Genomic DNA, 70,163 nt, shown 5'->3' on the forward strand with positions numbered 1-70,163 from the left:
TCCATCTCTAATGGGTCAGTCTGGACCAATTCTTTCACTTCTGCTTTTTCCTCAAAGTTGCAACCCTGTTATTTTCACCAGTCATGTCAAAACAGGGTTCAAGAAGTGACAGGTTAGAATGTGTGAGTCCTCCTACGTAATTTCTTACCAAGAAATTTCTTACCTTATTGATCCTTTATGCCTTGTTTCATCTTATGTTGCTCATCTATCTAGGACCCATTTCATTATATTTAAAAATTATCTCATGGGTCAGTGGCTGAAAAAAGGAAAGGTATGATAACCTGTGAGCTCCAAGCTGTGATTCACAGTGGAAAGCACACTATATTCTATAACTCATTCCTTTAGTACAAGCATCTACAGGAAAAAGTGAGGAGGGGTAAGAAGCAGGATTATCTGTTCTTCAACAAATTTTAACTTAACCCTCCTCATCTGAACTAGTCTCCCTCATGCTGATGCAAAAGGATGCTGTCACCCAGCATCCTTTGCTGTAGCCACATCATCTGAATTAAAACAATCCTTCCAGAAAGACAAACATCACATAATAACACATATATATGGAATCTAGAGAGATGGTACTGATCGTCCTACTTGCAAGGCAGCAAAAGAGATGCAGACATAAAGAACAGACTTTTGGTCACAGTGGGGGAGGGAAAGAGTGAGATGAGAGAGTAGTATCGAAACATATACACTATCATATGTAAAATAGACAGCCAGTGGGAATTTGCTGTATGATGCAAGGAACCCAAAGCTCTGTGACAACCTAGAGGGGTGGTATCGGGAAGGTTTAAGGAGGAGGTTTAAGGATAAGCCTGTGGCTGATTTATGCTGATGTATGGCAGAAACCATCACAATATTGTAAAATAATTATCTTCCAGTTAAAAAAAAAAAAAGGATCCTTTTCCTGTGACTCAACAGTTTTGCATGGTCTGGTCAAACTGAGTTAACATTTTCAAAATATGAGCATGCACATTTATTTTTTGCTATTTCTTTACTATTCATGATGCAAATAAATGTTACTGAATGTGTTTTGGAGCCTTAGTGGACAAAGTGTCAGATGATAAGGAAATGGGGAAGAATCTAAACTTTCCAATTGTGTCTTAAGCAAAAAATTTCCTTCTGAAAGTATTTTTACAATATGTGGAGTTTTCCTGGAACAAATCTCTACTTAATAAAATCAGATCTCCTGGGAATTCCCTGGTAGTCCAGTAGTTAGGACTCAGCGCTTGGGGGGAAGAGGCAGGATTCCATCCCTGGTCACCTGGTTCCATAACTAGGATCCCACAGGCTGCGCGGTATGGAGGCCAAAAAGAAAAAATAAATAATGAAGTTGTCCACTTTGACCCCTCTTCCGATTTAAATCAGGTCCCCTTTATAACCTTAAAAAAAAAAAAAAAAGCAGATCTGTAGAATCAACATTTTTGATGCCTAGTGTATTCACGGTCATGCTCTAGTCATCAACCACAGGACCACCAGAGGGCGCTCCTTCCCTGTCGATCCACCCTTCGTCAGCGACTCTGAAAAATTCACGTTAAACTTGACTTTTACACTCTGGAAAAATTTTACATTTAATCCATAAATATTTACCTAGAATTTATTGTGCTGCCAGGAGAAGAGCTAGGTTTCCAAGATCAGAATGAGTTAGTCAGAATTGTGTTAGTCACAATTCCTAATACCAGACGCTAAGAGCATAGCAAAGGCTGAAAGTAAATAGCCGGGAACAAGGTGGGATAAGTGAAGTTTCTGTATCTGTGGAGTGTGTTAATTTAAATATTGGCTCCTGGTTTTAGAAGCCAGGGGCTTCTCAGGTGGCTCAGTCGTAAAGAATCCGCCTGCCAAAACAGGAGACGCGGCTTCTACTCCAGGGTCCGGAAGATCCCCCGGAGAAGGAAATGGTAATCCACACAAGTATTCTTGCCTAGAAAATCCCATGGGCAAAGGAGCCTGGGGGCTATAGTTCATGGGTTTGCAAAAGACGACCAGACAACAACAACAATTCATTAAGAAATCCCAGATTGCTTGCCCTCTGTAACCAGGACATCGATCTCCGCCCTAAGGTACTTTGTAAACCAGAACCAGAGATCTGTCCTTAGGTGGCTCCAATAGCCCCGCAATTTCAAGTTCCCCATCCCCTCCTTTTTTTCAGGGCTTCCCGCAGTTCTCTTACAGTTCACTTGAGCTCCAGATCAACACTTCAGTTGCCCCCAGGCCCAAGGACAAAGAATTACCCGTAACAGCCACACCCGGCTCCGCCCATTCTTTTTCCGATTTAAAACCCGCGGGCTTTTCCTGTTCTGCATTCCTAGACTTCCTGTTTTGATTCTCGCGACAGTTAGGAGACCTCGCGTGAAGTTTGCTTTGCGACCCCGTCTGCGTTTGAGACCTGCAGGACTGTGTCTGCCTACCCCCACCTCATCAGAGTTCCTCTAGTCAGGAGTGGCGTCTACGCCGCTAAGGACCCTCTAAATGAAAGGGCTTGGCTGCGTTGAGAGTTACAGACCGCTTCCGAGAGCCGGTCTTCAAGAGCCCTCGGTGCGCATGCGGATCCTATTCCTCTGGGCCGTCCAGAGGCCCAGGCGGAGGCCCGGCCCCCAACCTCGGGGTTGATGAAGAGGCCAGCCCAAGCCGCTCTATCTCGGGCCAGCTCCTTCTGGACCGAGCCTGACTGAATAACGTCCCCTCCCTGGCTGCAGAGCTCAGTTTCCGACCCTACAAACTGTACTCCCGCGCAGCTTCTGTAGGCTGCTGGGGGCAGGCCGGGGCGGGGTCTGGCAGACCCCGGGTACCGCGGGCAGGCCTCCAGGAATGCTCTCTTCCCCGCCCCCAGCCCAAAGTGCCACGTTGGCGTTAGTGGCGGCCTCGAGACCGAATGCCTCCAGCGCTGCCTGCCTCGCAAGCATAACCTGTAATTCCGACCCGGAACGCTGCCCATTGGGGTGTTGCCCCGCCCACCTCTCCCTGCGGTCGCTAGTCGGCTGGAACTTCTAATCACCCGGCTCCTGGGGTTGAAGCACCTGCCGGATGTGGGGAGGGAGGAGGCGGCCAGATGTGAGGAGGCAGAATTAAGCGCCGAGTCTCTTGGCGACTTGGTAGGAAAGTGGAGTGGACAGGCCTGCAATCGCCCTTGGGCGGCGGGGAGACGTTAGTTGGCTTTGCCCTGCAGGAGCGCTCGACTTGGCACCAGAATTCCTACTGCTTTGCCATTATGCAGCTCTTCTAGCGGATGGGACTGTAAAGTCAGATGCTACAGGGCCTAGCCTTTCAACCAACTCTAGCTTCTCAATTACCTTCCTCTCCCATCCTACCCCCTAGTCCCTACGCCCATCCCAGCCCACCCCACCCCAACTCTAGTCCTTTCCCAGCTTGGGTGTCCGGTTACTGCTCTTCTGTTCTGTGACTTTGGCCCAGGCTAAGGGAAGTGGCCCAGGAGGGTCCCGTGCGGCTGCATAAAATTGGCAGCTTCAGAACAAGGGGAGGGGGTGGGGTGTGCGACGTCTAGGGGGCGGGGAGAGGGGGCGGAGGAGCTGATCTCCGAGTGCAAGTCCGTGGGCTCTGTCAGAGATTCTCAAGTCGGAGCAGAGGTGGCTGACGGGCCGCTTCCACTGCCTGCGTTTTTGGACAGGAGTCAAGGCTGCTCTGAGGGGCGTAGTCCCGGACACTAGGTGAGCCGCTCTGGGCCCCAGGGCATCACCCCCTCACCCCCGCAACACACACACCCCTCTGCCCTACTTCCTTTCCACCCTTGTTAACAACTCCTCCTGGGACCATCCGTCCGCATCCACCTCTGGAGCAGGAAGCTTCAAGTGGTGGGGTGGTGCCTGTGTGTGCTTGAGCTTTACCATTCCCTCCTCTCACCTCTCCCCAACCCTCAAGAACATCCCAATCAATTACCACCCAGCATGACTGATGACCCCTTCAGGGTCACTCTGCCTCCGTGTCCAGGGTCTACTTGATTCCGAGGTAGCAGGGGAGGGGGCAGTGCTAGAGTTCAAGTTGGTAAGAGGAACAGGGAGGTTGCTTCTGACCTTCCTGACCCGGCTTTCCTTCCCGGCAGGGTGCCACTCACGCGCTGATGCCCCGAGTGCTCTCGGCTTCCAGCTAATCATGCCACAGCCGCCCGCCGCTGCCTTGGCGCTGCCCGTGCTGCTGCTGCTGTTACTGCTGGTGGTGCGGACGCCGCCTCCGACTGGCGCGCGGCCATCCCCAGGTCCTGATTACCTGCGGCGCGGCTGGCTGCGGCTGCTGGCGGAGGGCGAGGGCTGCGCTCCCTGCCGGCCAGAAGAGTGCGCCGCGCCGCGGGGCTGCCTGGCCGGCCGGGTGCGCGACGCGTGCGGCTGCTGTTGGGAATGCGCCAACCTCGAGGGCCAGCTCTGCGACCTGGACCCCAGCGCCCATTTCTACGGGCGCTGCGGCGAGCAGCTTGAGTGCCGGTTGGACGCAGGTGGCGACCTGAGTCGCGGAGAGGTGCCCGAGCCGTTGTGTGTCTGCCGCTCGCAGCGCCCGCTCTGCGGTTCCGACGGCCGCACCTACGCCCAGATTTGCCGCCTGCAGGAGGCGGCCCGTGCTCGGCCGGACGCCAACCTCACCGTGGCGCATCCTGGGCCTTGCGAATCGGGTACGCACGGCAGGGCCCCGACCCCCGGCACTTGGGGCTCCTCGTGGCGTTGCTCCCGGGTCCCGGACAGCGTGAATGTCTGGCCAGCGGAGTGAAAAAGATGAGGCCAGGGAGGCCTCGAGTCCATTATGAGTTTACTCTCGGGGTTGGTCCGCGGAGGCCGCCGCCTGAAGGTGGGGGTCCGGAGCTTTGTCAGCAAGCGGCGTGCGCTGGGGTGCGTGCAAGCTCCAGAGCTGGCTGGCAGAGACCAACCCTCTGAGAAAGCAGGCACATAGTTAACGCTTGGCCTCAACTTTGAGCGAGTGATGGGAGACTCTCAGACTGTCCAGGCCTCCGGAATCCAGGCAGGGAGACGGGTTCCTGTGAGATGCAATCAAGTTTCGTTTGAGCAGCTTCCTAAAGCCAGTGCTTACTTAACCGAGGCTCCGAACCTCTCGTTTAGGGATTAGTGTAGAAGTGGGGCTCTCCCAGCTTCTCCTCCCCCATCCCAGGGGGCTGAGGGCCATTCAAGCCTCAAGTTTTCTTTGGCTGCTTTAGTAACCTTCACTTCCTGAGCCCCTTTGAGGGGTCTGGTTTGGCTGGGGCTGCTGGGAAAACAAACGCTCTGCAGGAGCTTCCCCCCACAACTCTAGGCTTTCTGCCTGCCGCCCAGATTGGTTTCAGTGTCTTTGCCTTTGCCATATGGCTGCCCCACCTCCCCAGGGTGGGGTGGGGAAAGGGCTGCTTCTCTGGCCTTTGGCAGCTGGCACGTGGTAGGGAGGGGGTAGGATGTGGGGGAGGGAGGTGTTGGTTATGAACACATTAGGATAGGGGCCTGGAGGGCAGAATGAGGACAGGGGAGCAATCAGGGACAGACTGTGGCTGCCAAGCTGAGCTGTGGGTCTCTGTGCTTGTTCATGCAAACTGCCTGTGCATTTCCATCTCTGCGTTCCTACCCTTGTGTGTATCTGCAGCTACATTTGTATGTATTACCTGTGTGTACCTGTCGTGTTTATGCATGTGTGTTTACCTCAGCATATATTGTGTTCCTTCACAAACACATTCACAATGTTTGTTATATGGGGTCCTTGCTGGGCTGGGTGTGCCATTCTATTCTCAGGCCTCCCATCTCTACCTTCAGCACCTCAGATCCTGTTGCACCCATATGATGTTTGGAATGTGACAGGGCAGGATGTGATCTTTGGCTGTGAAGTGTTTGCCTACCCCATGGCCTCCATAGAGTGGAGAAAGGACGGCTTGGACATTCAGCTGCCAGGGGATGACCCCCACATCTCGGTGCAGGTAGGGGCAGGGAGCTGAGGCCTCCCCAGGGCAGCCCAGGGTCCTCCTAGAAGAATACTGCTGACTCCTCCTGGCTCCAGTTTAGGGGTGGACCGCAGAGGTTTGAGGTGACGGGCTGGCTGCAGATCCAGGCTGTGCGTCCCAGTGATGAGGGCACCTACCGCTGCCTGGCCCGCAATGCCCTAGGCCAGGTTGAGGCCCCAGCTAGCCTGACAGTCCTCACACCAGGTAAGGGAAAGCCCTGAGCTCTGGGGGCTGGGGGAAGGTGGTGGATTCAGGCCCTGGACTGTGTGTCCAGATGTGATGTGCATGTGGGTACACACACAAGCATGGCTTTCCCACAGACTGGGATTCGTGGGCACTGACACACTTCTCTCCTGTTCTCCCCCCTTTGTCTATATGTTTGCAGACCAGCTGAACTCCACAGGCATCCCCCAGCTCTTATCCCTGCACCTGGCTCCTGAGGAGGAGGCTGAGAGTGAAGAGGGTGAAGATTACTACTAGGTGCAGAGCTGTGGCCCGTGGGGGTGGGTGAGTGGGGGTAGTTTTCATTCCCACTCTTGAAAATATCTGGAAAGGCAGAGCAGGGCCCCTTCACAGATGGATTTAATGCCTTTAGTGGGAGAGATGTGATGGTGATAGGAAAGACAAAAATTGGAGGCGGGTAAGAAGAGAGCCAGAAACTAGGAGAGGTGGGATGCAAAGGGGCCTATGAAGGAGATACTCTGGCCAGGACAGCCTCTTGTGTGGACCAACTAGGCAGACCGTAACAGTTGCCTGCTGGTCTGTAGGCTAGGTGGGTGGGTGGCTGGGTGGGTGGGGAGGAGCAGAGCTGAGACAAAGGCATGCAAACACCAGGCTCGTCCACTTCTTTTTAGCAGCCCTCCCTCCAACACTGCTCAACCAGTCTTCTGACTGCTTTTCTGCATAGACCCTGCTCTTATTTTCCTAGAGCACAATCTTTGCCTAACCTCAGTTTACCCTTCCTCAAAACTCACCTTCTAGGAAATTTCCCTCTCATAAATCCCAGTTCACTTACTAAGTGTTTGGTGTTTGCCCTCTGCTGTCCAGGAGAGCCTGATAGAGCATAGTTTATTTAGCTCAGTGCAGTAAGATGGGCATTTGGTCATGTCTAATTTTTCTGTCATTCTAGAAACTCCGTGAGGGCAGCACCATATCTTATACCACTTTGTACTGGACAGTGCCTAGCACAGGACTAGGCACAGTAGGCATACAATAAAGACTTATGAAACAAACTGAGCCACACAGATGGTTCATGCAGATTTGCACCCAGAGACCACATTTCTTTAGGAGGCCTTCCAGGGTACTAGGAATCTGGCTTCCAGAAGTTGTAGGTCCTGCTCTCTAAGCACGTGCCTGCCAGATGTAGAGGAAGCTTGAGCTGCACACCCCCTCACCCTCCTACACGGGCAGGAAGGCTGATCTACAGACAGATTGCCTGCGCCTCTGTCCGCTCCCCAGGCAGTGTGGGGAACCAGATCTATGTGGGTAGGACCGAGTATGAAAGCATAAACTGGATGGAGGAGGGGAGAAGTTTGGTCACATGTATGAGCCGCACCCTAGGACTTCCCTATGAATCCGCCCATTTTCCAGCTGAACTCAGACAAAGTCATGTAAAGTCTGTTTTCTCATCTGCCCTAACTGGCATGTCCTGTCTCTGGAGGTCCCTCACAGAGCCGTACTCTTTCGCTCCCGAAAGCTCTCTCCACCTTCTCCTTACCTAGCCCAGGGACACTGGTGAGGCGCAGTGTTTATTGACTGCTTGAAGGAGAAAATGAAAGCTTAAGTTCTAGAGGCCAAGACCCTGTGTGTAGATGTCAAGGGCCTCCTACGCGCCTGGGCTCCGCCCGAAGCCTGGCGCCCACAACAGGAGAAGTCGTGGTTGGCTCGGTGTCTGAGCTTGTCCTCTGAGGCCCAACGCAGGGAGCCCGGCCTCTTGGGAGGGGTGTGGCCCAGACCCCAACCCAAGGGCTTGGCTGCACCTCCCGTGGAACCTCATTGCCGAGTCCTGGCTAGAGTCCGGCGTTTCCTGGAGCTGTGCTCAACTGCTCGAGCGGGTTGAATGCATTACTTGGGGCAAATTCTAAGTCGACAGCGAAATCAGGAATAGGGATGTGAGCGGTGTGGCGGCGATTGCGGGGAGGAGCAGCCCATTAAGAGTCTGGACCAGAAGGAGGTCTGCTCTGCGCTGGAAGAGGGGACAGGAGTCTGGGTCCCCGGAATCCGCCTGGGAATCAGCCCCTGATTTGTTCTTCGCCAAGACTCTCGGCCAGCTGGGCTCAAAGACGCCCCCTGGCGGGCCCATCAATCCTGCGCCAGCTTGGAGACCAGAGGCTCTACTAGATCCTAGAGGGTCACACGCGTCCCCAGAACCTGTACTCCCCGATCAGTTTTGCAGATTTTACAGGATGTTCAGGTGCAGTCTCCTTCTAGCCTCAGTTTTCCCCTCCGGCACTGCAGGTTCAGGGCCCACAACCTTGACTAGGAGGAACCCCTGCTGCCTCCCTCCCCCTCCAACCCCCTTCCCTTGCCTCTGCTCCAGCGGACCGGCTTTAATAACGTCGCTGGAAAGTGACATGCGATTTATTATTAAAGTAATGCGGGGACGGGAAAGGTTTAATAAACGCGCTGCAACGCCAAGGATTATTCTCCGCAAATAAATGAGAGCGCGGGAGGCGTTTTAATAAATAATTTCCCGGCGCTCCCGGGGGAGAAGAGGGAAGGGGGAGGAGGAAGGGGAAGCCGAGCTGCTGCAAGAACCCCCTGCTTCGCTTCCCCACGGGTTTCCAAGCCTTTCTCGCGGCTTTCCTCCTGGGTTGCTCACACCCGACATGTGAGGTTCCAAGAGAGCTGACTCGCAGTGGTCTAGGTCTGAGGCGGGAGAGGCTCTGTCCCCTCCTCTCCCCTCCCCCCATTCCTGGGATTTTAAGTAGTTTGCCTAAGATGTGGAATGCACTTCTATCCAGCCCTCAACCAGAGGTCTGGAGTCAAGACTGGACCACAGCAGGAAGGGTTAAACCGAGACCCGCCCCTCCCTCGCTGAGGGTACTCTCAGGGCCTGGCCACTCCGCTCCCGGCTTTCGGCTGACCCGGGCTGGGCGTCCACGCAGGATGAGGGAGTAACCTGTGGAAGGGAGTTGTGTGTACAGGTGTGTAGGTGCTACACGTGTTCAAATGACCCTGGCTCAGTCCTCAGACCATTTGAGGAATAGAGCCACTGAAACCAGTTGCTGGTTGTTAGCTCGAAGGCTTCAAGGAAGTGTCCTTGAGCCGAGCTGGTCTGAACAGAGGGAGTCCAGGTGAAGCCCAACTCTTAGCTCTTTGGTGAACTCGTGTGTGTGTGTGTGTGTGTGTGTGTGTGTGTACTTGAGGGCTGAGCAGAACTGGAGCCCCAAGGGGGAATCCACTTCTCGAATCCTGGAGGCACGAGAGGATGAATCTGATTTCAAAGAGGGCCGAGACTGCAGACCTTGGAGATCAAGGACAAGTCCTTGGCTTTGGTAGGTAGGGGACACCTGCTAGGCAAGTTCTGTGCCTCTTGGAGAGACATCTCTGGCGGCACCTCTGGCAACCCGGCGCGGGTTGGGGGATGACGGGTACAGGAAGTAGTGAAAGAGTGCCATCTGGTGGTTATTTCTGGTTGCAGCAGCCAAACCTGGGTCTTGAGACAGTTAATTTGGAAAAATTTGAGTAAAAAGGTGCTTGGATTTGTGCTTATATATGTATGTGAAGGTGCACATGTATATGTGGTATATGTATGATATCTATAATATGTTTGTAGTAGTTATGTATGTATATGTGTGTCTACATGCACTGTATACATTTTATATACACATACATGTATGTACGGGCTTCCTTTTATGGCTCAGCTGGTAAAGAATCCACCTGCAGTGTGGGAGACCTGGAATTGACCCCTGGGTTGGGAAGGTCCCCTGAAGAAGGGAAAGGCTACCCACTCCAGTATTCTGGCCTGGACAATTCCATGGACTGTATAGTCCATGGGGTCACAGAGTCAGACATGACTGAGCGAGTTTCACTTTCATACTTTCATATGTGTGTACATCACAGTACATTATGTATGTAGATTACATAAAGACATGTATATAACATATATGTAGATAACCATGTAGGTGCATATATGTAAATCTGTATATAAGCGCTGTATATATGGATGTGCTATTATATGTGTTTTTTGCTTTTTAGTTGCTAAGTCATGTCTGACTCTTTTTGTGATCCCATAGACTGTAACCTGCTAGGCTTCTCTGTCCATGGAGTTTCCTAGGAAAGAATACTGGAGTGGATTGCCATTTTGTCCTCCAGAGGACCTTCCCAACCCAGGAATCAAACTCTCGTCTCCTGCATTGGCAGGCAGATTCTTTACCACTGAGCCACCTGCGAAGCCCCTTGTTATATGTATATAGCTGTATACATACATGTATTTGCGAATACATATTCCATTATATGCCATTCTTTCACCAAATATTTATGTGCCAACACTGTTCTTAGGGCTGAAGATACACCACAAAAAAGCACATTGTCTTTGCCCTCATGGAACTTAACATTCTATTCTAAGATGTGCATGTGAATTAATTACATACATGTATGTTTACAGGATTGCATGTGCATGTTTGTGTAGCTATGCTTATATATATGTGTGTGAGGAATAGACAGGCTTAAATACTCTGGTGGGCTTGGAGATTCCCTGTTGTTTTGCTTAAACATTCAGGGCCCATTTCCTAGGACTCTCAATATGTAGGCAGTTGAAGGTAAAAGGAAGGAGGCTGGAGACATAGGCTGATAACCTTCTAGGATAAGTTTTGGATATTTCCTCTGAATGACTAGGTTCTTTTAAACAGGGAACAGCTATGTAAGTTCACTTAGAGTGATGGAATGTCAATGAAGATCAAGTCTCACCTCTATTCAAAGCAGAGCAACTTAGGAGGAAGGAAGATGGGTTGGGGGTGGGTGAGAATGGAGTCTGGGAGACTGGAGGTAGGAATAGGTTCTTGGAGGACAGTGGTAGGGACATTTAGAGACTGGAAGGGATCTGTTCTGGGAGGTAGTGATGGGAGCTCTGGGACTCAGTTGTAGATAATGCGGGTGGTTTGAGAACCCTTGAGGAGGGATGAGCTGGTGGACAGAGACGGGGTCTGAGGGAAGTAATGAGGTCAGGATGAAGGATGGGCTTGGGGAAGGGTACAGAAGCAGAGGCTCTGGTGGCAGGGAAAACCAGTCTTGGGGTGGAATTTGGAGGCTAGCTCTGATGGAGTCATCCTTTCTCCCACCCCTTCCTTTTCTATGCGGGAGCCCCTAATATTCTTCTCTAGTCCTCTGTCCTCAAGCTGGGTCCCAGACATGCTGTAGACAGAGGAGAAGAACTCAGGCTCCAGGATTCTGCCTGCCTTAGGTAACTCCTGCATGGCTGAAAGAGGCAGAGCTCACAGCACCACTGTCCCATGAAGCTCCATCCCAGCCCTCTGGGCCATTGCCTGCCCCACTGCCATTACCAGCTTCCAGACTGGGCTCAGCCCAGGGGTTTCAAACAACTGTGACCTGGAAAGGTCACAGAACCTCCCCTCACCACACGCACATTCCGAGACTGAACTAGGAAAGGTGCTTCCGAGTCATTCCTTCCTTCCCTCCTTTTGCTTGATGTTCTCCAGACACAGTCGAGGCCAGAAGTCTTCAGGTGCCATCCTCACTCTTGGTCTGTGGTAACACCTCACACCTCACTTCTAAGCCTCCTGTGCTGGGCTACTTTATCCTAAAGCCAGAGTTTATGTCCCTTCATTGCCTCGCCTCCCTCTCCTCAGTCCTTTCCTGCCCCAGAGTTGAGATCTTAGGTCCCCAGATTGTGACCCCAGGGACTAAGACACAGGCTAGTTCCTGGCCTGGCTTTATTTTCAGTATTTTCTCTGCCATCTGGGCAACTGAGAGCTCTCAGAACAGGGTGAACAGTTATGAAAATCAGTTTTGGTGACAAGTGCTACCCCACAATCAAGGTTCACCCTGTCTTGATGGGCAGCATCATGGGAGGCAGGATGGACTTGAGGGTACTGAAATGGGGTCATGAGAAGTGAAGGGGTCTTCCAGGATGAAGGTCAAGGGCTCTACTTCCTGCTTCCCCTCGGATCCCCCTTCCCCAACCCCAGATCATTAGGGCAGAGCTGGAGAAGGCCCCATAGGTCTTCTGGATGCAGCTGGCTCTCACAGGGGCCCAGGTTCTAACTCTGGCTTCCCTGCTTCCCATGCCCCTCCCCTGGTACCAGAAGGGGTTAAATTCTGGGGGCAGTAGTGGGGATCTCTAGTGGAAGTGGTCTCTGAAGTGTAATGATGATATCGTTTCTTAGCCTTTGGGCTAAGATCAAGTGAAGGGTAATTTTAGGTCTTTGGAACAGATCTGGGGCTCTGTGGGCAAGGACAGGCTGGCTAGGGAACTTGAGGTGTGTGGGACTGCTTTTTAAGTGCATACCTTGGGCAAGTTTGTAAGTTTCCCTTCTTCCCAGTCCTCTGCAAAATACTGATAAAGTGTCCCCTATAAGTGCTGTGATGAGATTAGAGATCTTGTAAGTAATATCTGAAACACAATAGGTATTCAACAAATGGTTGATTTTACTATCACTTTTTCTGGGTGGGGGAGTTGCATGGAGATGGGGCAAAGTACCTAGTACAGAGATCCCTGCTGCGGTGTGTGGGTAATCACAGTCCCGCGCCTGCCCATAGGAAGCCTGAGGAATTTGGCCTTAGGAGGAGGGGAAGGGCTATGACAAGGTGGGGATGGGTAGGGACTGGGCTTCAGAGAGCTTGGCAGCCTTCACCCTCACCCCTGCCCCCTCAGGGACCCCCTGTCAGAACCCAGGGCTCTAGATCTGTGCTTGGAGGGAGGGGCGCCCTGGAAACTCACTTCCATCCATCTCTTTTATCAGGGTTGCTGAAGGGCTGGAGCTCCAATGGGGCCTCTGATGGGGAACAGATACAGACCAGGCGGAAGCAGCCGGAACAGTGCTGAGTTGGAGCTAAGGACCAGGCCAGGGGGTCAGTGAAGACAGATAAAGCTCAGAGCAGCTGGGGACTCAGGAGACCCATGGGGAGGGGCAGCAGGGGCTGAGGGCAGGCTATGTCCTGTCCTGGGAGGAGGCAAGGTCCGGAAGCTTCTGATGAGGGCGCTGTCCATCAAGGACTTCAAATGGCCAGCGGAGGCCCTTAATAACTCTTTGGGAGGAGGGAAGGGACCCCCTGCCCTAGATGTGGCTGCAGGAAAGCCAGGGTGCCTGTCCAGGATGAGGGTCGGTCCCGGAAGAAACAGCCTGGGAACAGGGTCCAGGCCAGAGGCAGGGCTCCTGTGGGCTGTCTTCCCCTTAAGGCAAAGATGGGGAAAAGGTTAGTAAGCAATCCTGTGATTTTAGTTCCTGTTTTAATTAACTTTGAAGGGCTTGGGGCCTCCCTGAACACCAGGGAAAGGAGCAGAGTAGACGTTTATTTTCCTCCTTTCCCTTTTAAAGACAATTTTATTAAATCACTTTGTTTTCATTCTGGCTCAAACATGGGGCATTTAAATGGAAAAGTAATTATTTTACCTTGTTTGCTTATGGTGAGAGGAGAGTCAGGAAAGGGAGGGATGCCGATGAGAGGAAGAGGTTGGCAGCTTCGGGCTGGCACACATGTGCATGCGCACACAAATACCCTACAGACAGGCCTGCACAATCAGGCTCCCACTCACAACAGCCTCGATCACCGCACGGAGACCCTCACACTGACGCACATTGTGTACCCACAGAAAGACATGCCTTGCCCACGTACCCTCCCAAATGTAGGCACCTCAGTACTTGCAAGCTTGGAGCATCCACCCTCCTGAAGATAAATTCCTTTACCACCACCATAGCTCCAGGCGAACGCTCTCTGTCTTACGCAAACACTCCCGATACATCAGGCTCACAGCACAGGCCCCCTCACACCTCACAGGTACCCCCACATACCCCTTACAAGCATCAGGGGTTATGCACGCATGTGCACACACACACACACACATCCCCAACGTATCTAGACCTTTTCAAGACAGTTGAGTTGTATCATCATCAGTGCGTACAGATTGAGACACACAATTCTCCTCAAACACACAAGCCCGGGATTTCCCTGGTGGCCTAGCCCTGCCAGCCTTGTGAGGCCGAAACAAACAGAAATCAAAGGACACCTGGCAACAAAGCTGGGGGTGAGGTGGGATGCTGTCGTGGAGAAAGAGGGCCCCCAAATCGACCTACCCACTAGGCGACTCCGTGTGCCAGTTTCTCTGTGCCTGTAACATTCTTGGATGGATCTCTCCATCTCTCCTGACCTTGATTCTGCAGCCTCTGGGACAGTCCCCCCTGCCTCTCACCCGTTCTCCACCCCAGGCGTGCGAAAAGGCCAACAGGTCTCTTGGGCTCAGCTGCCCTGGCCAGGACCGGGTTCTAACTCAGGATTCCCCACCTCCTGCCTCCCTCCCCCACTGTGTGGACCGGCGTCAGAGGGGTTAAAACTTGGGTAGCGCACCCCCTCTCCACTCCCACCCCTGGCTGATACTTCGAGGGCCGGGTTCGCGGGAGGGAGCCGTACCTGTACTTTGTCTTCATCTGTCACCGCTTCTGACAGTCAGATACATCTTGTGGGGGGGGGCGTGGAGGGCGGGGGAGCAATAATTAACCTCTCCTGCCTCATACCCAAACGCGGCTGCCTGCCTGCCTGCCTGGCCGGCTGGCCCAGCAAAGACAACTGCAGGGTCTGAAGAGTGAAGGAAGGGGGAGCGGGGAGGAGAGGGAGGGGGCGAAGGGAGAGCGCGGGAGAAGCCGGAGAAGCCCGCTGAGAGGAGGGACCCTGACGTTTTTATTGCCCTGCCAACCTCTTTTCTGCACCCTTCTCTCCACTCTCTTCCTGGGGAACTGCGGGAAGTTGGGAGAAGTGATCAGAGGGAGGGGAGAGGGTGAAAGCCACGTGCACGCACCTCTTCCCACTGGGGAGTTCAGGACCCTCCTGAAGGCCTGGGGGCTGATTTGGGAGCACAGTGGTGTGAGGGGGAGTCCTTCATACACTAGTGTTGCACAAGGACAAGGAGGAGGAAGAGTGTTGGGTGGTGTAGAGGGGGCAGAGGATGCCATGCTGGTTTTTCTCATTTGTGGCAGGTGACTCATGCTTGTGTTAAGGATGAATTATTCTTCCAATCAGTGAACAGGGATCAGTCTCATAGGGGCTACCGTTGAAAAGGACTCCAGATTTGGAGTGGGGGATAGAGGATGCTTCTAAAAAGTCAAGTAAGGCTGTGGGGGGTTGGGATGGGTGTGGCTGGACTCAGAGCTTGTACAGGAAGAAGACAAATTTGGGCTGGGTCCTTGGATGGAGCAGGTGGGACTCAGGGTCAGGCAAGAATCACCTCCAGCCAAGGAGGCGAACTTGACTACAGCATTCCCACAGCCAGATTGCCAAGCACTGGGGTTTGTCCAGGGAGTAGAGAGGAGACAGGAAGGAGAGGTGTTGTCACTGCTGGGCTCCTGGGGGTGGGGTGCAGAGGGAAAGGGCCCTGCTTGTCCCCTGGGCAGCCTGAAGGCCAAGAGATTCTAGTTTTCTCTATCTCTTCGAGACAGTATTACTCAAATATGTCATCTGCAGTGTCTGAGAAACAGGACCTTTGCTCTAAGGTCCCTGACTGAGTCGTGGGCACAGTGCTGTTCACGAGTCAGGATCCCTGGTTCTCACCCTGGTTCTGCCACTAGCTAGCTGTGTGACAGAAGATAAGTCATTTAACGTCTCCGGATCTCAGCTTTCTCATTTATAAAGTGGCGGGGGTGGGGAGTTGAGGGGGGACTGATGAGAAAAACTCTATAGACATTGTCAAGACTCACGTCCCATAATCTAGTAAGATCTGAGGAACCTTAGCAGGCTCAGCTGTGCCCCCACCGCCCCTCACACATGCTGTGGACCCCTCCCACCCTGGAGCAGCGCAGACACAGCCCCAGAGTGCATTTCTCTCTCTCTGTCTCACACACACAGCCTCCTTGCCCCTTGTACTGTGCATCCCTGGACTTCCAATCATCTACGAAACATGCTGCGGTTGGGAAGGCGCCCCGGGCCAGGGCACCCCAACAGAAAAGCTGACTCTATACATTTCTGTTAAAAGAAAAACGGACATGCCTCTGCAGAGAGTGGAGAGTGGAGCACTGGAGGCGGAAAGCTAGCTCCGGAAAGGACTTGCAAGTGGGGAGAGGGATTGTTGGAGAGAGAAGAGAGCCCTGGAGAGGTGAGGAGAGATAAAGAAGCAGAAGCCTCTGCTCAGCTGCAGGGGACTCACGCTGAGAGTGTGGAGTGAGACGCTGACAGCCCTGTCAGGAAATCACCTCCAAGCATCCCACACCCTGGTCTGCCAGGCTCCATCTCCCCAGGGGAGGAACCCCAGTGAGTCACGCTGCTGTCTGTCCCCTTGATTCCCCTCCCCTCCTCCCTAAACACACAGCCCTGCTCCAAAAGAGAATTCATTTCTGGCTATTATTTTCATCACCTGAAGAAACGCTGTGCATTTTGACAGCACCAGGGGAGAGGAGAGAAGCAGGAAGAAGTCAAGACTGCCTGGGTTGGGGTCACCTAGGATGGCTCTGTGTTACCCAGAGCAATGTGCTACCTAGGATGGAGCTGGTCTCCTAGGCAAGTGTGGCATTTAAGAAAGAAATGGACTTTTCTCTAATAGCATGGAGTCTGGAGCAGCAGTGGGTCACCTGGGACCCATTGCTGCTGCTGCTAAGTCACTTCAGTCGTGTCTGACTCTGTGTGACCCCATAGACGGCAGCCCACCAGGCTCCCCCATCCCTGGGATTCTCCAGGCAAGAACACTGGAGTGGGTTTCCATTGCCTTCTCTGGGGACCCATTAGTGGCCCTGGAACAAATCTAGGCTCTTGCATAGGCTCAGCCCTGGTGAAGGAGAGGCTTGGAGTTTGGAGAGAATGGTTCAAGCAGCCTTATTTGTGGAGTGGAGAGTCTATCTCAGCCTTGGTGGTCAGAAATGAGTTCCAGTCATTTGGGGAATGTTCCAGGCTTTCTTCTCTAGCCCTGGCTCCTTTCTCCCAGCTCCCCTTCTGTGGGAATAGGTCTCAAATTCCAGCCCCAACCCCCACATCCCCCACTCATCACCTTCATAACTCCTTAGTCTGTTTTTCAAGAGTTCTTTTTATTGTTCTTTACTTTTAAAATATAGTACATGGATATATGCTTATGAAAATTTCAAACAATCCAGAAATGTGTAGACAAGAAGCAAAAGCCCCTTTTTCCTCCCCACTAATTCTACTCTCTTCTCCATAAGTTGCTGGGGTTAACAATATGGTATGTATTCTTCTAGGTCTTTTACATATTCACTACACACAAACACACACAAATTAGATTTTAAAACAATTATTATATTGATTTATGTCATACTACTATTTTACTATTTGCTCATTTCACTTTAAAAATGTCAGACATATTAGGCAGGTCAGCACATAAGGATATATCTTGATCCATATAGGTATATTTCACATAGTACTCCATAATAGATTTAACCAATTCCTTAGTGCTTGGCTTTTATGCTGTTTTGAAGTTTTTGTTCTTACAAACAATGCCACAGTAAACCTCCATAAACCTATGTCATTTTGCACAAGAATGAGCATATCTGAGATTCAGATTTCTTAAAGTGGCACTGTTGGGTCAAGAGATATGTAGTGTATGAATATCTAACCCTGACTTTCTCTTTGAAGCTTGAAACCCACATTTCCAAGCAAGAGTCCACAGATGCTTGAAAGACAGGCCTGCTGAGTATTTACAGGTGAATGTCTCCCAGCACTTCAAATGCAGGAAGTCCAGTTCCAAGTTCTTGATCCCCTCCTCTTCCATCCCGCTCCCTGCCTCCCAGCCTCCTTGCTTTGGTCAGCATCACCCTACACAGGCTATTGCCCAAGCCCCACACCTTGGATCATCTTTACCAAGGCGTCTGTGTGTCCAGATTTGCCCAGAATTGTCCAGCATATGTGTACTGCCCTGGAAAAATGATTGATAGTACCTCTTTGTACTCAAAACTGTTCTGGATTGGGCAATAAATTAAATCACCACTCTATTCCTCTTTGGGCTTCTGTGGTGGCTCAGCTGGTAAAGAATCTGCCTGCAATGCGGGAGACCTGGGTTCAATCCCGGGGTTGGGAAGATCCCCTGGAGAAAGGAAAGGCTACCCACTCTAGTATTCTGGCCTGGAGAAGTCCATGGACTTTATAGTCCACGGGGTCTCAAAGAGTCGGACACAACTGAGCGACTTTCACTTTCATTCCTCTTTTATCTCTGATTCCTATTCAATCCATCACCAACTCCCACCAACTCTCCATTCTTCTTTCTGTTGCATGGCTCTGGATCCCATCATCAGGCTTGAATAAAAACAGCTTCCCCACTCTTCATCTCTCCTCCCTTCAACTCATCCTTTTACTCCATTGACCATCATGTGTTTTTGGCCATTTCCTGTATCACAGAACTCTCTTGCTTCCCATTGCCTACAAGACTGAGTCCACTCAAGATCCATCATCACACTATAGTCCACCAGAACAGGTATCTCCCATCTCCATAGGTCAGGAATCGGTATCACCTTAGCTAGAGGAGGAACAGGAGTCAGGCACTGGAAAAACTGTTCCATACCCCACAAAATGATGAAGAGAAAGACTCCTTGTGGTCGGGATGAAGCCTAGAAGGTGACTTGGTGTCTCTCTGAATTCAGATCTAGGGTTGTCCAAAGAGGGAAGCCCTCTTGGGTATTCTGTCTCTTCCTGCTCACCTGCTTTGTTCCCTTGTGCCTCAAAAACTCCAGCCAGTTTCTCCTCCATCTCTTGTTCCAGGCCTGGAGTCTTCAGGGACATCTTTTCATGTTTGGCTCTCATCCAGCTGCCACCTGCTTACTGCACTCCATGCCACCTCTGAGCAGTGTCATATGTGATCAGAGATCATGGGAACTTGCAGTCCTTGAGTGAGAGTGAGGGTGGTGATGTATATATGTAGTGTTGTTAATACACCCTCAAGCCACTTTAAACCCCACCCTGGAAGAGGACTCTCAAGAACCTTCAGGGCACGCCCAGTTGGAACTCCCTATTCCTCCCCCACCATGTTAACTCCCTCCCACCTGAGCCTTTGGGATAAACCTCTGGACTGCTTAACCAAACTTCAGGGCACCTGCAGCCTCCCCACTCCCTTTCCTGGCATCCCTCCCCTCACTCAGATGTTGCCAAATGGATGGCGAGCTTGGATGGGTCCTGGTGGCCGAACTCCAAGCAGAGGGGGAGGCATCCTGGGCCCCTGCCAGCATTCCATCCGCAGTAATTTGGCAGGAAAGCACCAGCTGCATATATCTGCACATCTGTTTATGCCTCTGGCTTGTCATTTATTCTCTGCCTTTCATGGGCAGCGGAGCCAGAGCACACCTCAACTCTTCCCAAGTTAGATTAACCAAGAAAGAAGTCTGGGACACTCAGTCACGACAATTGCTGATGTTCATTGAAGGGTATGCTTTCTCTGGCAGCTGCTGCCACTTTTCGTAGAGACACAGAGGAGAGGAGCAGAGAGGAAGGGAGGGGGAGGGAAAGGGTGGAAGGAGAAGAGAGGGAAAAGCTATGGAGTTAGAGCCTTAGTCATGGTGGAATACTTAAATGAGGTGGGCTGATCCCTGACTGCACTGGGGAGAGGGAGAGTTGGCCATTCTTTCAAACACAATCTCTGCTCTTCCTTCCTGCTAGACACCAGACTTCAGCATGTGTGTGTATGTGTTCTTGGATGGTGTGGCTGAGAGTCAATCATGGGGATAAGGTCTTTAATAGAGGCTAGGTAGGATGGTCTTCTTTGAGGTACTTAAATAACTCTTCTTGAGGGATTTCTAGGGCACAGACCTGATGGTGGAGAACCACAAGCCAGGCTCTGTCCCTGGGATTAATAAGGAGAAGGAGTGAGAAGAGGAGGAGGAGGGGGAAGAGAAGGACGAATAAGAGAAAGGGGAGGAGAAGGAGAAGGAAAGAGAATGTTAAAGAATGGAGAAACAGGATTGGCAGGGAAGAAAGAAGTGAGTGGAGGGACCTGGAACTTTGGAGATCCTTGAAATGGCTGGGGTGCTATCCTTGGTCCTGACCAATAAAGGACCCAGGAATTGCCCAGAGTCTTTGTCCTGGATGGAGCTCCAAACTCCCTACACTTTCTTTTGAAGGCAACTGGATAATTCTGGAGTAAAGACAAAGAGCTTGTGGTGGTGAGAACTGAATCCATAGGTCTGACTTCTCCCCCTCTAACCCCTTCTCCCTCTCCTGCCTTTACCTAAAACAACTCCCTGTGCAGTCAGTGCTCCTTGCAGGGGACAGATAGATGTGGGCTCAGAGAATTCTGGGCAGGGTTCATGGGTAAGGGTGCAGGCACCTGAACCCATGGCATAAGTGGGGGAAAGTGGGTGTGCTCTGGGGGAAGGGAGTGCTGGCTTGGTCAGATTAAAAGCAACTAGACTTTGCCAATGCTCTAGACAGACACTTTGCTTTTACTTTCTTTCCTGCTCCTTTGCAGAACTCAGACACCAACATCTTTCCCAACCCCCTCTCAAAAATTATATGTAACGAGCTGTTCATAATCAGGCCTTGCACAGATGGGGGTTTAATCAGTTAGAGTCTAAGCACACGGGCATTCCAACCTAATCCAATTCCCATCAGTTCATTAGGGGAAATATTCATCACCCAGAGATTATAGTGGGGCCAAAGCTGTGAAAGGATTCTAAAGAGCTGTCAGTGGAGCAGTAACCGAACCAGCCGAGACAGGAGGCCAGGTTGTGTGGAGGGTGCCTATCAGTCCTTGACTGTGTTCTGAGACCCCTGGTCCTTACCAGACTATGTCATAGTTGTTTTTTTTAAGAATCACTGTTTATTAACCTTGGGGCCAGACTCTGGAGGGGAAAATAGAAGAGAAATATCAACTGCCTTTGGGAGTCCCTATTTAGAGGGGAGATACATGGTCCCCTGTGTCTAGGGAACCTCCAGTCTGATGGGAGGGACATGGCTCCCACCCTTGTGGACTGCTTTCTGAGCTCTCTGAAGAGTGCTAACTTGTAAGTGATCAGGCATTTTTGTCCTAAAATCTCTAGCAAGAGGCAAGAAATTGCCACCTCATGAAGGCACAGGTAGGAACACAACTTCTACCAGTTCCTGCAACAAATGAGAAACAGAAGTTGGGAATACAAGGCAGGGTACAGACTCCAGACCAAGGGACACCGTTACTTTTCTTCTGTCATGGGGGGCTGGGCAGAGTGAAACAAGGGAGAAGGGGTAAGGGCCTTCTCCAAGGTTGACTTCTGCCAAGTAGATAAGGCCCTCACTGATATTAAGGGATCTTCACCTCTTCTATTGAGAATCTTGAGCATTTCCCTGTAGTTCCTGCCCACATCCTCATGTGAAGTTTGGAAAGCATGTTTGTTTACCACCTCTGGCTTTCCTGATGCCACCCTCTGCCTACCATTTTTCCTCTCATCCTCCCTGGTGGTGGTGGAGGAGGTCTGTCTTAGGTGGTTCACACTCATCCCAGGGTGTTTCTGACCCAAGGGCAAGGCATTTACAGGGCTAGACTTTGGTCTCAAAGCCTGTAGCACTTCCTACCGCCTTTAGTCCTAGATACGGTCCTGTGGGCTGACGAGAGCTGGTCCTCTGCAAAGTCCATTTCCTCTGCCCAGGTCCTCTGCCTTCCTGCTCACCTGGCCCAGAACAGAAGTATAGGAGAGGGAGAACGTGGGCCATGAGGCCAGCCCTCCTCTAGGGACAAGGAAGAGCTTCTTTGAGGAAGTACACTGAAGCTGAGACCTGAGGGAAGAGGGAGGTACCCAAGTGAGGAGAGGTAAGGGTTCTCACCCTCGTTGGTCCCTTCTGCTCCCTCCACCTCTTATTTCCCAGGCTCCTGGGGCCCATTCTTGGCTCACCACCCTTCAGTCCAGTCTCCAAAAGTCATCCTCCCTTACTCACACTCCATCCAGCATCCAGCCTTTGGAGGTGAACTCTCAACTCTGGGACCACCAGGACACTATCCTCCAGGGATTCAGTTGAAAGATTTCAGACCTGGAGGAGGAGGGCTCAGAGGCAGTGGAGTCTAGATGTTTCTCAAAAAGAACGACCAGAGCCTCAAAAACACATAGGTGCTACCACTCTCAGACTCATGTGCTTAGGAAGGAACCAGACAGCATCAAGAATCCGGGACAAACGGCCTGGAGCTGAGGTAGAGAATAAGATTCAGATAAGACACGAAAACTCAGCTTAGCCACAGTGATACCTGTGAGTTATGAAGTGGGGGATACATGAATACCTTCTCACTTGCACACAGGTATATGCTAACTGAGACTTAGGACCTCGGGCCAGGTCCATGGGGGTCCAGCTTCAAGCTTTGTTTTCCCATTTAACAGCTATCCCATCTTTAGTCAGCCACTGTTTTGTGTCTGATTCCAGTTTCCCAACCTCTGAAAAGGGGTGTATCACTCAGGTTGAGGATGGATTGTCTGGTGTGATTATAGGGGTTGACATCCTGGGTTCTTATTGCTCTGACTCTTTCCTAAGGAGTGGGCCTGAGAGGGGCAAGCCCAAAATCTGTAGTTCAGACAATCAGGAAGGAAAGATCAGGAACAAGTTGGATGCCCCTCTCCCCACCTCCGCCCCAAGCACTGACAAGTCTGTTGTCCCCAGACAGTAGGGAAGGGAAGATATAGTGATTGTACAGAGAGCAGGTGTCAGCCCAGCTGCTGTTTGCAGTCTCCTCCATTAAGAATAGCTCAGTCCCCTCTAAGGGCTCACCTGATTAGGTCAGGCCCACAAAGGATCTCTCTAATTTAAAGGCAACTGCTTAGGGACTTTAATTACATCTTCACAATCCCTTTTCAGCAGGACCTAGATTACTCTTTGGTTGAATAACTGGGGGAAGGTGTGTGTTTGCTACCAAATAACAGCAGCCTTCTCTTCCATTCTCATAGCCTAGTTGACACATCAGAAATCCATCACATGGTGAAAATGATTTTTATGAAGATTAACTTTTAGATACTCTTTGGGAAAGTCCCCAACATCTAGGAATCTCAGTATAGGTTAGTCAAACCCATCTAACAAGAATTTATACACCGAGGAGCTGAGGCTCCTCTTCTTAAGCAAAGGGAAGCTAAAGAGGTTCTGTCCTTAGTTGTTCTTGGTCAGAAGGAAGGGCAGCTCTTTAAGGTCCTGGGATTTGTGGATGTGGTGCAGGGTGGAAAGATGTCAAGATCAACAAGCACTCTAGGGATGCCCTTCCCTGGCTGTTTGGGCCACCAGAGCCAGAGTCACGGCAGCAGGTGATGGGAACGTTCTCAGTGACCAGTGGGGCTTCAGCAGGTAATTACCCGGCAGAAGCGAGGAACTGACAGGGTAATTATTAGCTTCTAATTGCAGGGCAAACCCAGGCCGAAATCCTCCTCTCCAAAGCAGAGGGCATTACTATTTGCATAGCAATTAATTACTTTGGGAGCTACGGAATTTAATTACCCACTAGTCCATGGGAGCCAATAATTAAATTACTCTCAGAAACAGGGTATTTATTTCCCAGTTAGGCTGAGCAGGTAGCTTCTACCTTGGGGAGTAAGCCTGGGTGGTGACCCCTGAACCAATGGCTGGCCCTCGGCCTGAGCAGACGTGAGTGGCAAGCTCAGTGTCCCAAGGAGGGAGTGTCCATGCTGCGAGGCAGACAGATACCTGACACTCACAGAAGCAAGCCCTTGCCGGACACTCAGACACATGGCATGCTCGGACCCAGGGCTGGTGGTTAGACGTGGGGTAGCCCATGGAGCTAGGCACACTTGCCCACATAGAATCACAAACACAGTAAAGAGCAGTGCCAAGGGACCATACAGGGCTTTTGGAGCTCACTTTGCCATAACTGTTCAGCCTAACTTGTGTCAAAATATGGGGTTCCCAGGGTGGCTTAGGGGTAAAAAACCCACCTGCCAATGTAGGACCTGCAGGAGATTCAAGTTCGATCCCTGAGTTGGGAAGATCCCCTGAAAGAAGAGATGCAACCCACTCCAGTGTCCTTACCTGGAAAATCCCATGGACAGAGGAGCCTGGCAGGCTACAATCCATGGGGTCATGAAGAGTCAGACATGACTGAGTGGCTGAGCAGGCACACAAGTGTCAAAATATTTTTTAGTACCATGTATTTTGGTCAACAGAATATTTGGGTTCCAAGTCCATCCTGGAGTCTCTTTTCATCCCTGGTTCTTCCCATGGATAGGGTCGGGTTGGTAGAGGCTCAGGACGGAGTGGGGCTTAGGGAGGGGCTGTGGAGTGGCTGTTTTGAACACTGTTTGATAATAACTAGTGAAAGTTTAATGTTCCTGCGTCAAAATGGCCATGTTGAAGTGTCATATACTTGAACATGAAGAGATCCTTCAGTAGAAAGGGGCCCCTTGGAGCAGAGCTGTGCCACAGCCAGCCTTCTCCCTCTTCAGAGGAAGCAAGGCAGGGGCTGGGGCATGGAGGTAAGAAGTTGCTGAGAGTAGGAAGCCATCTGGGAAACCGAGTGGCTGGGTAGTGTTGGCCTCCCAGCCCCCACTGCTCTCCCTTGAGTCCTCCCCCCACCACTCTTACTGCTCCCCACTGGCTGCCTGGGAGGTCAGCAACTGCCAGGTAGTTGAGGCAGTGTGGCTTTCTCCTCCACTCTGTCTTCAGTGTGTGGGTGGTATCTGGCTCCAGAACTGAGGATTCTAGAGTTAGAGAAGCATGCAGCCCAGGGTTGGTGGGCCAGTCCTTGGGGCTGGCGAACCAGGGGTCTTTGGACATGTCCCACTCTGAGGGACGATGGAAGGAATAGCGCTCACTTTCCTTGCTCTTCCCTCCCTTCATCTTGGGCAGATCAGGCGGATCCTGGTTATTCTGTTCTCTTGGCTTCCTCCCTCCCTTTCCTCCAGGTGACATTAAGGAGCCCTGATGTGTGCAGATCTGGAGTCAGGCCACCTCCCTGCCCTGTTGCCTTTGGAGTTCCCAGATGATAAGAGCTGCCAGCTCCCCAGCCCTTGGAATTCTCTCCCAAAGCCTAGAGTTGAGCCCCTGCTCTCACCCCGTCAGGCTCACCTTAAGCCTCCCTAGGTGGGACCCCATAGGCTCTTCTAATGAAGTTCTCTCTGACTGTTCGGGGCACCCACCACCCGAGGAAGGAGCGGCCGGCCCTCAGCCCAGGCTGCTGACAGCAGCAATCCATCTCCATCACAGTAATGGCGTCCCCATTAATCGGCCATAAACTAATAAAGCAAGCACTTTCCACCCCTCATGCCCCCCCCCAACTTCATTAAGTCTTTAGTACATTAATATGTCTTACTTAGTGTCAGCTAAGCCTCTTTCTCCATTTGGGGTGGAGCATGGTGGGGTGGGCGCATTGCCCAGTGGGTGGGTGAACATGACCCCTCCCCTGGCCTGAGTAGAGGGGCTGCTGACTCAGGGCCACCCACTCCCGTCTCCCTCCTCCACCACTGTCCCCTCGAGGGGCCTGAGAGGCGGAGAGGGAAGCAGAGGCAGGAGAACAGGAAACAGTGGAGAAGTGGAAGAAAGAGGAGAAGGGGAGGCTGGAAGGAAGGAGATGGGATGGGGGAGGAGCTGTACACCTCCAAATTAAATTTGTGATTCAGGCATCAGATGGGCCGACAGCCAGAGATTAATTCAACTGATCGAGTTATAAAGAGCGAGAGGCCTGAGTAATCAATCTTGCAGCTGTCAGGCCGACAGGCAGGAGTATTAACCTGGCTAGACGGCACATACCGAGGACTTTTTCATTTCATTCACCCAACCACATCCCTGACCACCTCTGGCCCATCTCTCCAAATAATAATAATTGTGACTGTTAACGATGACAGAGACAGGTTGAGAGGACTGCCGGGCCCTTCTCTCCCAGACTTCCCACCCCTCGTTCGGTTTGACCACTCCTAGAAAGCAGAGCAAGTAACAGCTCGTGGCCCTCTTTAAGAGGTGGCGAAATAGAGGCAGGGACTGCAATGAGAGCTTCAGACAGGCCAGCGGTGGGGCTGGGATCATGGAGATCATCGTCCTAGATCCCTTCTGCTTCCTGGAAAAGAGTTGCTCCCCAACCAGCTGGCTCAGCCCCTGGCACTTCCGGCTCTGGTCAAGGAAGCTGTGATCCGGAAGGTCATACTGAGTTGTCCTCTGGCCTCTTCCGGCCCTGGCCACAAATCCGAGTCCTGGAGGGGGTGTTGTGTGGGGGCCCCAGCTCTGGCTCAAGCCCCTGGGCTGGGTAGCTGCTCTTCCTGGCGAGCCACCTCCTCTCCTGCTCACTCTCCTCCTTGCCTGACAGTGTCAGTCCACACCTGGGGGTGGGGTTGGGGGTCTCCCTGCAGAGACTTGTGGAAACACTCTCCCTTGGGCAGAGAAGGGGTGGGGGTGGGGGTGCTACCTTGACGTTGACACTCAGCTAATTTTGTCCTTCACCTTTATATCTCTTTCTTCCTCCTTGCTTCAGGGAAAGGAAGGAACATTGTGTGTGTGTGTGTGTGTGTGTATGTGTGTGTGTGAGAGCACGTGAGCATGCATAAGATGTGATGGGGGGGCACCTTTAGGGCTTACTGGAAGTGAGCCAGGACGAAGTCAGCCCTCTGAAGTTGTCATGCCAGGGTGGGCTCTAGGAAGCAGAGACCTTGGAGGGCCGAGGTGAGGAGACACAAGCTCACTCCTCCTTTTTCAGTGAGGTGCGGACAAGGGGGGAGGGTGGGGGGGTGGTGGCGTGGTCCCTGTAATGCTCTAACAGCACCAGTTATTATTATCGTTACCACTCTAGGTACCACCTCATCCCTGACAGCAACACAGCTCTCATTCATTGCATTTGAAGTATCCAAGCATTTTATATGTTACAACTTTAATGCTTATGAAAAAAGCACTGTGAAGTAGGTTCTATTTTCAGCTCCATTTTACAGATGAAAAATTGAGGTTCAGAGAAGTTAGGAGACTTGCTGAAGCTCACACAGGCAAAAAACTATAAAGCCATTTCCTGCACCCTACCCAGAGCCTCAACACAAGCTGATGTTCCCCCAAGGCCCCCAGACTTCACATGGACTCCACCAAGGTTCCCTAGAGCCCCTATCAGCTGGTTCTAGATGTTTCCAGCTGAGGCTCCCTGGGAAGCAGATCCCTCTGGGTATGAGGAGGGCAGGGAGGGTGGTGCTGTTTGTTCAGAGGGTAGGGATGGGGGCTTGGTGTCAAAGAACACTCATCCCGGGCCAAGGGAAGAATAGGAGCCCCACCCAGGGCTCTGCCCTGCAATAACCCCAGGGAGGAGGATTTGCCCCCCTCCCCAGTTCCCAGAGTCTCTTGGGAGAGGAGAAGGCTTACTTGCCTGCATCACCCGCCCTCTCCAGGGATGAACCAGTTGGAGGGGTGCCATGCTGAGCGTGTGGTGGTAGCTGGGGGTTGTAGATGCTGACTTGGTTGAGAGAGAAAGAGAAAGCTCTCCCTCTCACCTCCTGACCCCATTTGGGGCTGGACCTGAGGGGGGCTGGGGAAGGGGGCCTGGCTGAGGCGTTGGGAGTTGGAGGCTGGAGCCAGGCCAGCCCCTCTCCCAGGCTCCCTGGGACCCATTTCAAGTGGCTGCTTCCAGGCTGGGCCAGCCAGGGGGAGGGGGGAAGGGAACAGGGAGCCTGTTTCCAAGCAAAGGTTCAAGGGTCTCCCTTCCTGAGCCCCCGCCCCCTTGCTCAGGGCAGCCATTGATTCCACCCTGTCAGTCTTGGCAGTGTTTACTCCCTACCCGTTTTCCGGGGCCAAGGCCAGTGGAGGGACCTAAGGCCACAGAACTTTCTGTGCCACCCCCACCACATCTTGAGGCCATTCTTGTGCTTGGGGTGGGGGTGGATGGAGACCCCTGCCATAGACCCTCAGGACCAGAATCCCCAAGTCTTAAGGTTTTGATCACTGGCATGGCTGAGGACTTACCTGCTGCTTTCATGTACTCTTTACTCCCCACCCCCATCAGTCTTTGCCTTCACTCCAGACCCTGAATCTGCACCCTGGGATCTAGTAATTCAGGGGCCTCTTTTTTTTAAATTAATTTATTTATTTATAACTGCAATGGGTCTTCCTTGTTGTGCACGGGCTTTCTCTAGTTGGGGCCAGCAGGGACTGCTCTCTCGCTGCGGTACAAGGGCTTTTCATTGTGCTGGCTTCTCCTGTTGCCGAGCACGGGCTCTAGAGGGTACAGGCTTCAGTGGTTGCAGCTCAGGGGCTCTAGAGCACAGGCTCAGTCGTTGCGGCACACAGACTTAGTTTCCCTGAGGTGTGAGGAATATTCCTGGGCCAAGGAATCAAACTCATGTCCCCTGCATTGCCAGGTGGATTCTCAACCACTGGGCCACCAGGGAAATCCAATTCAGGGGCCTTTTGTGTCAGAATGGGGATGTTCTCTGATTTCTAATTCTCTCACCCTATCTGGGTGAATGCGGGATCAGATCACCAAGGGCTGTCTTGCTGTGATTACCACAATGGTCCTTTGAACATTCTCTGTGCCGTAGTTTTCCGCCGGAGGGTAACAGAATTATCTCCATGATCTCTGCTCCTTCTGCCTTAGGCTGGGGAAAGGTGGGGTGCTGGGCAAGGAAAGGAGAGATCTTTTAAGGCAAATCATGTAGAAGATCTGTTTCAAAAAACTGGTTGTCTTTCTGGGCCTCCATTTCCTCATCTGTAAAATGGGAGAAATAATGCCTACTTCCTTGGTTTGGGGTGATGCTCAAGAGAGATGGCAGAGAGGGCCTCAGACTGTGTCTAGCACGTTGTAGGTTCTGAATAAACATTTGAAACCATCAGCCAAAGCAGGGGAAGGGCCGGGGGTGTGGCGAAGGTGTGGCTTCGTTGGGGAGATGTCTTCCCTGATTCCTGGCTCTCCCATCCCTCACTCTGGACAAGCTTGGGCAGAGGCCCTCGACTTGGACATCCCGCTCTGAGGAGCTCTTGGACAGGCTGGAAGAATGTCTGCGTCCTGGACAGGGCTGTGTTTGAGGGCTGTGTGTGTTTCCACATCCCTGCTTTGAGAAAGGAGTTGTTTGGACATCAGCCAGGCTGGGTGTATATGTGAGTGTATGTGTGCATGGGTGTGTGTAGACTCAATGGCTGGCATCAAAATACTTGCTGATTAATCTCTGTCTTCCCACACCCAGCCCTAGTCCCTGGGAAACTCTGGGCCTGAGCTGGTGTCCAATGGGCCTGAGGGGGCAGAATCAGGCCCAGGAAGATGGATTTCCCTGTCCCCTCGACCCCCACTCCTGAGGGGTGGGGGGATGGTTGCTTCATTATGTTTAATGGGATTATTGGGGGGGACAGTAGTCATGGGGCATTAGCTGCTAATTGGGTCCGTAATAAAGTTAATAAAGCTCTTATGGTCTTTGCCATTAAGTGTAATTACTGGGGTGCTCTATGGGGGGTGTTGTTGGCGGGGAAAGAGTACTGAGCTCTCCCTGGTAGAAGGAGCCAGGACAGGAGCAGGTGATAGGGAAGCTGGCAGCCATGCAGAGGCAGGGAGCTGCACCCACTTCTGGAACCCATGCCCAGCTGGGCTCACCAGCAGGTCCTCAGGGGGCTGGAGGGAGTGAGGTAGACAGGAGGGAAAGAGGGTTCACGATGTGCAGAAGGCAAGAGTCCAGGGGATGTTATTAACCCAGGCTCAGTGTGCACACACCCTTGAAGAGGCTCAGAACATGGACGAAACCTCCCCTCTGGGGAGTGATGGCATGGACAAGCTATGAGCTTCGGGGCCTGATTGTGCTGGCGTCTGCTGTGTGACCTCGGGGGAGCTGCGTAATCTCTCTCGGCCTCGGCTGTCCCTTTGTAACATGAGAATTGCAATGTCATGGTCACGAAGGTTCTGAAAGCTGATATGGGAGGAAACTGAAAGAGTGACTGTGGTGCTGTTTTTATTTGTACAAGCTTTTATCTTATTTTGTAATTATACAAGAAATGCTTGAAGTCTTGTTGTGTTGATACATACAGAGCTATACAGAGGGAACCTCCTCTTCTCATTTTCTTCCTGTCATCAACTGGTGTTTGTCTTGGGGGATAGGGTCTTCGGGGATACATTTATGTAATATATATATGACACGGAGAAACAGTCTTGTTTTCTTGGTTTCTTTTCCTTTTTACATAACTGGAATGACATTTTTGTATTGTTTTGCCAGTTTGCTTTTTCCCCTAACATTTGTCCTTGTAGTGTTTCTCTGCCAGTACTTGTAGGTCTGCTTCATTTTTGTATGGTCCCTCAATGATTATAATTTGGATATACCATCATTTCTTTAAACAATTGCCTGTTTTTAAAATTATTTGTTTTTATTTGTTCTGGCTGGGTCAGGTCTTAGTTGTAGCATGCAGGATCTTTGATTTCCACTGTGGCAGGTGGGATCTGGTTCCCTGGCCAGAGATTGAACCCAGGCCCCCTGCACTGGGAGCACAGAGTCTTAGCTGCTGGACCACGAGAGAAGTCCCCCTAAAAGGTATTTTCAAAGCATTCATGTGAATGCTTATTTTTGTTTTCCCCTTATTCCCTGTCTCCTGCCAATGATGGCATCTTCTATATTCTGTTCTACACCTTGCTATCTGTTTACCTTGAAGATTATTCTCAATGGGAACATGCAGATTATTCTCTTGAATGGCTGCATACTATTCCCCTTATGGCCATGGCTTCATTATTATAGCTTGTCCTTTAGGTGGACACTGAGAATGTCCCTGGTCTTTAGCTCTTACAATGCCTCTGAGTACAAGTGAGAACATAGGCAAATTCCTAGAAGTAGAATTGGTGGGTCAAATGAGATTTCCAGTGAAAGTTTTTTACAGATGTTGCCAGATTGCACATTGAGATTGTACATCTAGTCTCACTCCCAAATAGGTGTAGGCGCTGCCTCCCAGGCCTTAGCTGAGGCCACATCCGTTGTATTCAGGCACACTTGTGGACACGGGTTCTGCTGGCAGCTGCTGGATCAGGGAGTCAGAGGAGAGTGCAGCTTCCCCCAGGAGAGATGGGCAGGAGAGGAAAGGCCTAAGTCCTCTCTTTGCTCCCAAGAAAGTCATGGGGTAAACACAGTTGTCAGAGGGGAGGAAGAGTTACAGTCAGGGTCAGGGGTTAATGCGGATGGAGCTACCCGACACGCTGCACAGAGCAAACAAAACAAGTTAGGGTGAGGGAGGGGTTGGCCCTGGCAGTGGGCGCCAGCCAGCCTGGACTTGGCTCTTCCCTGGGCACTGCTGTCATGGGCATGGGTTCTGGGCAGCTAAGGACCTGATGGCCAGCTGCTGGGCTCTGAGACCACGAAGCAGTCCTCACCTTCCATAGGGCCTCTCAGCCCAGAGCTGGCAGGGTGGGCCTGCTGCGCAGTCCTACTGGACTTCAGGGTCCCTCCATGGGGTAATCCCCCTGGAGCCCCGTCTGGGAGGCTTTGTGAGGTATTAAAGGTGAGCCAGGCGGCGGGCCCTGGAGCCAAGCACAGCTTTTAGAGCATTCCTGGGCATTAGGCTCCCTGTCCCAGCCCAGCCTTGCACTCACCCCACTGAGCCCCAGGGCCTTCTCTGCCTCAGCCACTCCTGGTCTAATTACAGGTGTCCATGTCGGGGTCAGCAGTGGGGTTAATTTGGAGCTTGTCCTGGGGCGTCCAGGGCTCATTAATGGAGTCCCAAGGAGTCCGGGGGATGAGCCAGGCAAACAGGGGATTAGGGGCCAAGGAAGACTGTTGTTGGGGAACGATAGGTTGGTTAAACAGGGCTGTGAGTGGGGCCCCAGGTGGGGATCAGCGTCAAGTATATGTGTGTGTGTTCACCACACAGATGCTCAGGGACACAGCAGGTGCTCAGATGTACAGACACACGCCACCTTGGAGCCAAATACTCACCAGACACAGATTTCATACTCACACAGGCTAACACACAGAGGCTCACGCTGTTGTGACTCAGAAGTGCTTCCCTGGAAGCTGCGGGCTCTGCAAGGATGGGGACTTGGGGGAGATGAACCAGAGACTCTCTCTCCAGCCAGAAACCCTGGTCTGCCCCTGCCAGCCTCCCCTGATGCCCGTCCACCTTGACCAGGGCAATGATGTTCCTTTTCCCTTTTCTTTGAGCAACTCCTCCTGCCCCAGGGCTGAGATTTGGAAGCATTGGCCTGTGGTTAGAATGACTTACAGCAGGCTCCCAGCCAGGCTGGGAGAGAGAGGGGAGTTCTTATGCCACAGCCCCTAGTCCTCCAGAAGGTCTCTGTGCCCAGCCATCAGCTCAGCTCCCCGAAGAACCCCCACCCCCACCCTGGGCCTCCTGACAAGCCCTTGGGTTCTGAGGGGAGGCATGTCCACAAGCACAGAGGTCACGGAAGAGGAGGAGGAGGAAAGGGAGGAAGGAGCTGATAGGAGCCAGGGCTGGGAGGAGCAGGGCAGGGCGAAATCACTTAACCCCGAAGCCGCCACTGGTCCTTGGAACCCCCGGTACTGATGGGGGCCAGCTGGAGCTGGCTGAGGACGAGAGGCCTCAGTGTGGGAACCCAGGGAGGGGGTTCCTGGGGTCAGCTGGGAGGGGGACACCCCAAGCCTTCGTCCCCTGCCTGCCTGGCTGCCACCATCACTGCGGAGGATCTGGAGCCAGAACCTGGCTCCCCAGCTCTGTTGCTGACAGGGAACTTTTTCTAGCCTTCATCACTGCCCACCCGCCCCAGGCTGGCTGGCTGGATGTTACTCAACTCCTAGCATGGTGGTGGTGGCAACAGGGGTGGGAGTGGGGAGGGCAAATGGGGGCTCAGAAACCGAACCTTTGATGCCAGAAGAGTCTGATTTTCCCAAGGATGCCACCTTCCATCTCTGTCCCCTTCCCAGGGCATCCCCTTGACAAAGTATTTAGAAGTGACCCCAGAGGCACTGTGACTTCCATTACAGAAATAGCCACTATTTCATCCCACTAACTGAAACTTCTCATCAGTAAGGGTGCCCACAGGGCTAGGCTGCCACCTGTTGTCATCTCACCTTGGTCCTAGGAATCTATGGTTCCCTCCCTGGGCTCCCTGTCTGCCCCATGCCATCCCCAGGACCCCCCACATACTCCAAGACCCCCCACATACTTTAGGACCATAATTGAATATAAAGGCCCAGAAGCCAGCGCAAACAGCAGCATTAATCACCAGCCTCCTGCCATACATCTTTCTCACACATAAAATAGCTCATGTTAATCATTGCAGCTGATTTATTGTCTTCTCCGCCTTGTACATAAATTATTCACCATTGCCAGCCTCGTGGAGGAATCCTGTAATGAGGGCTTCCATCCTCCCTTCCCCAACGTGGATCCTCAGACCTCTGGGTCCGCATGGCAGCCATGCCATTCACTAGTTTGGTCTAGACATGGAGCCCCAGGCAAGGGGATCAAGGGGGATTGATCCCCTTGGGAAAGGGGCCACATTCACAAGTATCTGTCCTACCCAAGAGCACTCAGAGGAAATTTTCAGCTCCAGGAAATAGAGCTAAGCCCTCGGGCACCTCTGCAGTTTTGGACAGAAGAAACGGGGTTTAGAATGGGGCTTATTGGTGGCCCCTGGGCTTCCTAAGACTGGGCTGGGTAGAGCAGTGAGATTTTACCTGGAGGTTCCTGCTCAACACCTGAGTCTCCGCTGCCAATCAAGCCCAGCTCTTGGGAGTTCCCGGTCCCAGGAAGCAGAATGTGGGCATGTTCACGGGATTTAGAGTCCTGCCTCCCCCAGCGCTCTGTCCTATCCTGGGGTCTGTGCCACTGCCTCTGGCCTCAGCCTCAGAAGGTGGTGGCAGTAGTTATGGAAATGTCCACCAGATGGCAGACCTAAAACCCAGGATGGCAGCTCCCGGAGGCAGGCAAACAGCGCTCAGGTGAGGAAGTGGCTTTGGAAAGGTAGGTTTCCCCGAGGAGAAGAGTGATGGGGAGTGAGCGGAGATAGGAGAATCTCACTTAAGGAAAGGGCCCTGAACCTTGGCGCGACCAAGACAGGGCCCATTTCACATCAAAACCATTTGGTGGCATCCCTAAGTGAGATGCTCTCAGGAGAAGAATTGGGAGCCCAGGAGGTCCATGTGGGCAGTGGGACCCCTGCAGGGATGCAAGTAGCCAGTCCTGGCTTCACTGGCCCTGGCCCAGTTCCCCTGAAATGACCAGCCTTCCCACACTCAAGTCCATCAGTTCTCACTCCTTGTCTCTTGGCTGGGAGACCCTTGGTAGCATCCAAGACAGGAGTTACTGGTATAATATGGTCAGCAGGTGTCCAGCAAAACCCAGCTCTCAGCATCTGGAGCAAACCGATCACAGGCCTGTGAGCTGCTTGGACTCATTCCTCTCAAGGACCTCTGTTCCCCCACAGACCCACTCCTCTTTCCTCCTCCGAGTAGAGTGGTCAGCTGCTCAAAGATGCAAATGCTTCCTAAGATTCAAGAGACTTGTGGCTTAAACACTAGGCTTTCCAGAGACCCCCAGTCTAACCCTTCCCCAAGTCACTCAGCCCACACATGTGCCTCAATGGTATGGTCATAGGCCACCTACTGAGGCTGGGCTGACGCTGCAGCGTGATGGTGTGCACAGCATGCATGGCACTGCGTGGCTTCCTAGCCAATGAGATACCTCCGCCGGACATGCTGGGCTCTGACCCTCTGGACTCTTCAGGTGGCTCAGGAGTTAAGAATCCACCTGCCAATGCAGGAGATGCAGGAGACTCAAGTTCAGTCCCCTGGGTCAGGACGATCCTCTGGAAGGGGAAATGGCAAACCACTCAAATATTCTTGCCTGGGAAATCCCATGGTCAGAGGAACTGGAGGGCTGCAGTCCATGGGGTCACGAAGAGTTGGACACTACTGAGCACACATACCCGCCACGTGGGCCGTTTAAACGTCCTGAGCCCTGAGGGCAGAGCTGGCAGGACAGCCAGGCCTCCTTCAAGCCCAGCTGCCTCAACTGGAGTCCTAGGAAAACAACTGGAATGACCTCTGCAGTTCTCCTGCTGTAAACCCCTCCCCGCTGTCTCTCAGCAGGTGTTAGCTGGGATCCTGGGGTGCCCCTCCTGGCTCCTACCAGGGCCTTTGTGTCCTGATGGAATCTCCCACCCCAGGCAGGGCCCTATTTCCTGCTCTTAGGCTCCTTGAAGACAAGGTCAGGAAGTCCCCATCAATGAACACATGTTTCTCCAGGTGTGACTCCTAGGCCTACTGACCAAGCTGTGGGGATGGGGTCCAGGGGATGGAACTGTCTCCAAGCCTCCTAAAGTCTGCACCAGAGACCACCCTGGAGCCAGAGGAAAGCCCTCTTAAAACCAAAGCTTCCTGAAGGCAGCCACGGGCCAGGGCAGCTGGGGAGCTGGCCTCCAAGGCTGACTTCCCTACAGCAGCTGCCCGGACAGCAGGCACACTGTTGGCCTCTTCACCACCCCCTGCCTTCCCAGCCAGCCTGCCACACCCGGCTCGCCTGGCTTCCTCAGACTGCTGTCTTCATGTCTTTCTTCGCACTGGTTCCAGGGCTGCCCCAGCCCAGCTTGTTTATCCTTCAGGGGGTCCGAGTGGGCATTTCAACCCCAATTACGCTCTGACCACAGTCACCACAGATTCCAAAACAAATGTCCCAGGTGACAGAGATGGGAGAGGGTCAGACAGGCTGGTGCCAGGGGGGCTGATAAAGGGGGATCCACTTGGGCTTAGAGGCGATGAGAGCTGCTTCTAGTGATGGGGCCCTGGGGAGCAGGGACTCCTGAGTAACTGACCTCCTCAGCCCAGCCTGCCAAGAGAGGGCAGTCTTGGTCTCCAGGCCCTGCCCTCCCACCTCTAGCTTCCCTTCATTCTCATCTAATAGAGCCCTGGGAGTGGTTTGGAAATTCTTGTCTTGCCCCAGTTCAGTTCAGTTCAGTCGCTCAGTTGTGTCCGACTCTTTGTGACCCCGTGGACTGCAGCACGCCAGGCTCCCCTGTCCATCACCGATTCCCAGGGTTTACTCAAACTCATGTCCACTGAGTCAGTGATGTCATCCAACCATCTTGTCCTCTGTCGTCCCCTTCTCCTCCTGCCTTCAATCTTTCCCAGCATCAAGTCTTTCCCAGTGAGTCAGTTCTTTGCATCAGGTGGCCAAAGTCTCGCCCCAGCCACTGGCCAAGTAAGTCTGGCCTTCCTAAACCCCTCAGGCTGGCTCGCACAGACCTGGTGCTCAGTGTCTGAGGACGGAGGTCACAGCCGGGCTTCTGGGTCCAGCTGTGCTGGACGCGTTCTCTGGATTGGATTGGGGTCCCGACCCTCATTTTCCCATCTCAGGGTAAATTAGCAGAAAACGCTTCCCAGTCTTTCTGTCCATGAGGAAGAAAGTCCCGATCTTTCAAGCCTTCCTGGGGTGCCTGGAGAATGCTACAAAGCTTCTGGGGGAGTGACAGTGAGAAGGCTGTGGTGCCAGCTGGGGCTCTGGGGCCAGAGATAAAGAGGATGATGGCAGGTACTGCTGAGGGGCGGGCCTTGATTTCTATCTATTGCTTCAGAGGGATGGGATGCCAGGCAGCCAAGACTAGGGAAAGGCCCCCAGCTCTCATGGGCCTCCGTGATGGGGCAGGAACTGCCTTCCAAACCAGCTGTGCCTGCCCCCAGCTGGGAGGAGCCCCTGACTCACTGTTCTCTGGTTTCTCACCCCAGTGCCTGCTTTTACCCCTACCCTTGCCCTTCTGCTTTACCCAGGAAAAGTCACCATGGCACATATGCCCATTGGGTGATCTCTACAATAGGCCACAGCTGGGACATGTTCAATAACAATCATAATATCAAGGGTTCTGAGCACTGAAGAATTGATGCCTTCCAATTGTGGTGCTGGAGAAGACTCTTGAGAGTCCCTCGGACAGCAAGGAGATTACTTAATTCTAAAGGAAATCAACCCTGAATATTCATTGGAAGGACTGATGCTGAAGCTCCAATACTTTGGCCACCTAATGCTAAGAGCAGACTTGTAGGAAAAGACCCTGATGCTGGGATAGATTGAGGGGAGGAGGAGAAGGGGACGACAGAGGATGAGTTGGTTAGATGACATCACTGACTCAGTGGACATGAGTTTGAGCAAACTATGGGAGATAGTGAAGGACAGGGGAGCTTGGCGTGCTGCAGTCCTTGGGGTCGCAGAGAGTCAGACATGACTTAGCAACTGAACAACAACGATAGCAAGGGTAACAAAACCAGCTCCTACTTATTGAGTATTTTCCATGTGTTGCGCCAAATGCTTTTGTAATTTGACATTCCAAATAGGAAAAGGAGTTCGTCAAGGCTGTATATTGTCACCCTGTTTATTTAACTTATATGCAGAGTACATCATGAGAAACGCTGGACTGGAAGAAGCACAAGCTGGAATCAAGATTGCCGGGAGAAATATCAATAACCTCAGATATGCAGATGACACCACCCTTATGGCAGAAAGTGAAGAGGAACTCAAAAGCCTCTTGATGAAAGTGAAAGAGGAGAGTGAAAAAGTTGGCTTAAAGCTCAACATTCAGAAAACTAAGATCATGGCATCTGGTCCAATCACTTCATGGGAAATAGATGGGGAAACAGTGGAAACAGTGTCAGACTTCATTTTCTGGGCTCCAAAATCACTGCAGATGGTGACTGCAGCCATGAAATTAAAAGATGCTTACTCCTTGGAAGGAAAGTTATGACCAACCTAGATAGCATATTGAAAAGCAGAGACATTACTTTGCCAACAAAGATTCGTCTAGTCAAGGCTATGGTTTTACCAGTGGTCGTGTATGGATGTGAGAGTTGGACTGTGAAGAAGGCTGAGCGCTGAAGAATTGATGCTTTTGAACTGTGGTGTTGGAGAAGACTCTTGAGAGTCCCTTGGACTGCAAGGAGATCCAACCACTTCATTCTGAAGGAGATCAGCCCTGGGATTTCTTTGGAAGGAATGATGCTAAAGCTGAAACTCCAGTACTTTGGCCAACTCATGTGAAGAGTTGACTCATTGGAAAAGACCCTGATGCTGGGAGGGATTGGGGGCAGGAGGAGAAGGGGACGACAGAGGATGAGATGGCTGGATGGCATCACTGACTCAATGGACGTGAGTCTGAGTGAACTCTGGGAGTTGGTGATGGACAGGGAGGCCTGGCGTGCTGCGATTCATGGGGTCGCAAAGAGTCGGACACGAATGAGCAACTGATCTGATCTGATCTGACCTGATCAGTCCTTTCAGGCAGGCAGACATAGCAGTCCTGATTTACAGATGAGTAAGTGGAGACTTGTGGTGGGGTCAAGGTTATGATTAGACACTTGGCCTGTGGGAAGGAAGGTGAGCCAACAGGGCCTTATGAGAGTGAGTGTGGGTGTGTTGTGCCTGTGCAAGTATGTATGCGGGCCACTGGAAGTGTGTGTGTCTGTGAGGCTGTGTATTCATCAGTGTGAGAGAGTGAATGTGTGGTCTCAGAGCGAGTGTGACCAGGCATGTGCACGTGTAACCATGTGGGGTGTGGGTGCTTCTGAATGTAAATGACTTTGCAGGGGTGTGGGGGCACCAACATGAGTGGGAAAGACAGTTCCTGTCGGTATATCTTAGAGTGAAATTCCCAGAAAATCCAGGATCCAATCTCTGCTATGCTATTGACCAGCTCTGTGGCTTGGACATATCACTTCTCTAAGTTTCCATACATACACACGTGGAGAAAACCTCTCACAGGGTAACCGCGAGCACCAAATGCAGTTATAGGGCAGACAGCATTTTGTAATCCATCAGCTGTAGGTTCTTGGGAAGTCAGTGAACTCTCTCCATCTTCTGCCTCCCTCCCCTGACTCCCACCTCCAAGACAGGCTCATACCCCAGCCAGGTTCCAAGACGGGGTGGGGTAGCATGCCAGAGCCGCAGCCCACCTGACAAGGCTCCAGGCCCAGGTTCAGGAGAGTTGGTTAGATGAGAGAGTGAGCAGGTAGAGCTGCAAACTCTGTCCATCTTGGCTCTGTGTGCTGAACTCAGGTTCCCATCTGCACCGTCCTCCTCTGCTCTGCTCCAGGGAACCCCCATCTTGCCACAACCCATCACACTCTGGAAACTACTGCTGCCTTCCTCTATGGAGGTGAGGGCCCCAGGGTAGAGGCTCTCTCCCTGGGTCTCTCACTAACTTTCTGCAGACCATTCCCCACTAAGACCCCAGGGTTCTAGGTCTGTGGCAGCCCTGGTCCTTCATTGAGCTTCTCAGGTGATTCGGTGCTACTAGTCCACACACCTGCCTTTGGAAACCATCTACTGAGTGTGGCGGTTCTCAACCCTACCTCTACATCTCACACGGATCACCTGGGGATGATCTGAACCAGCCTGGTGCCTGGCTGCATGCGGACCAGCCTCTCTAATCATGGAAACAGTTTTACCGCAACCCCCCCGCCCCAGGGGATTCTAATGTGCAGTTGAAATTGAGAAGCACTGATAATGATTCCCAAACTTTCCTGGTGAAAAAAAAATCAGTTGCGTATTGGTAAATATACAGCTTCCCAGGACCCTGCGCTGGAAATTCTGACTTGGTGGAGCTAGGATGGTGCCCAGGAATGAGCATTTGCAATTCTAATTCTCCGGGAATTTTGGAGAATTAGCCTGGAGCTGTGCTTCTCAAACTTTAATGTGTAGGCGACTCATCTAGGAATCAGGTTAAAATGCAGATTCTCTTTCAGGAATTCTGAGGAGAGAGCCTAAGGAACTTTAAGTAGTTCTGTCCAGCCAGAGCATAAATTATGAGATGGTGAATGATCAGAGATGAGACTGGAGAGGAAAGCAGGGACCTTGAAAACCTGACAAAGAGTTTGAACTTGAATTTGACTTCCAAGGCAATAAGGAGCCCCAGAGGGTATTTAACGGAAGGGTAGCTTGTTCAGACACATACTTTAGAAAGATTGTTCTTGTGGCCATGTGGGCAGCGGGTCAGAGAATTAGATTCCAGCCAGGAGGTTGTTGGGCTTCCCTGGTGGCTCAGACAGTAAAGAATCCACCTGCAATGTGGGAGACCTGCGTTTGATCTCCGGGTTGGGAAGATCCCCTGGAGAAGGGACTGGCAACCCACTCCAGTATGCTTGCCTGGAGAGTCCCATGGACAGAGGAGCCTGGCAGGCTGCAGTGCATGGGGTTGTAAAGAGTTGGACACGACTGAGCGCCTAAGCACAGCGTAGCACAGGAGGTTGTTGCCTTGGTTCAGGTGGGAGGTGCTGGCCTAGGCGAAGGAGATGGTGAGGAGGGAGACAGAAGTTAGTAATCCTGGGGAGGGCTTGGTGATCAGTTGGATGTGGGGTGAGCTGGAGGGTAAGGAGGCTTAAGAGTGGCCCCTGAGTCAGCTGCTGACTTGGCAACTAGTGAAGAGGAGTGCCCCATGCCTTGGCAAGGTGGACATTTCCTTCCACACCTGTTGCCCTACGATCTGGTAACTGTTAAGCCTTAGGCTCCTGCAGGATTGGGGTGAGGAGAGGCAACAGAAGCAGCCTTGTGGAAATGATGTTGCGGAATTGATGTCTTAGGGAGCCCCTCTCCTTGACCTTGGAAAGCTCTGGATGTTCCCCGTTAGCAGTTGCCAAGACTTGGAGGCTGCTTTGGGGATGAAGTCTTCTGAATACCTTTTTCTCTTTATCCCTCTCTGGCTTCCTTCCAGACACAGACACCCAGATGAAGAGAAATCCAGATCCGCGAAGCACCTGGGCCCATGGTTCCTATCTGGCAGAGTCTCATTTTGGACCCTAAGTATCACAAGACCTATCCAGTCCATGCCTCCTGGCAACTCTGCTTAGCATACTGGCCCATCCTGCTTTTGACCTCAGCCCTCCCCCATCCCCCCACAGTGAGCTCAGACTGCCTCTTAGACTGTCCACTGCAAGGACCTGTTTCTCGTGTGGGGACTCATCTTTGTGGGGACTCACTTCCTGTTTGCAGCTGGATGCCTGCTCAGCATCCAGGAGTCAGGCGCTCCTCTACAGTTTCCAAGCTGCTCGGTCACATCTTTCTCTGATACAGCTTCTTCTATGGCACAGGTGTGCACTAAAACTGAAATCCAGGGCTTTCCTGGTGGTTCAGTGATAAAGAATCCACCTGCCAAAGCAGGAGACATGGGTTCAATCCCAAGGCCAGGAGGATCCCACACACCACAGAGCAACCAAGCCCATACACCACAGCTACTGAGCCTGTGCTCTAGAGCCCATGCTCCGCAACAAGAGAAGCCACCGACATGAGAAGCCTGAGCACACAACTAGAGAAAAGCCTACTTGTACCAACGAAGACGAAGCACAGCCAAATAAGTAAAAAAAAAAATTTTTTTTAAGAAATTTAAAAAAACTTAAAATTCAAGTCATGCTGACCAAAGTGGGCGGGCCATCCACCATGAATATTTGCCATAGCATCTTCAGCATATTAGTGAGAACTGAACACTGAACTAAGGCCTTAACATCTGTTATCTCTGTGCGTGTTCAATACAACCCTGAGAGATTCTCATATTATTCCTATTTTATGGATGAGGAAATAGGCAAAGATGTTAAGTAACTTTCTCAAGGTCACCAGGCTAGAAACTGGGACTGGAGCCCTGTTGCATCTAATGCTAAGTGCCTGCTCTTAACCACCACTCGATACTGCCTCTCGTGGTCTTCATCAGCATCCCAAGGCCTCAGTTAAGTCCTCTGCCTGGGATCAGCCTCAGAGTCTGGATTATTCCCAGAGCAAATATCAGGCCAGGACTAAATCTCGGGCCCAGAAAAACTCGGCGGGGAACAAATGGAACCCTGGAAGGGATTTTGCTGCAGTCGACGGAGTTGGAGATTAGGATTCAAAAGGACTGAGGTTGTCTTGCTCGGCCCCTTGTTGTCTGAGTGGACCTGGTCAAATCTTGAATCTCTCTGAGCATCAGTTTCTTCATCGGTGACATAAGGGTAGCAGCAGAAGCTACCTCTCCGAGATGGACTGAGGAACAAGTGAGGAAATGCGTCAACATAAGGCAGGATCCTATGGACTACAGAGGACTGTCTGATGGAATGACTGTTAGTGCCAGCCACTACTCAGTATTTGTTATGGGACAAACAATCTGCTTTGGCAAATGTCACAAAGGTTTGCCTTCCATTACACTCCTGAAAAGTGAAAATTAGGGAGCTCCCTAATAGGGACTCCCATAACCACTGGCAGTCCAGTGGTTAAGACTCTGTGCTTCCAACGCAGGGGGCGTGGGTTCCATCCCTGGTCAGGGAACTAAGATCCCACATGCTGCAAGGCACAGCCAATAAATACATAAATATATAACATAAAAAGAATTTTAAAAATTTTGTCATGATTGCTGGGGCAGAATTCGGAGGCTGTGGGTACAACCAGGAGCCCCTGGGCCTGGACATATATCTAAGATGACAAGTGTCAAGTGGAAGTCACTCAGTCGCGTCCAACTCTTTGGGACCCCATGGACTGTATAGTCCATGGAATTCTCCAGGCCAGAATACTGGAATGGGTAGTCTTTCCCTTCTCCAGGGGATCTTCCCAACCTAGGGATCGAACCCAGGTCTCCCATATCTAAGATGACAAATTTTAGGTCAACTTGCCACGCTCCCCCTTCCGTTAACCTTTTGTGATCTTTCGGCAGCTGTGTTTTGAGCTCTGGCCATCTTTCCTTACTTCTGTAAAACGAGGGATCCGAGCCAGTTCATCTGGACAGCTCCCTAATTTTCACTTTTCAGGAGTGGAACGGAAGGCAAACCTTTGTGACATTTGCCAAAGCAGGATTGTTGCCAGAGGGCCTCCCTCTGCAGTCAGTGGCCAAGACTCTTCGTGTCTCATGTGTGTGTCAGGTCTCACTGCTGATCTTGTTATTAATTGATTCAGTAAACTTTTATTAAAACTTAAATTGCAAAATTCTTGCTGTAAGAAATATAGATGAAGCACCCTTTCCAATTCCAGAATCTCCCCCCAGAGTTCACAGCTGTGGTCAGTGTACTGGGTATCCTTCCAGACCGTTTCTTATGCATTTATCTGTATGTCATATATACAAAGAAACACACCATTTTGGGGTGTGTTTTTAATCTTTGTGGACAAATATTCTTATTTTTCTGCAACTTGCTTTTCTAATTAAAAATATGGCTTGGAAAAAATGTCTTTGAGATTCTCCTGAATCAATACCTAGAGATTACATCATAGTTTTTAACTGTGACATATTAAATATTCTGTAGCATGGGGTTTCACTGTTTATTTAGCCACCCCTCACCAGGGGACTGTTAGGTTGCTTCTAATTTTTCATTGTTATGAACAATGCTCAGTAAATTCTCTGGTATATGGTTCTGTGGGCAGACGTGAATATTTCGTTAGGATAATGAGTATCTAGAAATAAAGTTGCTAAGATAAAGATGGCCATTGTTGATTTTAACAGAAACTGCCACAGTGCCCTCTAAGAAGACTGAATCTGTTTACAGTGCTTCCAGTTACTGATGAGACCACCCAGTTATGGATGCTTTCTCCAACGCTGGATACCCTCAGTTTTCTGAATTTTTGCTAATCTATTGGATTAAGCAAAAATGAATCTGATATTTGTTTTAATTTGCATTTCTATAATTAGAATTGCACATCTGTAATGTTGAACATGTTTTCCTAAGTTTATTGGACATTTTGTATTTCTGTTTCTATAAATTGCCTGTTCCTATACTTTGCCCATCTTTCTAGAGTATTTTTTTTTGGCTGCACCATGCTGCTTGCTTCGGTTCCCCTGACAAGGGATCGAACTCAGGCCATGACAGTGAAAGCACCGAATCCTAACCATTACACCACCTAGGAACTCCCACCTAATGTGCTTTAAAAAATCTCTTTCTTAGTGTGTTAGCATTCTTTATTCTGGATGTTAACATCTGTTATGCTTCGGTTGCCTGTCTTTCTATGCAATTTCTGACCTTTTATCACATAGCAGTTTAAAATTTAGTTGTAGTATATTTGTCAGTGTTCTTCTTTATGGCTTTTATAGCTTGTGTCTTAAACAGCCTTCTTTAATCCAAAATTATTTAATTTTAACATGTCTTCTAGCATTTTTAGGGCCTAACATTTATTTCCTCTGGAGTCTACTTTGTGAGTGGTGCAAGATAGAAAGAAATATGTAAAGTTTGGAGACCTCCTCCATCATCACTGGGGTCCCTGGACTAGGAATCTGATTTGCCAAAATCAGGGCTTGCCTGGTAGTGTTTTCACAATTGGAAGTGAGAGACTGTAAGCAATGGCAGGTTTCTGGTGTGGGGAAGGAGGTGTGGTGGTGGAGATGGGTGGGACGTGAAGGGTCCCCTCACAGGACTCAGCTGAATGAAGAGAAGTAGGGGCTGCAGGCCTGGGTTCTCACTCCCCGATCCTCAGTTTGAACGTGGCTCCAGGCAAGAACTGCAGCTGATCCCCTCATGGTCTTTACAGGTGCATCTGCGGTACAGCATGTGTCAGACCACATGAATGGTCTATTTCCTTAGCACTGCCCCAACTAAATGTCAGCTCCTGGAGCAGGCTCTTCATTTTTATCTCCCTTGCACCAGACACAGAGCCGTCATCCTTGGGTGAATGCACATGTACTTTCCCGTGGGCGTGTCCCAGGGTGAGCACACGGCCCTCTACATGCATGGATGCATATTGAGGGTGTGCGATATGCAGTGTGTGTCTCTACGACTGTGAGTGCAGGCCGGTCTACCTGTGTCTGGGGCAGGAACCCTTGGGGCCTCCTTTCCCTCCCCCACTGGTTCTCCATCTCCACTTCTCTGGTCAAAGAGCTTTTTCTTCTCGCAGGTGGGAGGGTTTATTAACGGGGACAGCACTGGAGACATGTCAAGTCTTCTAGTTTCTTCTGGGAAAGCGTTACTCTTTCCCCTTCCTTATCCCGTCTTTTTCGCTCTCCTTCCCCCTCCTCCTCCTAGTTCACATCTCTCCCCCTCCCCCTCCGGGAGGAAGCTCATCTGAGCTCAGCCTTTGCTGACACGGCCATTTGGGCCCATTAGCTGCCTCCTAATGAGTGGCTGCCTTCTTGGCCCTTCCCCCACCCCAACTGGGAGGGAGGGATCAATTAGCCTCACACACACACACACACACACACCCTTACACATAAGTCTGTGCCCCTGTGTACACATGTGCGCATCACATATACATTCATAAAAACACTCATAACAAACATACATGCTTCCCTTCTCCTTGACCAATGATGTCTTTTTAGGGGCTCCTGCCTTCCACAGTATTCCCCCTGGAGAGAGATCCTGCTCACTTCCACAAGCAGAACCCCCACTGCCAACTTCACTCACCCCAGCTCATTCCCAGATTCCCATGATTCTAAATTTAGTCCAAATCATATTTTACTGATGGGCAAACTGAGGCTCAGGGTGGGAAACTGACTAGCCAGAGTCAAGCCAAGCTGGAAAGAGACTTGTGTCCTTGGATTTCAGGTCCAGCATGGTGCTATCAACAGATGGAAATGGGGTGTCCCACGAACACCCATCCTGTACTCAACGAGCTGTGGGCTTTCAAAAACAATCCAGGTGTGTGGTCGTGATCCTGGGAGTGACGGGGATCTGGGGGGGCCCTGCCATGTGCAGAGGAGGGAGAGGGTGAGCTCTTGAGGAGCTGCCTTGTCCCATGGCGTCAGCGTGGCCCAGAGATGATTGAGCAATGGGTAAAGCCTTAGTGCTTCCCCCGTGGCCCTCGAAAGCCTCGCCTTGGCTTCCTATCCCTCCCCTGAGAACAGACCTCAGGCATTCCCGATGGACACTCCCTCTTGTTCACATAGGAAGGGGGCAACTCGCTGAGAATTCTATCCCAAAGAGTCTCCCCTGTGGACTGGGGAAGGGTGGTCGCATCCCGGCCCTGGCCCATTCTCCAGATTATGTATAACGACAGGAAATGTGGGTACTGGGTGGTAACTCCAAGGCACAAAGGACCATCAGGGACAGCCTGGGCCACCTGTGTCAGAACAGCCACTTGGGAGTCTTAAAAGCCTCAGCAGTTGGGTTGCAGCCAAACCCTGGCAACTCACACCTGCCCAGGTCCCACCCTTGCACCCTCCCACCCTCTCTGTAGGGAGAGAAGTTGAGGACAGGTCGGGGGGAGGTCCTACTGAAAGCTGACCCAGGAGCAGTCACAAAAAGCTTACCCAGAGGGCAGGGTGCTTCCAGAGCCTCTTGCACCCAGGAGGTAGGAATAGTCCTTGCCGTGTCCATGGTCAGCCTCTCCTGGAGGCAGAGCGGAGGGTTGAAGTTCGTATCTAAAGACTGACATTATATCTAACATCCCTCTTCTTCCTGGGAGCCCTGGACTCACCCCGCTCCCTGATCTGTGTCCCTGCCTGCGAGGCACCGTCTGATAAGGCCTGTCTCCTACAGCACTCCCTAATCCTCAAGGCCTTGGGGAGCCTAATGTGGACTCAAGAGGGGTACCCTGGGATGCGTCCCTCTGGTGATGTGGACCCTGCAGGGATGTCAGTCAGGTTCCTAGGCCTGCTCCTTACCCTCCTCTTAGCAGGGATCGGCCCAGCTACTTGTCCCCCAGATTGAGTTGCTGGAGGGAATGAACTTCTCCAGACGAGCTCCCCACCCTGCCCTAGAGTGCAGAGCAGCAGGGGCCAGACCTGTTTATGGGGGTGATGGAGCCTTTCACCTAGGCTGGGCCATCACAGTGAAAGAGGATGCAATGGGCCTGGGGAGCAGAGGGAATGAGAACACAGGTTTCAGGCCAGGTAGGTGGATTCGCAACAAAACTTGCTCAACACCATAGCTGAGCAACCTTGGAGAGCTGCCCCACCTTTAAGAAATTTTCATCTGTAAAAGAGGAGAAGCAAAGCTTCTTCCCAAGGGTTAGATCCACATATAATCTCTAATACTATTTGCTTCTGTGTGCATTGACAATTTCTGGGATAATACACAAAGAAACTGTTAAAGTGGTTACCTCTGCAAGTGGGACTATCAGGAGGAAGAAGGTGGACTTTTACTTTTCACTTTATTCTCATTTTTACTGCTATTCTCATTTTACTGCTAAAATTAATTTAGTAAAATCATATTTTACCTTTATTTAAAGAGAGAAAGGAAAGAGAAGATGAATCACTTCCAGCAAATAGTTGAACCTCAGTTGAGTCAGTAAATGGCAGCTTTAATTGCTATTTACAGGAAAACAATCCCTCCTTTGGTAGGTATTGTGTCCAGGCGTGAAAGTGATTTGTAAATGAATTGCTGTATGAATATTAGGTATGATTAACATCTGGGTAATGATGTATTTCTATGCTGTGTATATGAGATGGCTTGTCCTAAGTATGAGTAAGTATGTGTATCTTTAAGGGTAATTATGCAAATGTTGTGGCAGTTAAGAGTGCAGTTTGTGTTGCTTGGGTTTGAACCCACTATTTACTGGAGATATGATCTTGAACAAGTCTTCCCATCTCTAAAATGGGGATAATGAATGTACCTTTGCCATAGGATTGCTGTGAAGTGAAATAGAGCTAGTAAAAGTGAAAGTGAAAGTTGCTCAGTCATGTCCAACCTTTTGGGACCCCATGGACCATACAGTCCATGGAATTCTCCAGGCCAGAATACTGGAGTGGGTAGCTTTTCCCTTCTCCAGGGAATCTTCCCAATCCAGGTATAGAACCCAGGTCTCCTGCATTGCAGGAGGATTCTTTACCAACTGAGCTATCAGGGGAGCCCAAAAAGAGCTAAGTTGTATAAAACTCTTAGAACAGTCCCTGGCACATAATGAGCACTCAACAAATTGTTCTTTATTTTGTGCATCTGTGTATACATGTTAATGTTTCTCCTCCCCTCAAAGGGAGGAACACTGTCTTATCCTGTCTTCCAGCGAGGAGGGGGAGATGACTGGGTGGGTCTGTCCACCCTTTGTATATTCCTACTGACCTAAGGTGCTTCAGGAAATTGGGGTCACTATTCCAAGAGTCCAGAGCCAGGCCCCCATCCTCAAAGGGAGCCCTGGGAAGGGGTGTGGTGACTCACAACTGTCTCTCATCCCTTCCATGCTTCCAGGACACTCCTGGGTGTGGCAAGTCCCAGTGGCCCCTCTGGGTCACTTAGATAGAATGTCAGCTGAGCCCGCAGGGTAGACTGAGCCACTGAGGGTGGGGGTGGGAAAAAGGAGGTTACTATCAGAGTCCGGACTGGCAGGAGAGACCTGCGCAGTGGGGGAGGGGGAGCTATAGCTAAGTTCTGAGAGAAGCATCAGGACAGCTCTGGAAGCAGCAAGCCCGATCTCCCCACCCCTTCTGAAGGGGTCAGCCCGCCTTCCACCTACCCCACTCCCAGCTCTCACTGTCTCTCCTGGTTCTGTGTGATGGCTGTTCCCCTGAAGGGGGGTGCAGGAGGCACCTCTGGGAGATGCTGGGCCGCCAGGCGGGTTGAGCAGGTTTGGGAGAGGGTGGGAGGGGCCCTGATTCAGGGAGGGATGGGGGCAGGGTGGGGGGGGCCTGGGATGGAGCTGACAGAGCCAGGTTCCTTAGAGTGCCAGGGCAGGCGCCAGCCTGCGGAAGGGAGTGAATGAGTCTGCCTGGAGGAGGATGGGAGGACTGAGCCAAGCTGACCCTCCTGCCTCAGAGGCACAGCCCCCTTCCCAGGGTAGACCCCAGGTCTTGGAGACCTGCATAAATCTGAGGGTCTGAACCCCCAAGTGGGATGTGTGGCAGGCCAGTGTTGTGGGACTCACAAGGCAGAGTAATTTGAAAGGAAATGTGCTTACTCTGTCCCCCGTTTGGAGCACAAGCGCTCTTGTGCCCCTTGGAATCACAGGGGCTCATGTGTGTGTCCTAACATACAGCCACAAGCACACACATGGCCACACACATCACGGGCACGTGCACACAATCACATACACACATAATCACAGGGACGGTGCGGGAGCCCAGAATGCTTTCTTTCACTTTAAGAAATCAGATCCCAGGAGCTTAAATAGTGCAGCCAAGGTCTGTCTTTGGGGGTTTCCAAAGAGAGACCCTCTTGAGATTTTTTTCTTCTAAAAACCCACACTGAACACACGCCCTGCAGTGCCCGCTCCCTCCCATGTGCATTCTGTCCCTCTTAAGAGTGACTGGACTTCTAACACTGTCACATCAGTGTACACACCTGAGGTCTGGCCCAGTGCAGAATTTCAGTGTGAGGGCTCCTAGAGGGTAGACCCAAATCTCCCCTCATCTGAGCTCCAGCCCCAGGACACTGTCTCGGATGGGGTCGCTGAGTTTTAAGGAGAGGCCAAGGAAGGTGAGATGGAGGTAGAGAGGAGGGCCATGAAGCTGGGGAGGACCCCAGACTCAGTGACCTTGATACATATGCCTCTTAAACACCCAGACACCCCCACCTTCAGGGGGTGTGAGGAGGGGAAGGAAGAGAATGCGGAACAAGTGGCCAGAAGGGATGACGGGGGCACGTGTGAGGCACGTGGGTGGAGATTTAGGAGACAGTCTTCACATTCATTTTGGGGGTAAATGTTTTATTGAATTACAACATATATTCAGACAATATCTAAATTATGTGCCTTATGGTTTATTATTATATATGTGAATAGAACTCAGTGAGTTTCCACAAGGTAGACACCCCCATGTAGACAGTATCCTGATCAAAATGAAGAATATTCTCAGTATCCCAGGGACTCCCTCATGCCCCCTTTCCATGCACAATACCCTAGTCTGACTTCTCATACAATGGGTTAGTTTTGTCTATTTTTATCCTTCATATAAGGGCTTCCCATGTGGCGCTAGTAGTAAAGAACCCGCCTGCCAATGCAGGAGACAAAAGAGATGCGGGTTTGATACCTGGTTTGGGAAGATCCCCTGGAGAAGGGCATGGCAATCCTCTCCAGTATTCTTGCCTGGAGAATCCCATGGACAGAGAAGCCTGGTGGGCTACAGCCCATAAGGTCACAAAGAGTCGGACACAACTGAAGTGATATAGCATGCACACACACATCCTTCATACACATGGCATCGTAGAGCACATTAACTTCTGTGTCTGTCTTTGCTTTAACATTACAGTTCTGAGACCTTTCTAGGTTGTGCTGACACAGCCTTAAACACTATTCATACCTGGAGATGCACACAAACTTATATGTGTGCTCACACACAGGCAGGCAGGCACATGTGTATATGGTTCTGCCACAAGCATGCACACAAACTCACACATAAGCACATGCACACACACCCAACTTCTCATGCACATGTGCACATTCTCTTACACTCACATATGTGACTATCATGCACACATATAAATACTCACACCCAGATACTCATGCTTATACACACTCACAGGGGTTCTCACACACACAAACATGTTTTCAAGACAGATGTGTTATACTTACCTTGGTTTTCCCACACAAATGCACCCTCACACCATGCACCCCCAGGCTCATGCATGACACCCGTTTCTCACAACCCCGTGCCCACTTTCACAGGCTGAGGCCAACCCCCAGCCTCTCTGGTTCAGGCTCTAAACAGACAGAGGAATGTGATCAAATCGACAGCTGAGAACTGTCCTGAGAGCAAAGCTGTACTTTGTTGAGAAATCTGAGCCCTTATTGGAGGGATACAAGTGTCTGTGTGTCTGGAGGCTGCGGGGAGAAGGGAGGTAGTGGGGTGGTCTCCCAGGGCGCCTGTGGCCACTGGGCTGATTCCATTATAAAAAATGATGAAAGGGCTGGAGCAGTGAGAGCATGGCTGTGAGTAAATAAAGCTGCCACCTTTGACCCTTGGAGGCCAGGGCTCATCCCAGAACGAATGCTCATTAGTTGGGGAGGGGGTGCTCAGGCCCAGCCCAAGTTCTCCAGCACCCCAGGCTCAAGGCCAGACTCCCAAGGGGGAGGGGGAGGGGACCTGAGCCCCTGTATGATGCTAGGGGACATGTCAGGGAGCAGGGGGAGGAGAAAGGAGTAGAGGATGTGAGGTGGAGGTTGGGGACATTCGTGGGGGATTGGTGGGGATGGGGAGGAGACTGACTTCTCTCTCTCTCTGTACCTCTCCAGGTCTCTACTGCTCCTGAGCTCTGAAATAACCATATGTCCCCCTTCTCGTGTTTAAGGCTTGCTTTGCTTGTTTTTCTAATCATCAGGAACTACAGGCAAACAGGAGTTAGCAAAAATAACAAACACGGGCAAACTACAAAGTCACCAGGAATTCCAGAAAGGTTGAGAAGTGGTTGTTTCCGGCTTTGACAGAAATGAGAGTGTTTCTGGGCCTGCCCGCTGTGAACTCCCCCGCAGGAGGTCTGTCCAGCTCAGTCACTGGTTTGGAGAAAACGTTGTTTGGGTCAGTGGCGTTGAAATGGTCGTCAGTGGTGGTCACCCCAGCTGCTGTCCTTATATGTGTTTGTCTGCACAGAGCCTAGTTGGCTGCATGGATAAATAAGTGAAGGGATGAATGAAAGGAGGTTTCATTCCGTGGGTCTGGCTTCAAAAGTCTTTCAACACGTTTGTGGGATTAGCCTCACTATGGAGTTAGGAAGGACCCTCAGCCATTTTCAGGCTTCCTCGTCTCTTCTTTCTGCAGCTGACCCTCTGGATGCCCCTCCTCAGGGCTGACATTCACTTTATTCTATAATCACATTGGTTCCTAGAGGGTCCCCTGGTCCGGTTCCCAGAAGAAAGTACTTTGCAATCTGGTTCTCAAAGAGCCCTGCCCTGCATGTCTCTCCATCCTGAATGGACCCAATAGTCACTCTCTTTGCCCCTCCTGGGGGACACTAAGTAGGTCCTAGGAAGTCCTGCCTTGGCTAATTATAATAAAAGTAATAATGACAATGCCATATAGCAATAAACACAGAAGTGTTCATCAAAAGATAAGGGTACTCCCAGGTTGATGTGCGAGGAGTGTACAGCGAAGCAGACCATTGTACCCCTACCCTTGCCACCCATCTATGCCTGATTTAGCAAGAGGGAAGACAGTACAAGAAAAGCATCTCCATCTTCCTGTAAGCCTGAAGACTTGTGGCTGGAATTGAACAGGAGGGAGGGATTGCTGAAGGACACAAGCATACTCCAAGAGGGACAGAGCTCGCTGGGGTGGGGGGAGTGCCCAGTTCTTGGCTGGGAGAGCTGCCTCTGGCCAGTGAGACATGGCCTGCAGCCAAGCTCCCAGAACCTGGCCCCTTTCTATCACCCAGGCACAAAGCCTATTTCCCCCAAATCCCTGATGGTGACTTGCTTGGTCTTTGTCCCTGGGTGGGGAGGGGAGGCGGAACCCCCATGGAGGGAGGAAGAATCTGAGGCAGCTGAGCCCTGTGTGTCAGCACTGGATTCTTAGTCTGCACTCGAGGGCCCCTCTTGGCCCAGTCTCTCTTGCCTCATCAGTCGAGATGAGGGAGAGAGCCAGGTGGGCTCAGCTTCACAACCAGCTGGAGACGCAGAAGACATAGGTATCGCAGAAATTGAACGCTGTTTTCTGACTTCTCCCTTAGCATTCTGTCAACTTTCAACTCCCCCAGATCATGACTGACTTTTACTGAGAAGTTACTCTGGGCCACACACTATTATGTGGAGTTACATGAATTAAATGATTTAATCCTCACAATGATTCTAAGAATAGGTGCTACTACTATTCCCATTTTACAGATGAGAAAATTGAGATCCTGAGAGGTTAATTTACTGGTCTAAGGTTACCCAGTTTTTAGATGAATAACTGAAACTGGAACCCAGCAATGTAGCCTCTAGGGAGCTGGTGAGTATAACCAGCTGGTAGGAGCTGGCTTGGGGACGCGAAGCCCAAGTCAGGAGTCAGATTTGGAAGGTAGTGAGTATCCTGTTAGCTGTCCTGAATCTCTGCTGCTGGGGTCCTCTCATCTGACCTAGGGCAGACATAGTCCTACCCCTTCCACAAGCAGCACCAACTTCTCTGTGTTAATGGAAAGGTGGGATGACTCACACCCTCTCCTTTCCCTATTTTATCGAACTCCTATCTTCTCAATAACAAAAAATTCTGTCAGTTTGAAGCATCAACTATTACAGCAATTGTAATGTTCCATCCCTTGATCCTTATCAAGGTTATGACCTGTACTTTTTCAGCACTGTAGTCAGTGAGTGTGTGTGTTAGTCACTCAGTCATGTTCCACCAGGCTCCTCTGTCCATAGGATTTTCCAGGCAAGAATACTGGAGTGGATAGCCTATCCCTTCTCTAGGGGATCTTCTCAACCTGGGATCGAACCTGGGTCTCCTGCTTTGCAGGCAGATTCTCTACTGTCTGAGCCACCAGGGAAGCCCCTGTAGTCAGTAAGAACATACAATCTTTTGTGAATTTTTAAAATTTAACATTACATTGTATTTCATTTTCCTGCATCCTCTTAGTCATCATTTTAACTATTTAGTCCCTCTTGTGTTACATTTTATGATATAAAATAACTTATTGTTCAAGTGGTAAACCTTTCCCAACCCTGTTTATTGAGTTACGCTCCCTTCTCCCTTGTGTTCAAACATCTCTATTCAATTCTTAGGTGTGATTGGCTCTGTTTCTGGGCTCTCTTCTGTCCCACTGATTTCAATGTCTATCTTGGTGCCTACACCACACTGTTTCCGTTTAGTTGCTCTATAACAAAACGTTTGAACATCTAGTCAAAATTGCTCTTGTTTAGAAAAATTATCTGATATATTCACCTATTTACTCTTTCATGTGAAACTTGGAATAATTTTTTTCTGAGGTCAAGAAAATTTCTAGGGTGATTTTGACTAGTAAATCCAGTCTGTAAATTTTCTTGGGGAATATTGATATTTTTACACTGTTCAGCATCTTCACCAAGGAAGGTGTTATGTTCTGCTTTTGTCTGTGTCATAGTTAGCAATTTGAATTTGTTGTTCTGCTGCTAAGTCATGTCTGACTCTCTGTGAACCCAGGGACTGCAGCGTGTCAGGCTCCTCTGTCTTCCACTATCTCCTGGAATTGCTCAAACTCATGTCTATTGAATCGGTGATGCTATCTAACCATCTCATCCTCTGCCACCCCCATCTCCTCAATCTTTCCCAGCGTTAGTCTTTCTCAATGAGTTGGCTCTTGGCATCAGGTGGCCCAAGTATTGGAGCTTCAGCATCAGTCCTTCCAATGGATATTCAGGGCTGATTTCATTGAGGATTGACTGGCTGTATACTATTCCTTTGTGCTGATGTTCCCTGGCTGGTTTAATCATTCCCCTAGTGTAGGGTATGTGGGTTGCTTCCAAGGCTGAGCCACTGTGAATAGTGATGCTATAAACATCTTTGTACAAACCGCTTTTTTATTTCCTTGGGAATGTGATCCCCAAAGTGGGATTATCTGATCAAAGGATATGAACAGTATCATGCTTTTTGTTACATAACCCAGGGAGGACGGGACCAATTTATAGCGCCACCAGCAACATATAAAGAAATGTCTACTCTTCTCTTAGAAAAACCTTGAGCAGCTTGAACACTTAAAAGGGTAACTTGTTCCTAAGGTAAACAAACCACAGACAAAAGAGGGAGTCTGAGTGCAGGGTTCTGAAGAGAGCCGATCCTACAGCCAAAGAGGCAGTCTGTGCCTGGCCCATGGCTGCCATGCCGCCTATGAATCCTTCTCAGAGCCATATTCCCCATCAGCATGTGAGCCTGGCTTTATTTTTATTTACTTAGCTTATGTTTGTACAGCATTTGTTCTGTGTCAGATAGTACTCTAAGTACTTTACAAATATTAAGCCATTTACTTCTTATAATAAGCTCATAAGAGAGATCCTATTATTATTATCATGTCCATTTTACAGAGGAGGAAACCAAGTCATAGAGAAGTTAGCTGTAGGTCACATAGTAGGATTTGAACTCAGGCCATCTGGCGTTAGTTTCTTAACCACAGTGCACTGCATCCTTGATAAGAAACAGGCATTTCAGCTTGTAGCTGCCCTTCTTTTTCTGGGTCCTGAAGGAAAGGAAGACTCTGAATCTTCCTGTCCTGGGTTTCAGGCCATCTTACACTGGCCTTGTAATTACTTCCTTCTCACGTACAGCCATCATCTGTTGGATCTTGCATGCACCAGCCACTGGGCTTAGTATTTTTATGTCTTTTCATCTCTTTTAATCCTCACTACAATCACACAAGGAAGGCAGCATACCTTTATTTAACAGAGGAGGAAACTAAGGATCAGAGAGGTTAAGTATGTCTGTTAAGACCACACAGCTACTAGAGTGGCAGGAGAATTTGAATCAATGCCTTTGATCTTTCCATTATACTTGACTCCTTGAAACCCCACTCTTTACCCTAGTCCATTTCTTTTTGCCCTGATTGGTGTTCTTGAAACACACCGAAATGGAAACCAACCGCGGTGGTGTAGCCTCGCTGCTCTTCCTGGCCACAGTCAGTCCTGGCTTCACCAGAGCCCATGTAGCCCACCCCCAAGGGAAATGCCATTTTTACCTTGTGCTTTTTGGAACTTAGAGGCCCCAATAGCTCCTTCCTTTCCTGTTTTGAAGTCCACGCCCCTTTGGCGTTACCCACTGGCTCCTACTTCCTGCCTCAGGATCTTCTGCTGGTTTACAGAGCACAGGTGATGGGCAGGTTCTGATTCCGACAAGCGGACCACACCCCTCACTCGGATCTCTGCTCCTCCTCCTTCTCCAGGTTCTCTGGGATGACTCAGAGCTCAGGGACCTTCCGGGAGTGGTTTTCATCCATCCTGTCGTACAACTGTTCCAGCCCCAAACATGCTGCGCGGACATTACACAGGTGTATACAGAATTCCCAACAGGAATAAAATACGGCAATTCCCTGGCAAGCTCTGGAAGATTTGGTGGCAGCATAAACTGTGATAACCACGCTTGGCATGTTGAGTGGATGCATATTTGTGTTTGTGTGTCCTTTGGTGTGAACAGGCCAATGTGTGTGGTTGGATACATCTCTGAGTGCATGCTTTTTGGGTGGAAGATAGCAGAGATGAATGTGTGAGTAGGTGAACCCGGGGCTTCAATGACAGCCTGATGTCTTAAGCTCAAAGGTTTGTGTTTGTGTTTTTGAGAGTGAACGTCTACATGTACCCCTGAATTTGTGTGTGTTTGTGTGCACACATGTACATAGTGGGCAGAAGGTCTGCTGAGGAAGATTTCCTGTACCAAGAACACTAAGAAAAGAAGCAACGGGGAGGCGGGACAAGAGAGGTAGGGTGGACAGAAAGTGAAAAGAGGAAAGACAATCAAGTCTGAGGCTTTGAAACCAAGTGAAGGGATGCTGTGGGAAGTCCGAAGTGCTCCAGATTCAGACCAATTTGCAGAATTCAGCAAAGTCACTTGCAGCCCAGGGCAAGAATGGCAGGTCAAAGTTGGTGATAAGTATGTGCTGGTCTGGCCAGGGGTAACCCTAGTTTTAAGGGGACTGGAGAATATGGTTAAGCATGGCTCCCCTCCCCCATCCTTCAGGCCCCGGGCCCCCAGACCTAATGGCCTTTTGAGCTAAAGACTATTAGGCCTTGGTGGAGAGGTTGGGGGAGGGGAGAGAGGCTCCAGGAGGCCTAGGAGGGGGTCTTGCCAGCTCCCCTTGCCCTTCTGCCTTCTCCAAAGGCAAAGGCCTTCTTCCAGAAGCTGCTCAATGGTTTCGCTGACTTCAGAGGGATGGTGGAGGAAGGAGAAAGGAGGGGAGGCCTCTGAGGTGGGGAAACTTACGCTGAGCGTGCAGGCTGCCCAGCCCTTCCCTGGTCCCTTATTACTGAGGTCTTCGGGCATGAATGTCTTTTGAGTTGAAGGCCAAGAAGAATCCAGGGCTGTGTTAATGACCAGCCTGTACCAGGGCAAGGCCTGAAGCAAGGGGCTGCCTCTCTTTTCTATTTTATTTATCTATTTATTGGCTGTGTTGGGTCTTAGCTGCCACATGTGGAGTCTTCACTGAGGTGCACAGGCTTCTCTCTAGTGGTGGCACACGGGCTCCAGAGCACGTGGGCTCAGTAGCTGCCGTACACTGGCTCAGTTGCCCTGTAGCTGGTGGAATCTTAGCTCCCTGACCAGGGACCAAACCCCTGAACTGGAAGGCAGATTCTTAACCACTGGACCACCAGGGAAGTCCCGGGTTTGCCTCACCTGAAACCCTGTCCACACTTTTCTGCTGTGTCGATGTTCTATTTTTACAGAACTTACCTCTAATGCCTTGGTCATACCCTCTCAGCTGGACTCTGAAGAAGACTCAAGAGGAGGGGAGTTAGGGAGGCAAGGAGAAGGCATCCAGTATGTCTGAGGAGTTCACCTGCTGGGACTGGGAAACTGAGGTGGGTTTGACAAATATTCAGTTTCAATGACTCCCAGACCCGTAGCGATGACAAACATTTCATGTAAGTGTCAATGCAATAAGAAAGATGGTAAAGCAGAGATACACTGGATGAATTAGGACACTTACAATGTTTCATCTTTATACTGACTCTGACAGTAGCTTGTTGAAATTGAAGGCAGAGTCCACTGTGCCTGAAAAAAGCATGGGCCAGAGAAGTTCATGAATCTGTTCCAATTCACATTTGTAAAGCAGTGCAGATGAGACTTCACTCCATGCCTCCATGACTCCAAGTGAATAACAACAACAGAAAAGGTAATTTTTAAAATACACATACTATCGATCCCACGAGGGCCTCATGAATTATGCCTGGAGAATGTCACGGGAGCCAGAACTTCAAAGTAGGATTGGGAATTTCCTTTCCTTTTATTATTATTATTTTCACTGGGGGAGATGGGTGTTGTCAGAGCATAGCACCCAACAGTTGGGTGCAAGCAGGAAGGTGAGAGAATATTTCTCTCTCTTAACATTTATTAAAAAGGCTAACAGTATCCAGCAACTGGGGGAGTTGCTGGAGTGGAAAGTAAATTAAGAGCCTTGAATGGCGGGGATGAGGGGTTTTGAGTTTCCCATAGACAACAGTAAGAGGTTCCTAAGCCAGGGAAGAACATGCCCTGGACACCCTTTGAGTGTTCTGTCCCTCAGTTGTATCCAACTCTTTGAGACCCCATGGACCCACCAGGCCCCTCTGTCCATGGGATTCTCCAGGCAAGGATACTGGAGTGGATTGCCATTTCCTCCTCCAGGGGATTTTCCTGATCCAGGGATCGAACCTGTGTCTCCTGCATTGGCAGGCGGGTTCTTTACCATTAACGCCACCTGGGAAATTTTGAACACCCTGTAGGGGGAGAGAATTGGGCTCTTCCAACAGTGTGGAGTCAGAGGAGAGGGGTGGGGTGCCAGCTGGGACCAAACTTGCTGATAAAGAAATTAAGTGGAAGAAATGAGGGTGTCCAATGAGGTTCCTGGCTTGTGGGTGGATGTGAGGCTGCCTCCAGACAAGGAGAGCTCCAAGCCAGGAGGTCTGGAGAGCAGGATGGTCTTGGTATCCCAGGGAGAGGGGCAGGCTGGTGGAGCCCCTAAGTGCGGGCAGCCATGCTGTGGCCATTCTTACCAAGCACGGCCGGCAGCCCCCGAGTTCTGAGCCTCAAGCCTCATTGAGAGGTTATTAATAGGGAGTTTGTCTGGTGTCAGAGCGTAGACATAAACGGCATTAGCATTACCCCATAATCTTATTTAGTAAACACTCATGCCGCTCCGTCTCCTGTAATTGCATTGGGAAGATGCAATATTTATGAAAGGGGAGAAGGGGACGTCACTGCTCATCTTGGTGCTGCAGTAAAAGTCCCGGGAAACACAGCGTGGGCTGCTGAGGCCTGGCCATGGGCTGTGGGAGTGAGCAATGTGGGTGCCGAGGTCTTTCAAGGTGGCCCACCCTGAGCCCCCCACCCCCACCGTCTCTCCCTAGCCTCAGGCAGCAAGGCAGGGGTTTGTGAACAGAGGTGACAGCCACTGATCCCCTTAGTGGCCCTCCTCTAGAAGGTCCTAGTCGCTGCCCTCCTGGACACACACGAAACTTCTGCTGGGCCCAAGGCCCCCAGATTTGGCTCCCCTCACCCTAGTTGGATACCCAGGAACTCTACCTTCACAGCATAGCCTTGAGGATTTGTCAAAGCTCAGTGGGCAGCAGTGGAAGGCAGCAGCAGGTGGGAGTCCTGGCTGGGGTGGGGGTCCTGGCTGTGGCAGAGTCTCAGGGGCAGTGTTGGCCACTGGATGATCCTCAACACCAGCTGCAGACCCGGGGCGGTGGCTCTCTTCTGCTTTCCTTGGGTCCCGTGGCTCAATCCTTAGGACACCACCCCCCCCCCAACATTTGGGGCCAGCCCCAGGTCTCCTATTTCTGGGTGGAGGAGGCAAGGGTGCAAACTTGCCCCAAAGGGACTTGGAAGCATGGCCGTGTGCCCCCAACCCCTGAACATCCCAGTCTCCACAGCTCTTGAGCTCACAAGACAAGGAAGTCTCACTGGTGTTGGAGCACCAGTAGATAGGTGTGTGCCAGCGCTGGGGGGCAAGCTGGGACCCTGCCCACTGTACAGTTAAGGGGCAGGAGGCACGGGGCAGTTTAGGACGGACACAGAGACCTGATTCCAGCCCTGGGAGTCCCAGGCCTAGGGCAAGAGTTATTTCTCAGGCACCTGTGGGGAGAGCACTGGGAGTCAGACCTCAAAAGGCTGCGTGTGGTTACTGGATCAGCCGAGATTTAGAGTATGTCAGGGTAGGAGAAAAGCTGAAAAAAAGATGCCGGTGCTTGGAAACCGTTGTCCAGAAAGATGGGGGAGGGGAGCAGAAGTGCAGGGTCAGAAACCACACTGTCAGTTCTGGTGGTGTGGACTCTGGCGGGTCTCTCAACCCCCGTGAGACTCCCTGGAAGTCTAGGAGGAGAGGAAGGCAGATCCCTAGGCAGGCGCTTCCAGATAGGGCCTTGGGGTCCGCGTGGCTCCCAGTAGTGGGGGCTGGGTGTCCTTACACACCCCACTCACACCTCACTCACACACAGCTCCACACTCTACCCTTAAGCCCCCCACACATGGCCAGCACTGCACCTACAGGGCGGGGAGGTGCTCACAGCTCTCCATGCTGTTGCGCACTTGGAGTGGGCTGCAACCCTCCACCCACTCATTCACCCCACACCCACGCAGACTGCACCCACCTCCCTCACTGAAGCATCCAACTGGTCTCATTTCCAGCGGCAGGTTCCCCTCCCTCCCTCTCCTGCCCCCACTTTGAGGCGGAAGGGGCGCAGAGGAAGGCAGCTGAGCACCGAGAGAAGAGTGGGCGGAGAAGGGCCGCGGCCCCTCCCTGTGTCCGCTCCCTCGCCGCCATCCCATTCATCACAGCGTCGCAGTCCAGTTGGGGATCCCGGCACCCAGCGCCCCACGTAGCCCCCGGGACAATGGGATTATTTCCAGGGGGAGAGGCTGCCTGGGGCAGCGGCTCAGGCGGGAGTGCCTCCCTCCCTCAATCCGTCCCTTGGCACCCAACGAGCGCCTGCGGCGGCTGGGGCGGATGGCAGAGCGGACACGGGTGGCGCGGGTGGCAGGGCTTGGCCGGCCTAATTCAATTAGCTGGGTCGCCGCCGCCTGCCCGCAACTCTGGGCCCACTGGGGCTCAGCTTTGGGCAGCTGCTCTTCGAGCGCAGAGCCCATGCATATGGATACCGTCCCTCCCGCTTCAACTTGGCTTCCCCACCCCCCTTGCCGGCACCTGCGGCTCCGTATCCCGCCCTCCCTGAGAGAGGGCGACCTTGGCTTCCCTGCAAAAGTTGGAAAACAGTTGGCTGCTGGTGGGCCCCAAATGGCCCGTCTGGGGGTGTGCAGTGAAGGGAGGGAGGTGGGTCTTACCTGAGCAGGAGGGTCTGCGAGGAAGAGAGTGTACCTGTAGGTTCGCAGCCTTTCTGCCGACTGGCGTCCGTGTGACCTGTGGGGTTGTGTGCACGAAGGGAGAGGTTTGGTTTGGTTTTGAATCTGTGCAAAATGTGTCCTGTGTCTGTGGGCACCTGAATACGAATGGGAGAAGGAGGCTTTGTGAGCATCTGCGGGGATTGCGCACAGGAGTGTCTGTGTTTTGTGCACGAGAGTGAGTGTGGGTCTGTAAGTCTGGGCGCCAGAGGGTGTTGTGTCTCCGCCAAGGAGTTATCTGGAAACCCTCAGGTAGTGGGCATTCGATGATGTCTGTCCGTGACCATCGGTGTACATGCGGGGGTCCAGGTGCAGTCAGGACAGTGTGGAACACATCACCCCACTGCCGGCACCACCAGCACCAGCGCCAACAGTGGGAGCAGCTGGGTCTTCCAGGCCGAATTCATCTCCCCCTTACCCCACCCCGTGTTTTCTGATGGAGGAAGAGATTTGAGAGTTAACTTCAAACCTGAACTCCAGCTCAATTCATTTATTTGAGGATGCTTCCCAAACCACCAGGCTGGCACGGAGGCTACAGCCGAGGCGGTCAGACGCTCTCACTGATGGCAGGCTTCCAGCCAGCCAGGTTTTCCTTTGCCAGAGCATCGTGATGGGATCCACAGATGCGTGCAGCTTCTGACAATGTGCCCTGAGCGCCTTCAGAACTCCCAGACCTGTTCCTGCCAAGGCAGCCCTAGCTCCTAGGGGCAACCGTGAGACCTTCAACTGGCCTCCCCTCTGCAGCGGGGGATGAACCCAACCGCCGCAGGGAGTCTGGGTTTTCAAGGGCTTGGAGATCTCCATCCGCTCTTCCTCTAAAGCCAACTCTCTGCTCCAGGAGTGGACAGGAATTGTGGCAATGAGTCTGGGTAGATCTGGCCATGGTGGTTCACAGAGCCTGCCAGCTCTGCGCAGGGAGGAGGTTCTTAGAAGGCAGTGGTGGTCCTCAGACAGCTGACCTGCAGGGGGCCTGTGCCCTCTCTGCTCTGACTCCCTCCTGGGCACCTCAGCTGAGGGCCTGGCTAAGGGGATGCCCTCTGCCACAGAAAATTCCTCAGATCCAGAGGGACTCACCTGTCAATGAATAGGGCCAAGGGCAGAGGCCAAAGATGAGGGAGGCTGGCATGTTCCCATGGCCCTGGGCCCTTGTTACTGGGGTCCACTGGTGGGAAGCCCTCCTAAGCTGTGCCTCTGGAGCCTTCCCACAAAGCCACAAATATCTGTCTTCCCCTGAATTTTCTCTCACACCACCTTTACCCCCACCCTACGCCCTCCCACCCCCATACCACCCTTTCCTCCTGAGAGCACGCTTAGCATGGAAGACACACCCAGTCAAGGGCACCAGTGCTGGATGGTGAGGCCTGAGGGTCTCTGGGCTTTCCTTGGGATGGATTTGGTCAGAGAAAGTTGAGGCCCTAGCTCACTGCCCAGAGCTGATGGGGCCAACAGCTTCCTTTTGGTCAGAAGCTGAGAGGGGGTAGTGTAGAGGGGAGGGCCAGAACATAAGGACCCCATGATTCAAGGAGGCTTTGGGTTGAGGGTAGGAAGAGGAGAAAGGTCCTCACCCCTAAATCAGGTGACAGCTGAGATTGTCTAATATCAGGGAAGGTCTGTCCCCTGTCCCTCTGTCTTTGACCGACTTGGGATTCCTCTACTGATGGGGAAATGTGTGCCTGTCCTTCCATGCTGGAGAGGTCCTTGGGCCTCACTCTGTAAGGACTGGGTGGGGGCACCTGGGGCTGACCCTGGACAACCCTCACTCCATGCCCTGAAAAATCACTGAATTGTGTGACTGGAACCAGCCTGACCTGCTCGATCCCTCCTCCTCCATCCTAGGTTCCCAAAGACAACACCACCTCCCCTACCCCCTCACCCCCAGGTTCCTCAGAGGTGAAGTGCCCTTCACTGGGTTTCTAAATCTCTGAGTCACCAGCTTCACCTGCCTCCTTCATGGATGGTGACATTTTCTGCCCCCTTCCTGAGGCAGGGAAGCAAGGCAGAAGGGACACCTTTGGTATTGGGAATCCAGCCCCCAACCCCCATGGTCTGCTTTATGCTACATGTGCCTTTACATAGCTCCCAGCCTGTTCCATCCTTTCCCTTCAAAACGCCTATTGGGCATACCCTGTCTCCTGCCACCCTCACCCACAGGCCAACACATGGCTATTTCCCTGACAATTACACTAGAAATAAGAAGCCCCTTCCACAGATGCACACAAACCATCAGCAGCACACATCATTGTTACACTCACACTATCACAGCTGGAATATAGTCTTGCCCTATCAAATGTGCCCATTATAGAGGAACAGTTACAGAAACACATTCTTATCCTGTTATAGAAAACACATTTACCTGCCTTCTCACTGACATCCAGCCTCACACAAACAAATCCAATTGTAAAAATGACCTAGACACCTTTCATCTCTTACAGCACCCTTACTGAAGTGTTTTTCTTGCAGCCTAATAGGGTACTATCCCAACAGTCTAACACTGATACATAATAGACAATATGTATCTGTTGGATAAATTAACAAATTAGTCCTAAAAGACATGCCCGGTATGTATGCACAGCTACCCTCACTGCCATGCACTTTCATACCCGCTTTCCCCTTGTGGTTGCAGTCCCACAAACACAAAGTAATTAAGTTATCACAAACACCCCTAAGCTAAAGGACAACCTCTGGCCCAGGGGTCTCTCCCTGAGCAGGGAGGGAGCCGGGTGGGATCCAAAGAGGCCTCTGCCTATGGCTGAGCCCTCCCTTTTCTCCTCCCCCTGCCCCAGCCTCAGTCCCAGCTGCTCTTCTTTTAATTGGAGGTACTTATTATCCTGCAGGCAAGGGGAGGGGGTCTGGGATGGCGGTGGGGTTGGGGGTGTTATTACCAGGGGGCCTAAGGGCTTAAAGGCACCTAGATGTGTGCAGGGTACTCCTGCAAGGCATAGACCACCTCTGCCAACTTTGGTGTTGAGAAAGCAGCTAGTAATGAATGCAGTCAGAAAAGCAGCATTTGAGTCCAGTCTCTGCCCCTTTCCAGGTTTCAGTGAGTCAGTTTTCTCATCTGTAAAATGGAGATAATAAAAGCCACATCACAGGATTATTGAAAGATGAGATGAGGTAATTGTGACTGCAGATGCATAGGACATCACCTGTGCTTTGTGGGGCCCTTTCCTAAAAGGACTATCCTGCAAGGTATGGAAAAGCGCTGTGGAAACACTGAAGCTGCACTGGCTATAAGCTCTGTGTGAGTCTCCTCCTCCATTTCAGAACACTTGCCAACCTATAGCATTGTGCTCAGCTAACACTGGGAGGTGTGGTGGGGGCAAAGCCCAGTGAATCCTCACCCTTTTGTTTCATCTTCCTAGGCAGAGATGGGACTGAGAGAATAACCCTGGCCCCTCAGCAACTATCTCAGTGGGGGACAAATGCTGAAGTTAAAGTGTACTCAAAAACTCCAGATGTGGGGAGACCAGCACCTCAGAACTAGATTGGGATAAAAGTTGACTCATAGAAGGAGAGGTGAGTGGGAAGCACTGAAGCCATCAGGCAGGCAGGCACCTGTGAGGGCAGGGGAATGTTAGGACATCCCTGGGTTTCTGGGTTTTGATGAGTCAATCTTAGTGGGCTACTAGGCGACTGTGACCTCTGCCATCCTTGGGCTGGGCCAGCAAGGGTAAAGTCTCCTCCAAGGTACCTTGGACAACTTGTGCCAGACCTGAGGAGGTAAGTGAGGCAGATGTCCAAAGGGTTGGAACAGACAGGGTTGAAAAGCCAAAGGGGCTGTAAAGTCCATCTGGAGGGAGGAGAAAGGAGAAAGAAGAAAAGAAGAGTGTTAGAAACACTCAAGGGATTTCCAGCACAGACCAGAGAGTGGCAAAGAGGAGCTGTTCCAAGGGTAACCCAGAAAGACAGGGTTTTCACTGTAGCAGCCAGAACTGTGGTTAGACCCAAATGTGACTTCTTGACCAAAAGGAGGAAGGCAATTGGGACCCAGCCTCATAGGAAGCTGAAGCTTCCTTCTGCATCATTTTCAGCTTCATACAGAGAAAATAGTTCAGATCTGGGGGTCCTGGATCAGTCCTCTTCTGTCTGTGGGACTTCGGGAAAGTTTGTTCATCTCAAGCCTCAGTTTTTGTTTCCTTTTCTAATAAATGAGATATAATTTCCTATAATATCACACAGAATATCTTTTAACTCATACGATTCAGTGGTTTTTAAAATTATATTCACAAAGTTGTGCAAGCATCACCACTGTTTAATTCTAGAATATTTCCACCCCTACAAATAGAAACTTTGTATGCATTTGCAACCAATTCCTACTCCCCCCACCCCACCAATCCCAGCTCCACTAGTCTACTTTCTGTCTCCAAGGATTTGCCTATTCTGGATGGTTCATATAAATGGAATCATATTACACGTTTCTTTTTGTGCCTGGCCTCTTTCACTTAATGTTTTGGAGGATTGTCCATATTGTAGCAGGAATTCCTTTTTATGGCTGAACAATATTCCACTGTATGGATATACCACATTTAATTTATCCATTCATCAGATGATGGATATCTGAATTGTTTCCACACTTTGGCCATTATGAATAATACTGCTATGAACATTCATTCTGTTTTCTTAATTATTTAAAACTGAGGATGTTTCTATTAATTTCACAAGATTGTTGTGAGTCTTAAATGAGATCAGTGCCTGGCACACTAGTTTCTCAGCAAAATATTTATATTTATCTCTGCTTTAGTTCCCTCAAGATAAGAGACAAGAGACTCATTCAGGTTCAAACAACTTCCAAAGTAAGTTCTGGAACCTCCTGTGTAAAGGTGCAGTATGCCTGACTGGGAAGGTGGAGAGGAGAGAACTGGCAAGGGAATAGAGTTCTTTCTCATGTTTCTGCTTAATGTTTACAAATGACCAACAGCTTCATACTTGGCTTTGTCTTGAGGGGCCTTTGTCCACCTGCCTGGAGCCCGAGCAAGGTTTTTCCCATAGAAATGTGCCACCAACCAGCAGCCAGCTCTCCAGGCCAACCCATAAAAGCAAGTTGAACCCCGCTCCTCCATCTTAATCGAGTCATTTAGCCTTGCTGAAATGTGGTTTCCTTGAATCCATAAAATGGGAACAATCCTTGTCTTGAAGACTTGGTGTAGAGTTTATACCCTACATAACACTGTCCACCGTCTGGCTTATTGTATTTGCTTCTTTGTTTACTGTCTCACTCATGCTGTGAAATATAAGCTCCATGAGGACAGGAACTTTGTTTTGTTCACTGCTGTTTTCCCAGTGCCAAGAACAGCGACTGACACGTAGTAGATATTCAATAAAATATGTGTTGCATAAAGAGGTTCTTTCACTCATTATCTACCCAAGATGAGTATATTTCATGGGTTGGGGCTGCACTCCACAGGGAGGGACAGAGATGAGGAAACCATTCTCTGCCTCCATGGAGCTCTCTTCAGGTTACAGTAACACGTATGGCCAAAGCAAGTAGATTGGAATGAGACTTGTTAAGTAGAATATGAGCCACCACATTCTAGCATCTTGTCTGATAGACAGCCCCTCCCTGAAGACCTGTTGAATCTGAACTAGACCAGAAATAGATCCCAAGTGATCCAACCTGTGCCCTTACTAGGGCTTGGCGCCTAGGAGGGAGCAGACATTTCTCTACTAGAGAGGAGAAAGAGAGGAAGCAGAAAAAGGGAGTTTCCTTCTTCTCTCCTGGGCTCTAAGCCAGTCAGCCACAGGCAAAACTTTGAAAAGGCCTAAATTTGTCCTGCTGTACTTCCCTGATCTTGGTCCCACCATACCCAGCCCCCACTGCCTTAAGCCCCTAGGCCTCCCTTCCAAGATTCCAAAAGTAAGAAAATAATTCCTTCCCCTTGCTACAATCCAAAGGTTTCTTGCTTGGAATAACCAGTCCTGGTGAAAGCAATCTGATTGAGTTCATTCGCATACTGTGGAAACTGCTTTTTGGGACTTCTATTTAAAAGGAAAGGGGGTATCTTGGGCACCTCGGAAGCAGGCCCCAAGCCAATTCCTCTGACTTGTGACTGCCTTTCAGGAAGTTTCCCTTCCTCAGTTTCTCTAAATAGGCTGAGGTGAGGTTGCTGCTGACTTTTTCAAAAACATATAGCCATGTTTATAAGCCCTTGTTTTAAAAGACAATCCTGAACTCACCTTCCTGTCTGGGAGGCATACCCCGGGGAGCAGACAGCCTTCTACTTTCTTACAAGCCAGACAAAATTGGGAGTAAATCTTCTGGTTGACAGACTGGTGCTTCCCGGCTGAGCCCCTGGGGAGATTCTCCAGTAGCGCTGGGTGCCCCTTCCCCAGAGGCCTGGTGGGCTAGCTCCTCTGGCCCAATTCTAAGCGAGGGGGTGGCTCCTGTCAGGCGGGGAAGAGGGCTCTGACCTCCACCTCCTTGGGGCCATCTGTCTATCCGTCTCTGGGAATGCCAGCCTCCTATTCTCTTTCTCCTTTGAAGCCTCTGGTTCGCCTCTTCCCTCTCTTCCTGAACTACTTCTCTGAGCTTCGGTCTCAGTCCCTCCGTCTTTGGCTCCTACATCTGTCTCGGCTCCAGGCTTTCCTCTCGCCTTCTCCGCCCCTCCCCCGCGCTGTCATTCACCCCGCTCCTCTCCGCTCACAGCCAATGGAGAGACCCGGCCGAAACTGAGAGGCTAGCTCGCACCGGGCTTTTTCGCCCGGTGATTGATGTCCCAGAGTCAACAGCGACCGAGCAGCCGGAGAGGGGAAGGAGTAGCCGGAGAGGGGAAGAATACGGCGCCCCCTCTTCTCCTTCCCCTCCCCCCCGCCCACTTTAGCCCTTCTGCGCACTTCGCCTCCAAGTCTCCACGCAGCCAGGAGCCGCTGCCGCCTCCGCGCCGCCGCGCGCTGTCCCCGAGCCAAGCACCGCGAGTGCCACCGCCCAGGCCCCCCCCTCCGCGGGGCCGGGGTCGGGGGCCAGCATGGAGCATCTGGGTCCGCACCATCTCCACCCGGGCCACGCGGAGCCCATCAGCTTTGGCATCGACCAGATCCTCAACAGCCCAGACCAGGGCGGCTGCATGGGGCCCTCCTCGCGCCTCCAGGACGGAGAATACGGCCTTGGGTGTTTGGTTGGAGGCGCCTACCCTTACGGCGGCGGGGGCCCCGCAGCCGGGCCGGGGGCCGGGGGCGCGGGGGCCTATGGCGCTGGAGGCCCGAGTGGCCCCGGTGGCCCGGCGGGCGGCGGCGGCGGCGCGTGCAGCATGGGCCCGCTGGCCGGCTCCTACAACGTGAACATGGCCTTGGCGGGCGGCCCCGGTCCCGGTGGCGGCGGCGGCGGCGGCGGGGGTGGAGGCGGCGGTGGGGGCACGCTGAGTGCTGCGGGAGTGATCCGAGTGCCTGCGCACAGGCCGCTAGCTGGAGCGGTGGCCCACCCTCAACCTCTGGCTACCGGTTTGCCCACCGTGCCCTCCGTGCCTGCCGTGCCGGGCGTCAACAACCTCACCGGCCTCACCTTCCCCTGGATGGAGAGTAACCGCAGATACACAAAGGACAGGTTCACAGGTGAGTCCGGCCCGCGCGCGCCCCGCCTGGCCGCGGCCCCGGCTCTCCTCTACCCCTCCTCCGCCCCGGGGCTCCCCGCAGCCCCCTCTGCGCGCCCGGCCGCCTGGCTCCTCTGGGTGCTTCCCCCAAGTTCCGCCACCCGCCGCCTCTCTCGCGGAATCGACTCGCTGGAAGAGTTCTCCAAGCCTGGGCCCCTCTTCGTCTCTCCCACAGGACCCCGTACTCTGAGAAGTTCTCCCTGATCCCTTCTCGGAGTCCCTGGGCCGGTCAGGCGAAGGGAAGGGGTTGTAGCGTCGGTACTACCTTCTGCCGGCATTTGGGGCTCGGGGATCTTGGAGAAAGGGGCGCGAGGTGAACAAACTGTTTCTTACGTCCTGGCAGACGTTGTCTGGCCGAGGCGGCGAACCCCAGAATCAGACTCAAGGAAAACAGGTTCCCCACCTTCCTTCCCCTACACACACACACACACACACACACACACACACACACACGCACACACATTTCGCGCTCCAAGGTCCAGTGCCCGTCGCACTGCCGATAGAGACCGTGAGCCGGAGTTAAGCCGCAGAGCTGGCCGGCCTTTCTTCCCGGACTGCGGGCCCCGTCCGGGTCAGTGGCAGCGACTAGGCTGAGCTGCCTGCTTCATTTTCGTTCTGTCCGGGCTCAGCGTCCTCCGCTCTGGGCCCAGCCTCGTTTCCTCTGGCGTGAATAATGCACCGGCCAGGCCCGTGATCGATCGGCAGCCGAAAGAACCCCTGGGACGATAACGCACTCGGCGGCGGCAGTCTGCCCTCCTCTCCGCTGCCTACTCTGCGCCTTGCTTCTGCTCGCCTCGGCTCCCTCCGCTCCTGCTTCCGCTCACGGCACTCAGCTTTTGCTCCTGAGCGGGTCCTTTTCCACGCCGCCTCACTTCCCGCCGCCCCTAGCGTTCCCTGGATGCGAGACTGCGATCTTCCCGCCAGGCCAGGCCCCCAAGTCCGCTGGGAAACAGCCCTGAGTTGAGCCTGGGTTCCCGGCGGGGCCTTAGAGAGAGAGGAAGCAGGAGGCAGAGGCCGCTGCCTAGATCGACCACGACGTGGGATTCCCGTGGGGCTCGGGCTCCAGGGCCCAACGGTGGAAGGGGAATAGGCAGTTAAGAGCTAGACCCTGGGCTAGCGTCGTGTTCCAGCCTTGAAACGTTGGCCCAGATTCTGGTCAGTGGCAAAGAGAGGTGGAGGAAAGCAGAAGATCCATTCGCTCTGGGCCTCAAGAAGGGCCCCTGTGCCCCAGCCCAAGTCCTCTCAGTCCTGGGGAGGCAGGGCCTAGTGCCCCGTCCTACTCCCCCAGCCAGGCCAAGCTAATCTTAAAGGGCCCTGATGGAGCACCACCAGCCCCCCCAGCCTGGAACCACTGGGAACCCAGTGGTGGAAAGGTACTCCACATAGCCCACTGAGGGGAGCCACAGCCTGCCCTAACCTTGCTTCAGCCCTAAGAAGGCTCGGAAGGAGTTTATGGCTGTCACCTTAGGCATCTGTCTCTGTGCCTGTGCTTGTCGTCTGTGTTAGCTTTTCTGGGTCTATAGATCTCTCATTTGTCCCCTGTTGTATGTGATGTGTCTGTATGTTGGTGTGTAATGGAGGCCTCAGGGCAGGATCCAGGATTCCTGGCCTTGACCAAGGATGGTCTCTTACTGTTGAGCAGCTTCTCTGAGGCTGGAGGCCTGGGGCCATGGGGGGAATGCGACCTTTAGCTCGCCTCAGACATGCCCCTCAAAAAGACTGCATCTGTGTTTGATGGGCACATAGGAGCCCAGGGCTAGGGAGGCCTCTGTGGTGGCAGAGGCCGCGGAGTCGGCCCGGCTGGCCGCTGGGTGGGGGGCCATTTCAGGCCACAGGCTTGAGCTGAGGGCTGACAGGAGGACCACCGCCCTGCTTCTGGGGTCTAGCCGCTGGGCTCGCTGACTCGCGGGGTGTCGGGCCTGGGACGCCTCCTGACGCTCTGCCGCTTGCCTCTGCCGTC

General features: G+C 51.7%; 2 protein-coding genes across 4 annotated transcripts in view; both read left to right on the forward strand.

Moving 5' to 3' along the window:
• The first annotated feature begins 362 nt into the window (after nucleotides 1-362).
• On the forward strand, nucleotides 363-7,329 carry KAZALD1 (Kazal type serine peptidase inhibitor domain 1). Of its 3 annotated transcripts, none has more exons than XM_061403175.1 (6): nucleotides 363-3,659; nucleotides 4,052-4,612; nucleotides 5,733-5,893; nucleotides 5,974-6,121; nucleotides 6,303-6,397; nucleotides 7,047-7,329. In XM_061403175.1, exons 2-5 carry the CDS (start codon nucleotides 4,102-4,104, stop codon nucleotides 6,395-6,397), a joined length of 915 nt encoding a protein of 304 aa, XP_061259159.1. In that variant the 5' UTR covers nucleotides 363-3,659; nucleotides 4,052-4,101; the 3' UTR covers nucleotides 7,047-7,329. The 3 variants fall into 3 exon arrangements, with proteins under 3 accessions (XP_061259159.1, XP_061259158.1, XP_061259157.1); XM_061403174.1 differs by having other exon boundaries at nucleotides 365-3,659; nucleotides 6,303-6,424; XM_061403173.1 differs by lacking the exon at nucleotides 7,047-7,329 and having other exon boundaries at nucleotides 368-3,659; nucleotides 6,303-6,557.
• Nucleotides 7,330-66,960: 59,631 nt separating this feature from the next.
• TLX1 (T cell leukemia homeobox 1) overlaps nucleotides 66,961-70,163 on the forward strand; it is a 5,939-nt gene continuing 2,736 nt past the window's right edge. Inside the window, exon 1 of the mRNA XM_061403176.1 lies at nucleotides 66,961-68,165. Coding sequence (XP_061259160.1) covers nucleotides 67,583-68,165 — 583 coding nt within the window. The 5' untranslated portion in view covers nucleotides 66,961-67,582. The remainder of the gene's footprint in view (nucleotides 68,166-70,163) is intronic.

Source organism: Bos javanicus, chromosome 26 (assembly GCF_032452875.1).
Source record: "Bos javanicus breed banteng chromosome 26, ARS-OSU_banteng_1.0, whole genome shotgun sequence".
NCBI lineage: Eukaryota > Metazoa > Chordata > Mammalia > Artiodactyla > Bovidae > Bos > Bos javanicus.

Bases quoted from the DNA above. Each gene is read 5' to 3' on its own strand.
- KAZALD1 (XM_061403175.1), top strand. From the start codon at position 4,102: ATGCCACAGCCGCCCGCCGCTGCCTTGGCGCTGCCCGTGCTGCTGCTG. The intron at 5,894-5,973 runs GTAGGGGCAGGG...TCCTGGCTCCAG, and splicing joins ACCCCCACATCTCGGTGCAG to TTTAGGGGTGGACCGCAGAG. The intron at 6,122-6,302 runs GTAAGGGAAAGC...ATATGTTTGCAG, and splicing joins CCTGACAGTCCTCACACCAG to ACCAGCTGAACTCCACAGGC.